The sequence below is a fragment of the Tenrec ecaudatus genome, chromosome 5, assembly GCF_050624435.1.
Source record: "Tenrec ecaudatus isolate mTenEca1 chromosome 5, mTenEca1.hap1, whole genome shotgun sequence".
Classification (NCBI taxonomy): domain Eukaryota; kingdom Metazoa; phylum Chordata; class Mammalia; order Afrosoricida; family Tenrecidae; genus Tenrec; species Tenrec ecaudatus.
This window is the reverse complement of record NC_134534.1, coordinates 104,618,284-104,690,372: the sequence shown is the minus strand read 5'-3', so window position 1 is coordinate 104,690,372 and position 72,089 is coordinate 104,618,284.

Here is a 72,089-nt window from a genome sequence, read left to right as displayed (position 1 = left end):
AATAGAAAACCCAAACCTATCAGGATCATCAATGAGAAAACTGGGACAAATCTAAGTGCCCTAGTACAGGGAATACTTGGACTACCAGATATAGCAAAGGAAGCACACTCCATGGAAGACAAAATAGATTAGTGGGGCCTATTAAAAATAAAATACTTCTATAAGTTGAAAATTTTCATTAAAATGGTAAAACAAGAGCCCATAGACTGGGATAAGATACTTAGCAATGACATAATGGATAAAGGAATAATTACTAAAATCTGCAGTATACTACAAGCCTATAACAAGAAAAAAAACTAACAACTCTCTGAGAAGGTGGAAAACCACCCAAACAGACAATTGAATGACAAAAGATGACATTCTAATGGCTAATAAACACATGAGGAAATGCTCTGGTTCACTAGCCATCCGGGAAATACAAGTCAAACAACTGTGGGATATCATCTAACACCCATAACTGTAGCCCAATTTTTAAAAACTGAGAATGCTGGAGAGGGTATGGACAGATTGGAACTTTTATTCATTGCTGGTGGGCTTATAAATACATACAGCCACTGTATAAAGTGATATGGTGATTCTTAAAACAGATGGCAAAGGAAATACCATATGACCTACCAATACAATTACTGGGCATATACCCCAAAGAAATAAAAAACTGATCAGGAACAGACATATGCTCCCTCATGTTCATTGCAGACAGTTCACAATAGCAAGAAGTAGGAAACAGCATAAATTCCCATCAATAGAAGATTGGATTAAAAATAAATAAAACTTCAGTATATACACACAATGGAAGGCGACACATCCCTAAAAGTCAGCAGTGAAACCATGAAAAACCTCATGACATGGCAAGGTCTGGGAAGCATCATGCTGAGTGAAGTTAGTTATACAATCACAAAAGATCATATACGGTCTTGAGTCCACTGCTATAGGAACAAGCAACAGGAAAGGCACAAGCTCAGGCTTGCAAGGCATCCAGTCTGCTAGCCAGGGTAGCCAGACAGCCTGGTAGAGAGTCTGACTGGTGTCAATGAACCATACGCCATCCTCTCTAGGAATGTATCTTGAAGGTCATTTTCCCAGAGTCAGCTGGTATCAAGTTGTTAAGGGCAGGAAATGAGATGTTGATGCTGAATGGCTGCCATGCTAAGCTCTGATGCAGTCCCCCTAGATAGGTAGATGATTCAGGGTTGTGGGATGAGAGATGAGGGAGAAATGGGAGGACAGACCTCCAGGTGGGGTGAAGAATGACTGAAATGCATTGGGGGAGCCCAGGTGGAGGAACGGTAGAACCCTGGGGCATTGGATCTGATCATCAGTGTGAATGGCATGCTCCAGAGGCTGCATCAGTAAGACCCCATGAGGACAGTCTGCTGGGTGAACTGGACTCTACCTCAGACACACTTGACACCGGAGGACTTAAGGGTGAAAATACATGGTGTCTGAGGAAGTGGAAGACAGCTGTACCAAGACTGTTGAACTGTTGGTAGGTGGACAGTCATGGTCTTGCTATATCCATGTCCTATAAGCTATGTTGAGATCTATATTATTCCAGCAAACCTGTGATGGACATTCTCAGTAAATATTATTGTAATATTTCCCTGACAACCAACTTCCACTGTTTGTGTAAATAGCACCTAGCCATGAAAGGATTGATTCTGTACCAGTGAATAATTCAAGGACTGTGATATGAAGTTAGACTACATGGGCTCCCTCAATGGAGCTTTAAAAAAATTAGAACCAGAGGTTAATCAAGGACAACAGTAATGAAAGATCTTTATGACCCAAGGGGGTGATCGATAAGACTCTTTACAATATATAACAAGGAGGTTTTGAAAGGGAGTCAAACGCAGATAAAATTTTTTAAAAACATAAAGAAGAGGAGCTGATACCAAGGGCTCAAGTAGAAAGTAAATGTTTAGAAAATGATGATGGCAACATATGTACAAATATGCTTGAAACAATTGATGTATGGAATATTCTAAGAGCTGTAAGAGCACCCCAATAAATTATTTTAAAAATTAATAAAATAACAAAAAAAAACATAGACCCAGGAATGAGTTTGGGACTCACATTACATCCAATTTGAGAACAATAAGTTCTTACATCATGGCCCTGCTGGAAACTCACTCTCAGAAAGGAGACACGGAAGATATGAATGCTATAACAGTTTCATGAAGAAGTTAGATGGTGCCTGGCTATCAGGTAAACTAGTATCTGGATATCAGTTTTGATGGACAATCAGAAGGATTGTAAATCATATAATCTGAAGCCAAAAGAGGAATAATATTTGAGCCGAAATTTTGAGAATCTGGTTTGTGGAAGGCTATGGATGGCAGTAGTAGCCCAAGATACATTTGTGGGATCTACATAGGAAATAATTGTTAACTTGTACATCCTCATAACTTGGGTGACTGAACACTAAAGACACAAGCCCTGAGGATAGAAGATGGGGCAATACTTTGAGTAACACTCATTTACAAAGACAGAATCATGTCTGGTAGATATGTCACAAAAAGGCAGAGAGAGCATGAAAACAAATGTGTTGGTCACCATTCATTGGGCACTCTCAAAACAAGAGGTCCAAAGCAACCCAAAGTCCAATGACAACCAATTCCTTAGCTTTGGGATGGGGATCATCTGCTTCTTCTCCCACCAGGCTATTCTAGCCTAGAGTTCAAGGGATTATTTAGTTCATTAGTTTTGTTACAAGTGAATTCAAGGCAAAATTCCATTTACCCAATGGGGTTTCCAATTTGAGTCCCTCTAGTGTGGTCTATGTAGGACATTATGTACTGTGAGATGACAGAGTTCAATGTCCTAGTTGTCTTTAAGACACTGCACAGGCCACCAGGGGCTAGATAGAAACTAGGTCAAAGTGCCCACTTAGGAATATAATACCGGAGATGTTCTCCCTCTCTGGTCTCTGCAAGTAAAGTCATGTGCTACTTTCAATGGCAGGGTATCCTGCCCACATTACCATCAGAAGTGTAATCCTTTTCTCAGATACAAAGATGCATCAGAGGCCTAGTGGGATATCTGATGACAAAGTGTTACATTCCTGTCTGAGTATAGCTGCGAAGAACAGCTTTACAATGTTCTTTGTCTAATATAAGCTATTCACATTCTTAGTCTGTGGACAGTAAGGATTCCTTGGGGACTCAGACCATGTAGGGACCCTGCAAATGGATTTGGGCCACCCATGACCATCTTTAATATCCTTGCCTTTGTCTGACTTCCCAGTAAGGGTCACTAATTATTCTTTTATCAGTTCATCTGGGATGAGCACAGAACACTGTTAGATGGCAAGAAGAACTAATTTATCTTCTCCCTCTCCCCAAGCATGGGAAACTGACCCCATGTGGAGTGAGGCCGCCTCTCTTGATGTGGATTTTAAGATGTTCTCTTAAGGAGATAATATATCATTTATGCTAAGTAGATAGGGACACTGATCCGTCACCTGGGGGACCAGATTTGATTACATGGCCTAGGAACTGGATACTGTCTTTGCCTTGTTTGTTACCCCTGTGAGAGTGGGCTCATACAATATCTATGTTTCTGTAGTTGACTTAACTTCCCTCAACATAGTGGTTTCCTGATCCATATCATGAGGTGTTTTGTAGTTTCATCACTGTTTTTAAGGGGTGTGTAGTATTCCGATATGTATATGTACCAGAGTTTCTAAGAGTCCTAGTGGCATGGAGGTTATGTGTTGGACTGCTAACCAGATGGTCATTAGTTTGAAACCACAACTGCGAAAGGGAAGAAAGGGAGGCTTTCTACTCCCATCAAGACTGTAAGTCTTGGAAACCTACAAGCACAGTTCTACCTTGTCCTATAAGGGAGCTATGAGTCAGCACTGATTCATTGGCAAGGAGGAACGAGTTTATCCATTCTTCAACTAATGGGCATTTGGTTATTTGCAGCTTCTTGCTTCTCTGAATTGTGCTGCAATAAACATGAGAGAGCATACATCTATTCTTTTTCTGTCTCTTTTCTTTTGGGTTTATGCTCAGCAGAGGTATTTCTGGGTCATAGGCTACTTATATTTTCATTTTTTTTCAGGAAGTACCATGCTGCTTTCCACAATGGCTGTATCCCACCAGCAGTATAGGAGCATTCCAATCTCTCCATACCCTCTCCAGCATTTGTTGATCTCAGTTTTATTGAATTGGTCTATTGCTGTCAGTATAATAGCTCATCATTTTGATTTTCATATCTTGAGGGTTAATGGTAGTGAGCATTTCCTCATGTTTCTTATTCATTGAGTGTCATCATTTGTGAGTTGTCTACTCAGGTCCTTCGCCCACCTTTTAATTGGATTATTTTTCTTACTGGGGTATTTCCAGATGCTATAGATTTTTAGGTATGAGTCCGCTATTCCTTGTATCATTGGTAAAACAATATTCTCAGTCCATGGGCTCTCATTTTACTCTTTTGGTGAAGACTTCTTGATTTGCATAGTGATTTCTTTTTAATCGGTGCCAGTTATCTATTTTGTCCATGTGCTTTCATTATTATATTTTCTAGTCAGTATATGTCCTACAATGGGGTCTTTCAGTTTGTCCAAAATTTCTCATTGATGACCCTTACAGCTCTGGAGTTCACATTAAGGTTTCTAATCAATCCATATTGAGTTGTTTTTGTGGATGGGTGAGGTGTGGGTCCATTTCATTCTTGTGCAGATGTAGATTCAGTTTTCCAGTATCATTTGTTGAAAAGGGTGTCTCATTCACATTTAATATTAGTGATCTTTTGTTGAAAAATAGTTGCCTATACATAGATGCTTTTATTTCTGAAATTTCTATCACATTCCATTGGTCTATGTACCTATAATGTTTTGACTATTGAGGCTATGTAATAGGTTTTGAGGTCGGGTGGTGTAAGACCTCCTACTCTGGATCTCTTCCCCCTCCTTAAGAAGTTGGTAATTCATTTTTCTATTTCTTTAAAGAATGAAGTTGGAATTTGGATTGAAATTGCATCGTTTTATAAATTGTGTTAGGTAGTATTGACATTTTCACTATATTAAGTATTCCTATCCATGAATATGGAATGGTCTCTTCTGATTTGTTGTAAAAAAATTTCTGTAGCTTTCTTTGTACATACATGTCTTTTGTTTCTTTAGTTAGGTTTATTCCTAAATTTAATCTTTTGTATGGCTATTGTAAATGGCATTGTTTTTGTGATGTCTTCCTTGGAACTCTTACTTACTGTATAGGAATCCTTTTGGTTTCTGTTCGTTAATCTGGTATCCTGCTACTTTACTAAATCCCTTTATTGTTTCCAACCATATTTGTGTGGAGTCCTTGGGGTTCTCACTGCATAAGCTTATGTCATCTTCAAATGATGAGAGTCACTTCTTTTTTTCCCAGTTGTACTCCCTTGCTTTGGTTCTATTGTCTAACAGTTCTGGTTAAGACTTGCAGAACTTAGAGTGGTGATAGGGAGCATCTTTGTCTAGTTCTCGTTCCCAGAAGAAATATTTTCAGTTTTTCCCCATTTAGTATATGGGCTTTACTATCGTGAGTAATTTCATTTATATTCCTATTTTATTGAGTGTTTTATTAGAAATAGGTGTTGGATATTGTCAAATGCATTCTCTGCATCTATTGATTTGATCGTGTGGTGAATTATGTTGTTTTTATAAATATTGCACTATCCTTGCATCCCTGGCATAAATCCCACTTACTCATGGATTATTGCTGTTTGCTATGGTGATGGATGCCAGAATTTTTAAAAACATTTTATTAGGGACTCATACATCTCTTATCACAATCCATACATACATCAATTGTGTAAAGCACATCTGTACATTCTTTGCTCTCATCATTTTCAAAGCATTTGCTTTCCACTTAAGCCCTTTGAATCAAGTCCTCTTTTTTCCCCTCCCTCCTGGCTCCCCCCTCCCTCATGAGCCCTTGATAATTTATAAATTATTATTTTGTCATATCTTTCCCTGTCCGGTGTTTCCCTCCACCCCCTTTTCTGTTGTCCTTCCCCCAGGGAGGAGGTCACATGTAGATCCTTGTAATTGGTTCCTTCTTTCCAACCCACTCACCTTCTACTCTCCCAGTATTGCCACTCACACCCCTGGTCCTGAAGGTATCATCCACCCTGGATTCCCTGTGCCTCCAGCTCCTATCTGCACCAGTGTACATCCTCTGTTCTATCCAGACTTGCAAGGTAGAATTCGGATCATGATAGTTGGGGGGGGGGGGGGTGAGAAGCATTTAGGAACTGGAGGAAAGCTGTATTCTTCATCGGTGCCACATCACTCCCTGACTGACTCATCTCCTCCCCTAGACCTCTCTGCAAGGGGATCTCTGGAGGCCGACAAATGGGCTTTGGGTCTCCACTCTGCACTTCCCCTTCATTCACTATGGTAAGATTTTTTTTTTATGATGATGATGCCTTATACCTGATCCCTTTGACACCTCATGATTTCACAGGCTGGTGTGTTTCTTCCATGTGGGCTTTGTTGCTTCTGAGCTAGATGGCTGCTTGTTCATCTTCAAACCTTTAAGACCCCAGACACTATCTCTTTTGATAGTCGGGCACCATCAGCTTTCTTTGCCACATTTGCTTATGCACCTGTTTGTCCTCAGCGATCATATAATGGAGGTGTGCACTCAATGATATGATTTTTTGCTCTTTGATGCCTGATAACTGATCCCTTCGGAACCACGTGATCACACAGGCTGGTGTGTTCTTCCATGTGGGCTTTGTTGCTTCTGAGCTAGATGGCTACTTGTTTATCTTCAAGCCTTTAAGACCCCAGTCACTATCTCTTTTGATAGCCGGGCACCATCAGCTTTCTTTACCACATTTGCTCGTTCACCCGCTTTGGCTTCAGCGCTGGTGTCAGGAGGGTGAGCATCATAGAATGCCAATTTAATAGAAGACAGTATTCATGCATTGAGGGAGTTCTTGAGTAGAGGCCCAATGTCCTTCCACCACCTTAATACTAAACCTATAAATATAGGCACATAGATCTATTTCCCCATCCTCATATATATATTTGCATGTACATGTCTTTGTCTAGACCTCTATAAATGCCCTTTGCCTCCTAGCTCTTTCCTCTATTTCCCGTGACTTTCCTCCTGTTCCACTATCATGCTCCGTCCCCACCTGGGTCACAGCTATGCCTCTTCGTTACCTTACCCTTGATCATTCCCTACCAGGCTTGCCACTCCCACCTCACCACCTTGTTCCTGGGTTTGTTAACACCACTCCGACAGTTCCGGGGTGACATGGGATAGGGGGAGGTGTGGGGTAAGGAAGTGGATGCCAGAATTTTGTGGAGAATTTTTGCATCTATATAAATGAGGGTATTGATCTATAGCTTTATGTGTTTGTGGAGTCTTTGTATAGTTTTGGTATTAGGGATGTGCTTACTGTGTAGAATGAGTTTGGCGGCACTTTCTATATTCTACAATAGTTTATGCAGAACTGATGATAGTTCTGCACTAAACGTTTAGTAGACTTCTCCTGTAAGTCCATCTGGTCCTGGGCTTTTCTTGGTTGGAAGTTTCTCAATGAGCTTCTTTTTCTTTTGTAATTGGTCTTTTGAGGTTTCTCTGCTTCTGTCTGCACTAATTTGGGTTGGTACTTCTAGGTATTTTTCCATTTTTTCTAGATTGTTAGACTTTCTAGAGAACAGCGTTTTATAGTAGTGTGTTATTATTCTCTTTATTTGAGTCAGTTGCAGTTACCCTATTCATCTCTAATTCTAGATATTTACATCTTCTCTGTCGTTGTTTTTTTATTCTTAAATTACTAGCCATTTATCAATTTTGTTGATTCTTTTAGAGAACCAATTTCTTGTCTTATTGATATTTTCCAGTATTTTTAATTTGTGCTCTAATTTTGATTATTTATTTTCTTCTGTTCTTGGAAGTTTGTGCTCTTGTCTTTGTTCTCTCTGTTGGGGGTGTTGTGCTAAGGAGTTAAGTTTTATTTTTCTCCTCTTTTTTCATGTGTGCTTTAATTGCCATAAACTGCCCTTTGAAAATTGCTTGTGCTGTGCCCCAAAGGTTTGGGTAGGTTGTGTTACCATTCTCAACCTTTCAAGGAATTTCTTAATTTCACCCATTAGTTGGTCAATTACCTAGTCTTTTGAGTGGTGTCAGTCTCCAGGTGCTTGTCTTTACATTCCTGTTCTTTCTACTGTTTCTTTGCACTTTTATAGCCGTGTGGTCTAATAAAATAGATTGTAGGAACTCAATGCATTTGAATTTGTTAAGGCTTGCTTTGTAACCTAGCATGTGGTCTGTTTTAGAGTATGCACTGTGAGTACTTGTCAAGTGAAACATTCTGTAAATATCCAGAAAGTTGAGCTGGGTTATAATGTTGTTCAGCTCTTCTATTTCTTTACTGACTTTCTTTCCTGATTACCTGTTTTTCCTTAAGAATGGTGTGAAGTCTCCTACTGTTATTATTGAGATGTTGATTTCTTTCAACTCTGTGAAAAATGGGTTGATGTATTTTGAGGGTCATTGGGTACACATATGCTAATGACGGTTTTATGTTCTTGTCTCTCACTATGTTATTTGCCATTAAGTCTATTTTATCAGAAATCAATATTGCCACTACTCACTTTTCTCTCACAGGGCAGCTGGTGGCTTAAATAGTTGACCTCAGGGCTAGCAGTCAAACACACAGGCAAGCAGTCAAACATATAACCCATTAGGCCATCAGGGATCCTCATTTATTATATAGTAACTCTTATTTAGAACGGCTTTAAAAATAACAAATTGGAATTGCCTGTTACTCAGTTATAATAAAGGTAAAGTGATACTTGGGGAAAATTCCAAATCCATGTAATTTACATACTTCAAATATATCTTTGAAACAAGAGATACCATAACAAGTATAACTTGATCTAAATATTTAGTACAACACAAACTACTTTACATAAAGCCAGAATAAACTTCCTCTGGCTTATGCTAGCTAACACTACATTTCAATATCCTGAATTTTTTTATAGGCAAGTAGTGAAGAGTGGTTGATAACATATGTTCTGTATCTCAAAAACTAGAAATTAGTGCCATTTTGGAACCAGCTAACCAAGCTAACCAAGTCCAATATTTGAGGCATCAGAATGTGTGCTGACTAATGAACCAGACCAAGAGAAGAGGGTTGTGTGTGTGTGTGTGTGTAAGTATAAATGTGTATCTACATGTAGAGATATATATACATATATGCACATGTATATACATTGTGTATATGTATGTATAGCCCTATCTATATAAACAGAGAGGAAGAAGTATAATTAAAGCAGGATAGAGAAGGAGCAAGGAAATAGCGGGGGTGAAGAGGAGGAAGTAAGAAAGGGAAGACCCGAGAACATGGGGGAATGGGAGCAGACACATAGACAGGGGTTTGGGTTGGACGTTGTTAAAAGAGTTCTGCTGGTATGGGAACATGAATGTTGGTGTGCCTGTGCCCTCAGTAGCCTGAGTTTGCTGTGTCTTCCTTGGAAGCTTGCTTGCCCTCAGCAGGGGTGGAACTGCACAGAGAGGGGGTGTGAGGTTAAAAAGGGAAAGAGGTAAAGAAAGACTAAAAGGAATCGGCAATGTGGCAAAGGTCTTTGCTTGGGCTAAGAGGGAGTCTGTGCCAGCTTTCCCAAGCAGTCCACAGTCCACACAGGGTTCCCAGAGGCTGGTCAGTTGAGGGGCTTGGCTGTGTGGGTTGGGAAGAGGTTTGTGATGGTTCTGCTCTTGGCAGCAGAGGTGTCTGTTCTGGAGCATGTATGATAGCTGATCAGTGGTGGGCACAAAATGGCAGTTATTATATGAAACCATTATTATGAAACTTAAGAGAGAGTCGGAGATTACGAAAGGCAGGAAGGCACTGAAGGGAAAAGAAAAACCATGGACTAGCCATGGGATGGGTGCTAACTCAGTGTAGCGGATGAGAGCAAGCCACGAGAATGAGATGAGGATTCAGAGTAGGTGTAGGGTAAACGTTTGGTGGTGTTGAATACAAAGTTGATGGCACAAAGTGTAACCCCTACTTTTAATTTACAATTAAAAAGACAGAAAGGAAGCGGACTATGGAGATGGAACCTCAATATAAGTGGGAGAAGGTTCTCTCTGAGCCTCGGTTTCCTCATTTTCTCAACTACCCCATCTCCTCACACCGTGGCTGTGCCTGATTCATGCAAAATGCTTGTTAAAGATATGCTACAATGATTTTTTTCTAGCAATTCCTGCTCTTTGGTAACCTGATTATGCATGAGTTGGCTGAACAACCCATTTCTACAGCTCCCTTTCAAATGCTCTCATTTGAGTCACAGGAAGAAAAGAAACAAATCCGCCCAAAATGAAAAGAACTGTCTGGAAATTCAGATTTAATTCCATCAAAAGTAGTGTCTGCAAATTGTATAAACATTTCAAAGTTTATCCCCCCCAAAATCACAAAAGTTCACCTTTGCCTATAAATCATCCGCAATCTACAGAAGAAGTACCCTTCGTATCCCAGTTCATCCAGTCTCTGCCCTTACTAATGAGGAAGGTTAACAATGACTCATGCTGGGAAAGGCATTTGATACACACCTGTAAGGGAAGTACTATTATTCCCACACTGAGGATGGGAAAACAGAGGATCACTCAGTGTTCAGAACTCAAGCTATGAGCTTCTATTTTATGATTCGCTTCTTCAACCAGTCTCCATCTCTATCTTCCTGGTGAAAGGAATCCAAATCCACTGCCATCAGGGTGATTCTCACTTACAGGAAACCTATCAATGATTGTTGCGACTGCAAAGTTTTATAGGCGCACACAGCCTCATCTTTCTGCCATAGAGTGGCTGACGGGTTTGAACCACCTACCTTGAGGTTAGTAGCCCAGTGCCTCTACCACAGCTCTATGTCTTGTCTTTCGGGTAGGGTGTGTTTTTCTAGTGTTTCTTAACTTTAAGACAGAGATGAGTCACTAGGGTAAAGTGAACATAGTTTATGATTCAGCTTCCAGTGACTCCTAGCCAATTAGGTCCCCTCTGCACATGCGTTACTAACCATTTCAGCTTCCAGTGGCTCCTAGCCAATTAGATCCCCTCTGCACATGCGTTACTAACTATTTCAGCTTCCAGTGGCTCCTAGCCAATTAGATCCCCTCTGCACATGCGTTACTAACCATTTCAGCTTCCATGTGTGCACTTATCAAATCATGTTCCTTTGGGCCAAATCACACTACAGTTGTAGGTCCAGTGACCTCCAGTTCATGACAACCCTGTATGTATCTGGTAAAAAAAAGTTTGGGGTTTTTAGAAGCAGGTTTCTAGGGCTTTCTTCTAAGGTGCTTGTGAGTATACTTGAATACCAACTTTTCCATTAGAATTTTTTTTAAAAACATTTTATTAGGGACTCATACAATTCTTATCACAATTCATACATACATCATTTGTGTACAGCACATTTGTACATTCATTCCCCTCATCATTCTCAAAACATTTGCTCTCCACTTAAGTTCCTGGCATCAGCTCCTCATTTTCCCCCTCCCTCTCTGCTCCCCCCTCCCTCATGAACACTTGATAATTTATAAATTATTATTTTTTCATATCTTGCACTGTCTGACGTCTCCCTTTACCCATTTTTCTGTTGTCCATCCCCCAGGGAGGAGGTTATATGTAGATCCTTGTAATCGATTCCCCCTTTCCAAACCACTGTCCCTCCACCCTCCCAGTATTGCCACTCGCACTGCTGGTCCTGAAGGGATCACCCACACTGGACTCCCTGTGTTTCCAGTTCCTATCCGTACCAGTGTATATCCTCTGGTCTAGCCAGATTTGTAAGGTAGAATTGGGATCATGAGAGTGGGGGGAAGAAGGAAGCATTTAGGAACTAGAGGAAAGTTGTATGTTTCATTGTTGCTATATCGCACTCCCTGAGACCCTTCTGTAACAGGATGTCCAGTGACCTACAAATCGGCTTTGGGTCTCCGCTCCTCACTCACCCCCTCATTCACAATGATATGATTTTTTGTTCTGATGATGCCTGATCCCTTCGACACCTCATGATCGCAGAGGCTGGTGTGCTTCTTCCATGTGGGCTTTGTTGCTTCTGAGCTAGAGAGCCACGTTTTTTACCTTCAAACTTTTAAGACCCCAGATGCTATATCTTTTGATAACCAGGAGCTATCAGCTTTCTTCACCACATTTGCTCATGCACCCATTTGTCTTCAGCGATCATATCAGGGAGGTAAGCAAAAATTATATGAGTTTTTGTTCTTGAATGCCTGATAACTGATCCCTTCGGCACCTCATAATTGTTTTATTTTGTTGCTCTGTTTTGCTCTGTCTTGTTTTTGTGCATGTTATTGTCTCTGCAGGTCTGTCTAAATAAGACAGGCTGTATGAACAATCTGGAGGAAAAAACAACAGGATCGACAGTTCCGGGCGGGCATGGGAGAGGGAGTGGTGGGGGGAAAGGTAGTAGTGTTAACAAACCCAGGGACAGGGGAACAACAAGAGATCCAAGTTGGTGGTGAGGAAGGTGTAAGAGGCCTGGTATGGCATGATCAAGGTAACGTTACTGAGAGGAATTACTGAAACCCAAAATGAAGACTGAGCATGATAGTGGGACAAGGGGAAAGTTGAAGGAAATAGAGGAAAGAGCTAGGAGGCAAGGTCATTTATAGAGGCCTAAATAAAGGCATGTACATATGTAAACATATTTATATATGTTGATAGGGAAATAGATCTATGTGGATATATGTATAGGTTTGGTATTAAGGTAGCAGATGGACATTGGGTCTCCCCTCAAGTACTCCCTCAATGCAAGAATACTTTGTTCTATTAAACTGGCATTCTATGGTGCTCACCTTCCCGTCACAATTGCTGAAGACAAAGCAGGTGAATAAGCAAATGTGGTGAAGAAAGCTGATGGTGCCCGACTATCAAAAGACATAGCATTTGGGTCTTAAAGGCTTGAAGGTAAACAAGCGGCCATGTAGCTCAGAAGCAACACAGCCCACATGAAAGAAGCACACCAGCCTGCGTGATCACTAGAAACCATTTGCTCAAGCAATTGCACTCCCAAGGGACTCTACCACATCATATAATGCATGCAAACTATAAACCGCTTGCGATACTTGCCAAGTCCTTGATGAGGAATGTAAAAGAAAATGCTGAACTCATTCAGAAAACACTTACTAAGCCCACATCAAGGTCCATGCTAGAAGCTGCGATGCTCCTGGCCCTCTAGATTGGCATTGCTCCAAGGGAGCTCTGTTAAGTCTGCAGCAACACCTGGAAGCCTGTCAGAAATATCAATCCATGGCCTCATCCAAGAGCTTCAAAATCAGAATCTCTGAGCATATTCCAGGAATATGCGTATTAACAAGTTCTCCAGGTGGTTCCCAGGAAAGTTCAAGTTTGCAAAGCCATAGCCTAGCACACTTTAAATTAGCCACAATCCTTACCTTTAAAATCAATGCTATCAAGTTTATTGCTAGTGCATCTAATGAGGACGTAAAGAAGTGTTTAAACTCAAATACAATAGAGCAACTTGGCCTCCCTTCAGGAGATCTGTGCTAGATTCCTGGCCACTACCACTGGTCCCGTGTGTTGCTATGATGTCAAACAGGTTCCAGCGGTGCTTCTAAGCCACGATGGACTAGGAAAAAAGACCTGGTGATCTATTTCAAACACCGGCCAATATGGACTGTGACTCATAACCACCCAATAGACAGCAGGCCACGAGAATGGCACAGGACCAGGCAGATTTTGTTCACTGTGTAATGGACTACCATGAGTTGGGGGCTGAGTTGACAGCAGCGAGCAACAACCATAAGAGGATTGCTAGGACTGTGAGCCAAGCCGTGGTGCTCAGTGGCTATGAGAACGGACTTGAGTTTTGCAGGGGAGAACAGCCCTAGGAAAAGTTAGTGAGGGAACTGGAGGAAAGGGGGAGGGTGGGAGGGGAGCAATAACTGGTGAAGGGAGGCATTGATTGGTAGGTTTTATATCTATTAGGAACTTCCAAAAGTTCATGTCAAAACAGAATGAAAAGATAATGGAAATTATCCACAAACTTTCTGAAGACACCTTCACTTACCGGAATTCTCTGAACAACATTTAGCCAGTCATAGCTGCCCTAAGAATTGACCCCAGTCTTGCCTTTCAGTTCTGGCCAGACCAGCGCATGTACACTGGTACAGATAAGAGCTCAGGACACATGGCATCCAGGTCAGATAAACCCCTCAGGAACAGGAATGAGAGTAGCCATATCAGGAGGGTAAGGGGAAAGTGTGCGTGGTGGTGGTGGGGAGGGAGGGGAGGAGGGGGTACCAATCACAGTGATAGATAACACCACACACACACACACACACACACACACAGGGGATGGACAACAGAAACAAGGGTGAAGGAAAACAGTGGTCGATGTAAGATAAGAAAATAATAATTTATAATTTATCAAGGAATCCCGGGAGGTGGGGAGCTGATACCAAGGGCTGATATAGAACGTGACTATTTACAAAATGATGATGGCTACATGTGTATAAATATTCCTTATACAACTGACATATGGATTGTTGCAAGAGCCCCTGCCCCCCCGCCCAACAAAATGATCTTTTAAAAAAGCATAAGCCAAGTGTCCAGCTGTCGTCCTGGCTGGTGCAAACCATTCGCATTCCCACCCAATGACTAAAAGGTTAGGGCTTTGAGTCCTTCCAAAGAGGCTTACCATCTACTTCTCCAAAAGGAGCTGTGTGTGAAAATCCTGGGGGCACGGTGCTGCTCTGACACGCATGAAATCTCTGTGAGACAGAATGACTCGACAGCCAGTTAAGTGTTCAGTTAACCACTATCATCCTCATCTCCACTCTCCCACAGCCTCCAGACCTCCAGGACGGGCTGGAGCCAGGCGGGCCCAGAACAGACAGCTTCGTTTCCGCATCCTGCAGGTCAGTGTTGAGAAGATGTCAGAAAAGGGCAGGTGCACATTTTGAAACAGACCTTGGATCATGCGTAGAAATGCCTATCGAAACATCGGAGGATGATTTGGTTTCCTGTTCTGTGCCCTAGGGCTGCTGCTAATATTGGCCCGCTTCACCAAAGGGATAAGTGGTAAACCAGTTGCAAACCAAATCAAACTGGTTTCCAAAATGTGAAGTGGTTCAGAGCAAATAGCAGCTCATTAAAAAAAAGTTTTTAAAAAGGGATTTTCTTAAAGGCTTGAAGGTAAACAAGCGGCCATCTAGCTCAGAAGCAACAAAGCCCACATGGAAGAAGCACACCACCAGCCGGTGCAATCACAAGGTGTCGAAGGGATCAGGTGTCGGGCATCAAAGAACAAAAAATCATATCATGGTGAATGAGGGGGAGTGCGGAGTGGAGATCCAAAGCCCATCTGTAGGCAACTGGACACCCCCTTACAGAAGGGTCTTAGGGAGGAGACGAGCCAGTCAGGGTGCTGTGTAGCAACAAGGAAACATACAACTTTACTCTAGTTCCTAAATGCTTCCTCCCTCGCAACAATCATAATTCCAATTCTACCCTACAAATCTGGCTGGACCAGAGGATGTACGCCGATATAGATAGGAACTGCAAACACGGGAGGGTGGAGGAAGGGTGGGTTGGAAAGAGGGAACTGATTACAGGGAATCTATCTACATATAACCTCCGCCCTGGGGGATGAACAACAGAAAAGTTGGTGAAGGGAGATGTCAAACAGTGCAAGATATGACAAAATAATAATTTATAAATTACCAAGGGTTCATGAGTGGGGGGAGAGGGGAGGGAGGGGAAAAAACGAGGAGTTGATGCCAGGGGTTTATGTGGAGAGCGGGTGTTTTGAGAATGATGAGGGTAACAAATGTACAAATGTGCTCTATACAATTGATATATTATGGATTGTGGTAAGAGTTGTATGAGCCCCCAATAAAATGATTTTTTAAAGGGGAGATTTTCTAATGAGTGCAGAAAATGTCAGCAAATAAGACCAAAGGAGAGAGGCCCAGTCCATTATGACAGACCGGGAACTGCACGAGCCTAGATTTGTAACAGCAAGGAGCGAATAAAAATGTTGCGGGCCGATTGGCCTCCACTCAGAGACAGGCTAATCTTGGAAGAACATTTTACGGTGTATCTTTTGAAGAAAAGTGCATTAGCCTTCACTGGAAAAACATTCAGTTGACCTTGAAAATAAAAGCATTCATGAGAAGTATGAACAGAAGTTTTCATTATTCCTTAAGCCCTTGCTTCAGAGAGACAAAAAATTCGACCCTGCATTGCAGCCCCACAATGCCAAGTTGCCAAGCAACAGACCTTTTATGGTGGATTGCCACGGAGACTGATGTACACAAAATCATAAATCCCATTACCCTGCTAAATACTGGGTCTGGGATAGAAAGGAAGCAAAAAAAGCTGCTTTCAGGTTAAAAGAGACAATATGAAATCGTGAGTAGCAAGATTTTAGTCAGAGTAAATTGTCATGGATGATAGTTAGTGGAGCTCTTTTTTTTCCCTTTCAACAAATGACAGCCCCTAGTCTTCCTGCATCAAGGAAAGCAATCACAGTTGGAAGAGTCATTTCCAACTGAAAATTAACCCCACCACCCCCAATGCCCAGGTCCGGTAATGAAAGAGGCAGTTCATGGTCGTTCTCCCCAGTCTGCAGCCAAGTGGAACTTCTGGAGGCCAACTCAGCCCATCAGGGGCAGTTGGTGAAACAGCTTCTCAGAGGAAGCACGTGGAAACAATGGTATCTATGAGCCATCTCTGGAAAATACCCTTTCAGATGAAGGGACTGAAATGGCATCTATAATACCCTTCACTGTGCCAGATGATCAATATATGGTATTTCATGTCGTCCTTCTGTGAATTCGGTGGATAGGCCTTCCCATTTGTGATTTGATGGTAGAATTCTCAACATGAGACATGGGTTCAATTCCCAGCTAGTGCACTTCAAGCACAGTAAGGGCCTGTATGACGGTAGAGGCCTGCGTATTGCTATGGTGCTGGGTAGGTTTCAGCAGAGCCTCCGGACTAAGATGGATCAGAAAATCTACTTCTAAAAATCAACCACTGAAAACCCAATAGGTTCCAATGAGACAATCCACAGCCAGTCATGTGGCAGCATGGGGTCATCAACGGTCAGGGACAACTCAATAGCTGCATAAAAACAGCATTTACAGTGGATGAGCATAGGAACCCAGATTCGAACTTAAACCCATTGACTCCAAAGTTGGATTCAAGACTCATTATGACAGGAACCAGCTAGGGCTTAAGATCGTCTGCATGTAGAATCTTCTACCCTAAAGAGAGCCCCGAATCCCACATTAGGACATTAATCCCTGGTAAGGGAACAATAGAATGAAAGAGCATCATTCCCAATGGAATGACATGGAGCTCATCCGTGGTGTGCTGGGACTGGTTTTGTTGTTGTTGTTCATTTTAATTTAATTTTATTTTATTTTATTTTATTGGGGGCTCTTACATCTCATATAACAATCCATATATATATCCATTTTGTCAAACACATCTTTACATATGTTGTCATCATCTTTTTCAAAACTTTTCTTTCTATTTGAGCCCCTGGCATCAGCTCCTCATTTTTCCTTCCTCTCTCCCCCACCCTTCCTCCCCATGATCCCTTGATAATTTATAAATTCTTCTCTCTTTTTTCCCTTCATGTTTTACACTGACTGCTGTCTCATTTCACCCACTTTCCTTCTGCCCGTCCCCCTGGGATGAGGGCCATACATCTATCATTGTGAATGGTTCCCCCTTATTCCCCACCTAACTACCCTTACCCTCCTAGTATCGCTGCTCCCCTTATTGGTCCTGAGGGGTTTATCTCTTCTGGATTCCCTGTGTTTCAAGCTCTTAGCTGTACCAATACACATGTTCTGGTCTAGTCAGATTGGTAAGGTAGAATTGGGGTCATTGTAGTGGGGGAGAGGGGTGTGAGCACTAAATAACTAGAGAAAGGTTGTGTGTTTCATTGGTGCTATATTGTACCCTGACTGGCTCATCTCTTCCTTGTGGCCATTCTGATGTGGGGATGTCCAATTGGCTACTGATGGGCTTTGGGTCTCCACTCTGCTCTCCCCCTCATTCCCATTAATATACTTTTTGTTTGTTTTGTCTTGGGTCTTTGATGCCTGACACCTGATCCCATCGACACCTCATAATTACACAGGTTCTATCATGTGGGCTTTGTTGCTTCTCAGCTATATGGCCGCTTGTTTATCTTTCAGCCTTTAAGACCCCAGATGCTATATCTTTAGATGGCCAGGCACCATCAGCTTTATTCACTATATTTGCTTATGCACCCATGTTGTCTTCAGCAATTGTGTTGGGGAAAGTGCACATCACAGAGTTCCATGTTAGTAGAACAAATCATTCTTCTGTTGAGGGAGTACTTGAGGGGAGGTCCAATGGCTGGGACTGTCATATCACTTCCCCTCATGAGAACTTAACATAGGATCAGATGCCTTTGTCTCAGTCTCAGGGTCCCAGATTTTCTAGCAAAGAATCACGATCCTCATGCCTACAGGGTCCCTGGAAGCCAGGTAAGCCAATGGTGGGTAGAGACAGCATAGAAAGTACTGAGCAGATGGACTAGCACAGGTTTAGTGCTGAGACCACATTGGCCTTGATGCTGACTGTGAGAGTGGTGTGGAATGACTGCACTTATGACCCCAAGTCCTAACACAATTCCAAATTGTAATGTGCAACGAGCTGCGGGGAAAGAGAAGAGAATGCCATGCTGATTGCGTGTACGTGTCCATGTAGCTAGGCTACGGTGCCCAGTTGTTTAGTCAGACACTAGTCTACATGTTGCTACGAAGGCACTTGTAGGTGTGGTTACCCTTTATAAATGGAAAGTTCATGGAAAAATGGAACTTAAAGATCATGGAATTTATCCATAAACTTTTGAAACTCCCTTGTACAAACCAAGTACAGAAGATGACCATGGACAATGTGGGCAAGCCTCATACAATCAGTTGATGGCCATGAGAGCAAAAATTGATTTGGAGAGAGAGGAGAAGGATCTCCCTCACAACTGGGACCCCACTGACTGACCTACTTTTCAGGCTCTAGAATCACATGAGCCAATTCCTTAAAATAAATATCTCTCATGTATGACTATAGCTATAGGTATCCTGTTGACTGTTTCTCTGATGAACCCTGACTAACCAAAGTCTGTATATACTTGTGTATAAGCCAAGATTTTCAGCACATTTTTATACAGTTTTTGTGGTAAAACTTGGTGCCTCGGCTGACATTAGGGTTGGCTTATACTCAAGTATGTACAGTACCCTTTCTCTGAATAATCCAGTTTATCCACCATACACCAAGGATTAATTTAGCACCTTGCTTACTGAGGTAATGATTTTTTAAACAATTTATTAGGAGCTCATACAACTCTTATCACAGTTCATACATATACATACATCAATTGTATAAAGCAGATCTGTACATTCTTTGCCCTAATCATTTTTTATCCTCTTTTCTTTTTTTACATTTTATTAGGGACTCATATAACTCTTATCACAATCCATACATATACATACATCAATTGTATAAAGCACATCCATACATTCCCTGCCCCAATCATTCTCAAAGCATTTGCTCTCCACTTAAGCCTTTTGCATCAGGTCCTCTTTTTTTTTTTCCCCTCCCTCCCCTCTCCCCTCTCCCTCATGTGCCCTTGGTAATTTATACATCGTTATTTTGTCACATCTTGCCCTATCCGGAGTCTCCCCCCCCTCATCTGTTGTCCCTCTCCCAGGGAAGAGGTCACATGTGGATCCTTGTAATCAGTTCCCCCCTTCCAACCCACTCACCCTCCACTCTCCCAGCATCGCCCCTCACACCCTTGGTCCTGAAGGTATCATCCACCCTGGATTCCCTGTACCTCCAGCCCTCATATGTACCAGTGTACAGCCTCTGCCCTATCCAGTCCTGCAAGCTAGAATTCGGATCATGGTAGTTGGGGGGAGGAAGCATCCAGGATCTGGGGGAAAGCTGTGTTCTTCATCGGTACTACCTCGCACCCTAATTAACTCATCTCCTCTCCTAAACCCCTCTATGAGGGGATCTCCATTGGCCGACACTTGGGCCTTGGGTCTCCACTCTGCACTTTCCCCTTCATTTAATATGGTATATACATATATATATACATGTACACATACATACACACACGTATATCTTTTTCTTTTTTGCATGATGCCTTATACCTGGTCCCTTGGCACCTCGTGATCGCACTGGCCGGTGTGCTTCTTCCATGTGGGCTTTTTTGCTTCTGAGCTAGATGGCCGCTTGTTCACCTTCAAGCCTTTAAGACCCCAGACACTATCTCTTTTGATAGCCGGGCACCATCAGCTTTCTTCACCACATTTGCTTATGCACCCATTTGTCTTCAGCGATCCTATCATGGAGGTGTGCAGTCAATGATATGATTTTTTGTTCTTTGATGCCTGGTAACTGATCCCTTCGGGACCACTCGATCATACAGGCTGGTGTGTTCTTCCATGTGGACTTTGTTGCTTCTGAGCTAGATGGCCGCTTGTTTATCTTCAAGCCTTAAAGACCCCAGTCACTATCTCTTTTCATAGCCGGGCACCATCAGCTTTCTTCACCACATTTACTTGTTCACCCCCTTTGGCTCCAGCAGTTGTGTCGGGAGAGTGAGCATCATAGAGCTCCAATTTAATAAAAGAAAGTATTCATGCATTGAGGGAGTGTTTGAGTAGAGGCCCAAGGTCCTTCCGCCACCTTAATACTTAACCTATAAATATAGACACATAGATCTATTTCCCCATCCTCCTATATATATATTTGCATGTCCATGTCTTTGTCTAGACCTCCATAAATGCCCTTTGACTCCTAGCTCTTTCCTCCATCTCCCTTGACTTTCCTCCTGCCCTACTAACATGCTTCGTCGCCACCTGGGCTAGAGTATACCTCTTCTCTAAGCAACCTTACCCTTGATCATTTCCCACCAGGCCTGCCACTCCCCCCAAATGGTAGAGAGGGGGGAGTGGCAGGAGGTAATGATTTTTAACAGTTTTGTTGGCTTATAATTCATGTATCATACAATTCAAAAGTTCAGTCATATTAACAAGAGTTGTGCAATCAAATCATCATCACCATCAATTTAGACTATAATGATTTTGTAACAAAGATCTGAATTAAGAGAGAGGAAGACATCCAGGGAAAGGGCATTCCAGATAGCTAGAACAGACAGTACAAAAAAGACTGATACAGAAGCAAGCTTGACAAACGGTGTCAAATAAGGAGACCAAGGAACTGAAATGAATGAAGAGAACAAGGCAAAGATTAGTGGGGTGGAAGGCAGAATGGGTTCAAGGTGCCTTGAATTCATCAGAATAGAATTCTGGGCTTCCAGTTTATTACTCCGAGGGCAATGGGAATTAAGGCATAACAAACTTGGTTTACATTCTAACAGGACCACCTGGCCACTGTGTTGAGAATAGACTAAAGGAGAGCAGATTTTAAGCAGAAATCAGCTAGGCCAGGCCAAAATAAACAAGCAAACTCGCTGCCATCAAGTCAATTCTGACTCAGAACAACTCTATAATACATGGTATCCCTGACTAGGCATATACCCAGAAGAGGCAAGAAACAAACCGTGGCTAGACATCTGTGCTCCAATGTTCATTGTGGCACAGTTTACAATTGCAAGGGTTTGGAAACAACCTAAATTTCCATAAACAAATGAATGGATTAAAAAACTGTGATACATACATACAATGGAGTATTATGCATCCCTAAAAAGCAGTGATGAACACATGAAGCACATCACTGCATGGCAAGAATTGGAGGAAATTATGCTAAACAAAGTAAGCCAAACACAAAAGGACAAATACAGCATGAATCCACTGAGATAAGCTTAAAAAAGCAAAAGGGGCATAAGGGAAAAGCTACTACATGCATGAATTCCTAGGGTGAGGTCCAGGTACTATGGCAGGGGCCAGACCCAATCCAGTCAACTAAAAAGGAGGGCAAAAGAAAGAAAGGAACAAAATGAATGGGTAGCAGGGGAAAGGGGCACTAACCCACCCAAGGGGAGGGTATTGTTTATATCTCCACATGAGAGGGACCCGACCACTATGCTAAGACATGAATGCAATGAAGCAGGGAACCAATAGAGAGGTCTGCAGGGTCAGCATCCCACCCCCCAGAAGAATGCACTACAGAGGACAGCACTGAAGCTACAGCTCAGGAGGGGGTGCGTCTGATCAGAGCACACAGAAACTAAGTAAGCGGAAAGGAGAGAGACTGGAGCACATCCTGGCCAACCAAGCTCCCAGGATGATATTCTGACTCAGAGCAGTCAATGCACAGAAAGAACCATAGGACCGGCCCCCTCACCAGACATGACACATAGCACTACGGGGGACAACACTGGATACACAGTGGGGGAATGGTGTCTAATCTGACCCCAGAACACCGAGGTGAAACACTAAGGGCATGCAACAAAGCAGCAAGGGGAGCAAAGCAATGAAGTTCCCGAGAAATCCCAAAAATAGACTTCAGGGCAGGGCATGGCACCACATCAAACACGACCAGAAAACACTCATAAAGTTCAACAAACAGACCTGGAACTATTTATTGGCTTTTCTTTGTTGTTTTGTTTTGTGCTTATTATTGTGTTTGCATGTCTATCTAGATAAGACAGGCGGGATAAACAATCTGGAGATGAAAACATTGGACCAATGGTTCCGGGGCAACATGGGAGATGGGGAGAAAGGGGTAAGGAAGGGTGTTGTCAACCAATGCAGGGACAAGGGAACAACAGTGATTTAAATTGATGACAAAAGGGTGTCGGATGCCTGTTGGGGCTTGATCAAGTGCTATGTAGCCAAGAGGAATTAATGAAATCTGAATGATGGTAGAACATGATAGTGGGAAAAGAGAAAAGTAAAAGGAAATAGAGGAAAGAACCAGGAGGCAAAGAACATTTATAGAGGTCTAAATTCAGGCATACACATATGTAAATATATTTTACATAATGATATGGAAATAGATCTATGTACATATATTTATATGTTAAGTATTAAGGCTGCAGAAGGACATTGGGCCTTTACTCAAGTAGTCCCTCAATAAAAGAACACTTTGTTCTAATAACACAGCATTCTGTGATGCTCACTTTCCAGACACGATAGCTAAAGACAAAAGGGGTGCAGAAGCAAATATGGTGAAGAAAGCTGATGATGCCTGGCTATCAAAAGATATAGTGTCTGGGGTTCTTAAAGGCTTGAAGATAAACAAGAGGCCATCTGGCTGAGAAGCAACAAAACCCACATGGAAAAAGCACACCAGCCTCTGTGATCATGAGGTGTCAACGGTATTGGGTAGCAGGCACCAAAGACGCAGAACAAAAAATCATATTGATATGAATGAGGGGGAGAGTGGAGTGAAGACCCAAAGTTCATCTGTAGACAACTGGACATCCCCTTACAGAAGGGTCACAAGGAAGAGATGAGCCAGTTAGGGTCAATATAGCACCAATGAAACATAAACTTTGCTGGAGTTCTGGATTGCTTCCTCCCCCTTACTATCATGACCCCAATTCTATCTTACAAATCTGACTAGATCAGAGCATGCACACTGGTACAGATAAGAGCTCACAACATAGGGAAAGTAATCCAGAAAAGATAAACTTCTCAGGACCAATAATGAGAGTAGTGATACCAGGAGGGTAGGGGGAAGGTGGGGGTGGGGGGGAAAGGGGCAATCTGATCACAATGATCAACATATAACACACACACCCCTACACCCAGGGGAACAAACAACAGAAATGGGTGAAGGGAGACAGCAGTCCGCATAATACGTGAAAAATAATAATTTATAAATTATCACGGGTTCATTAGGGAGGGAGGGGAAGGAGAGGAGGAAAGTTAGTTGCTGATAACAAGGGATCAAATAGAAAGAAAGGGCAACATATGTCCAAATGTGCTTGACACAATGGATATATGTATGGATTGTGATAAGCGCTGTAATACACCCCCCCCCAATAAAATGACTTTTTTAAGGCAGGATGGAACTGCCCCTGTGGGTTTCCAAGACTGTAACTCTTTTTTAAAATTCATTATTAATTGGGAGTTGATGCACATGTCATATAATTCCATAGTTCAATCGCATCAAGCAGAATTGTACAACTGCTACAACAATCAGTTTCCAAACATTCTTTTTCCCCCTAAAATCCCTGTCTTTCTCCCACAGAGCAGCTGGTAGTTTCAAACTGCTGACCTTGTAGTTAGCAGCACCAAACATTAACCATTATGCTTACCAGAATTCAAAAAGAGAGAAATAACCAGTAATGACCTTGGGGGATATTAAAATAATCTGGGTCTCTTCAGAGCTGTTCTTTCAAATGAGGGCTGGTTTCCAGTCAATGCTCTTTTTCTGGTCAGTCAGAACCCAAGGCACCAAGCCTCACTTGGCCCTGTGTGAGTCTGGGTAGATTAGAGAAACAAATCTAAGGAGACTCATATGTCTATAAAAAAGGCTTTATATACAAGAGCAATTGAATATCAAGAATATTGAGAAAACATCCCAGCCCAGTCCAAATCAAGACCAAAAGTCTGATATTAGCCCATATGTCTGATACCAATCTATAAAGTCCTCTTCAGACTCACAAAACGCATGCAATGATGCCAAATACAGGAAGACCACAGGCCAGTGGGTGGGAAGTCTTATAGATCTAGTGGCATTGTAAAGCATCTCAGAGTTGGCAGGGGTCTCCAAGTGGCTTCTCTGGTTCCAGGTGCTAGTGTAACTTCATATGTCTTCTCAGTAAACACGCCTTTCAGGAAGTGAGCTGAGAGAGAGAGTGCCTCCCACCTCCAAGGAGGAAATACAGGAATTCCCAGAATCCTCTGGGGGAAGGCCACGCCCATACAGAGGCCTCATTGGCTATATAATGATTGGCAAGTTAGACTTCATCCCTTCACTTGTAATCCTCTCAAATTGACAACAGATTATATAACTACCACAGCCCCACATACCTGACCTCATTCCATGAGACCTTTTTGTTTCCACAAATGAAGGAACATGAAAGGACAGCGATTTGATGATGTAGAAGAAGTGAAGGAAAAAATGAGGGAGGTGCTGTCAGCCATCCAAATAGATGAGTTTGAATAATGTTTCCAAGAATGGAGTAGACGATTTGACAAATGTATTATGAGTAATGGCAAGTACTTTGAAGATAAGATTGTTTTGTAAAAAAGATTAAATAAATAGCTTAGGAGGAAAAAAAAGAAAGATAAAAATAGGTGACCAAGCACAGAGGCAAACTATAGTGTCATATTTTGGCATAAGGCTGTAAACCATGTAAACAAATACTAGTTTATAAAAGAAGTCATCCTTTCTTACAACCCCACAGCTAGAGAGACAAGTGGGTCAATGAAGAAAAGCAATCCCATATACACATGTCATGAATGCACCAAATTTCTTAAGAAATTAATCCTAAGGAATACACATAAATGCAATGTTCCATTCTTCTCCTCTCAATATTTATTTTATGATGTTACCTCAGCCCAGCATAATTGCTACAAATCACTCCCTTTTTTCCCCTGCCAACCAAACCTTTAAACCTTTTCTGATAGTCACTACTCAGCTTTAGGAGTTATCAAAAATTCTATGATGTCCTGTTTTATCATTTCAGGTTCTGCAAGAATTATTCTATGGTAAATATATTTACATCAATAGAGGAAAGCTCAAAGTGGTATGACTTACCCTTGCTTTCTAAAACAATGTACAAAGTAGATAATGAGATAATCAAGAGGCAGAGAGACGTATGTAGATATAGACAACTAAAGTTGGGTTGATTCCAACTCCTGGTGATCTTTTATATAATAGAATGAAATTTTTCCCAGTCAAGTAGCATCATCAGAATCACCAACATGGTCAAGTCCATTATGTCAGCTATACTACCAATTCATCTCACTAAAGGTATACCTCACCCACACTCATTGACCCTTGTCTTCACCAAACATATCTTCCTCTAGCAATTGATTCCTCCTGATGGTATGTCCAAAGCAAGTCTGTCAATGTTCTCCTGTGATCCAAAGGGTTTTCATTAGCTAATATTTTTAATAGCATGCCTTTCATCTGTGTCTACCTTAGTCTGGAAACTCCACTGACACCTATTCACCATAGATGATATTTGAAATACTGAAGGCATAGCTTCCAGTACTATAACAATAGGCCCCATTATGGCAAATTTTCAGAGGGGTACAGATGTTAATGTAACTCATATTTAATTAATTGTATAAATTAGCTTTTACAAAAAATAGTATGGCAAAAGAAGCAACTCAAAATCAGTAGCTAAAGCACTCACTGATTACCAGCTCACATATCTGTGATTGGCTGAGATACAGCTAATCTTGGCTAGGTGCTACGAGAGACTCGACTCAAGGCACATCTTTCTAGTTGAGAAAGCAAGGTCAGAGATGTAGATGACTTTCTAAAGAGGGGTAGACTTCTACACTATATAGCACAGTGGGCAGGAACAAGTGAAATGCGGAAACCACTCAAGGTTTACTCCTCTCTCCTTTTTTTTTTTGTTTCCTGTGATGTGTATGTTTCACTGATGACAAAGCACAGGACAGACTGGATCACAAAGGCACATTCCAAGTTTTTCCTTGAATCATCTTCACCAGCATCCCATTGGCCAACACAAATTACATGGCCAGACCCAGCATCACCGGAACAGAAAAACATTCTCTACGTGTAGATGGAAAGAAAGGGGAAGTAATACAGAGAGAGGTGAGAAATTAAGAACACTTCTGCAATCCCTCCAGTGGACTTTTTACAAAATTTTTACTCCTTGTGGTGCCAAGTGTTTCCCCATCAATTATACCCACAGTTTCATATTTTTCTAACTTAGTGAAAATAGAATAGAATATGGCCTGGAAACTCTGTTTTGTTTGTTTGGTGTTTATTTATGTTTGGGGGTAGAGGGAGAGACACAGTTTATGCCTTGAACATGGCTCAATAAAGCACCAAGGGCATTTACTTGGCTGAACAACAACAAAAAAAATCTTTGAACATAAAAAAGCTAATTCAGGAGGTAGATGACTTTCTGGGGAGAACGTTGGATTCCTGCAGTGTATGATAGAGTAGGTAGGCGTGAGTGAAATATGGAAACCGCTAAAAATCTCCTGGGTTTTTGCTGTTGTTGCTAATATAATTTTTCTCACCCAGGTTTTACAAATGGAGTCTATAATGAAATTGGTCCTGGACACTTTACACCCAAGTGCTGATTTGACCTTCTAACCACAGGATTAGCAAGGAGAATTTACTCTGGCCAGTTCTGCAAATTCTTCCGGTTTCTTAATTCAATCAAAGTAAGAGTAAATGGAATGAGAGGCTACTCATGGGAAAGCCAGATGCAGAGGGAAGACAAAAATAAGGGGAACTAAAAACTTAAATTGGGTGTATGTCTCGAATCAGTTTGGCAGGGATCCAAATAGGAAAAAAACCCTCTTTAGTTGGCATATTTCCACCTCAGAAAAGCATTGTGCTGTCTGGTTAAACTCTGCAGCTTCTTCTAATGAAAGATTCAGCTGAAGGGAAAGCCAACATGAGAAGTTTAAAACAAAAATGCGGGAGAATTTGTGGGTAGCTTCCTGAGTTCCAAGATCTCCTGTTCCCAGGGGGAAAAGTTCCAAAGAACTGAAACCAGAAGGCATCATGGTGACACAAAGATTAAACACTCACACTAAAAGGTTAAGCATTTCCAACCCGCCAGCTGCTTTTCAGGAGAAAGCAGACTATTTCGGTAAAGACCGTAGTCTGGGGAAGCCTATGGAGCAGTACTACTCAGGCTACTGGATAACTATGAGTCAAAGTTGACTAAACAACAACAGGGAAACCATCCAAGAATTCTTCTAATGTCCAAAATACTTTGCTTATTAGAAAAAAACAGCAAAATATAGATCATCTCTATAAATGCTGAAGGCAAACAAGTGTTACATTCAAACTACATATGGAAACCTTTCTAAAGCTGCACAAAGAAAAGCAGCCTGCTCACTCTCTTTATTTCAATTTTCTGCTGTTGAGTTCATTAGAGATCTCCCAGAGCTATGTAGAGACCTGCACCAGTGCTGAGATGCTTCCACCACTGCTGGATCCCCACAACTTTTTACCCACTGACCTATGATCTTCCTGCATTTTGCATCATTACAAGTGCTGTGTGAGTCTGAAGACAAATTTAAGGACTAGAATCAAACTTGTTGGCTAATATTGGACTTATGAACTTCATCTGAACTGGGCTGGGATGTCTTCTTGATATACAATTACCCTTTGATATAAAACTCATTCCTATACATAAGAAAAGAAGGAAGGGGTGGAAAGAAGAGCAGCCCAGTATGTCTAAAGCAACTCATCTGCAGACAGGTGGACCCAGAACAGAATTTAAACAGGCATCGATCAATATAGTCAGTGAATTTGTCACTTCTCTTACCCCTCAGTCACTCTCCCCATGAGGGAGTCTGGAATCAAAGGATAATCTCACCTAGAGACTAGTTCCTCCCCTCTAGATCCCTTACTAGATCATAGATACTTGGAACCTGAATGCACCAGCCCTGTTTTTAGGACTGGTCTTAATTACTGTATTTATATACCAAAAAATTAGTGTTGAAATCCTACCCTGTGCTACCTGTAAGCAAAACCTTGTTTGGAAATGGGATTTTTTTTAGAGATGTTATTAGTCAATGTGAAGTCATACTGAATAGAGAAGTTCCTAATCCCATCTGAGTCATGTCCATATAAAACAGAAGAGACACAGACAGACAAAGGGAAGATAGTCACATGACCACCAATGCTATAACTGCAAGCCAAGGAATGCCTAGGCTTTCCAGAAGCTGAGAAAGACCAAAAAAATAAAAAAGTCTCTACCCTGGAACCTTGGTCCAGCTAACACAAATTTAAACTTCTGGTCTCCAAAACTGTGAGACAATAAATTTATTTTTTATAAGGCACTCATTTTTGGTATTGTGGTATGACAGCCCAAGACACAAATCCAGCCTATGTATCCCCCCTTCCGTGACCCACCCTTCATGACCTGTGCTTCTGGAGTATGTAATTTTAGGCCCAAAAGGTGACCACAAGGTGGCTGTTTTCAGGGTGTGTGAACAGACTAGATAGTTACCCATGCTAATAGAGGCCCTTGGGGTGCAGGACAGAGCTGGGGTCTGAAGAGAAGTTGGCAGGTTCTGGGTGGAAGTCTAAGGGCAAGCTTTCCTCGCTTATAGAACTCCTAGTAACCTAAGATGCCTAAATTCAAATCCAGCCTTCTAGGTCATCATGGAGTATATTTTCTACAATAGAAAGATGTATTTAACACCTTTACTTAAGTGCTAAAGAACTAGTTTCTAGGCGGATGATAGAAGCATTTTTCCCAACCCTAGTTAACTCCAGAAACTCAATGAACATTGACTTGATTTTGACATTTCTCCACTTTTAAAAATCTCTATTAGGTAGTATACTTGAGTTTGGGTTCAAATTCTAAAATTGCTACATGCAATGATGTGACTTTGGCATGTCACTTAACCTCTCTGAGCCCCAAATATATTGAGGGTAAGAGGTTCTGGTACTCTCAGAGACCTAGTCATTTAATTCTAAAACGTCAGCCATTGATAACTCCATGGTCCATAATTCTATTCTGATGCACAAGGGATCAACATGAGTTAGAAGCAACTTGATGATAACAGGTAATCAAGTATTGGAACCATGAGAAATAGAATTTTAAATTCTGTGAGAATTTCTGCAAGCATAGTGTTGAAAATAGCTTACCCAAACTATCACCCTAAGATCATCTTTGAACCTTAAACCGAAAGCTGACACTCTTCTCCCAAAAGTCATCTTTAAGCATAGGTTTAAACAATGAATTGTCTAATACAAAAACTAAAGCACAACCAGCAAAAGACAAAAATAAATCAATGTAACTTCAAAAAGGTTTTTTAACTTTTATTCATGAAAAAGCTTTACCAGAAAAGAGGGAGCCTTAAAGATGGCAACTGAATAACCCATACAAGAGGGACTCCGCAGAAATCAGCCCAGGAGAGTTACTAAGAGGGAAGTTCAACACTGCTGGATCTCAGGAGGAGCATTATAAAGATAACTGGGCACAGCTCCACAATGTTTTGAGGGGCTGGGGCTTACCACAGTAGAGGCTGGCTAGGGTTTAACCTTAGTCCCGCCATTGTCTCAGTCGGAACTGGGACCATTTGGAGCTGGCGCATGGGGCTTAATCTCAACACAGCCACAGTTTGCCGCTGCCTTGGGGCAGGGACTAAACCCTTGCAGCACCACGGGCAGGGATCAGGGTTCAGCTATATTGTTACTTTTGCGTCCCTCTCTTTTCTCTATCCCCACACAATCTCAGCGGGTTTAGTTTTTTTTATTTTATTATCTCTTCTTTGTCTCTTCCCTGTTCTCTCACATTCCACTGCCAACCTTCAGACCACTTGCCTTAGCCTAGGGCATTTATGTCTGCCCCACACCCAGTTAAGTGAGCTCTACCCTGTGCATAGTAGCCTGAAGCTGGGGAAAGCCCGGCTAACCTCCACCAGAGGATACTCTGCTCAAATTCTAACCAGGAAATTCCTGCCTGTTTGACTGAGGGAGCTCCTATTTTTTCTCTGATGTCCCATGTAACTGAGGGAACATCCTCCCGCCTTCAATAGTTCCTCAAACAGCCTAAGGAGCTCAGCAAACACTCGCCAATATTCCACGCAGCTGCAGGAACCTCTGCCCAACCTCTGAAGAGATCTACCTGGTTAGGGCAATTCTGCCCACAATTCACGGTGTTCTACACCAAAGCTGGCAACCCACCAGCCTTCTGGGGCACTCTCCTGAGAGGGAAGCCACAGGAGGATAAAGTAAAGTAGTAACCTAATTCCATAGTGAAATTCGCTGTGGGAAGTACAAAGAAGCATTCCTAGAGGTCACCCAGAGAGAGCCAGTGCTCTTCGTCTCGCTGGAAAATGGCACCTGGTTCCTCTAAAACAACACAACACAAACAGCCATCAGGCAGAATGACCTCAATGGAAAAAACAGGAGAAACAAAAGGCAATGGCAAAAGAAGTCCTGAGCATAACAACATGCATAGAAGAAGCAGACATTGAGCTTCCACAGAATTTTTTAGAATGCTGCTTGAAGTCATACAGGATAGGAGGGGGAAAATAAAGAAAAAGGATGAAATGATAGAGGAGATAAAGTCCATACACCAAAGGGAAATACAAGAGCTTAAGGATGACATAACTAAAACCAGTAGCACAAACACGGACCTCGAGAATCGACTGGAGGAAGCAGAGAACTTCACCTGTGACTTGGAGGACAGCCAAGCAAACTTTAACAAACTTGGAAAAAATCTAATAAGATCATCAAAGCTGAAGAAAATCTAAGCTATGTCTGATGCTATAAAGAGGAACAACATTAGAATTATTGGATTACCAGAGGAAGACACAACAAGAAGTCTTCTGCAACAATAGTAAGAAAATTCTCGGAGGAAAACTTCCCCAGCTTAATGAATGAAAAACAGGCAACCATTCAAGATGCTAAAAGAACACCAACTAGAAAGAATCCCAAGAAAAAGTCACTAACTCACATAATAGTTAAACTATCCAACTTTGAGGAAAGGGAGAAAATGATGATATCAGCTAGGTAAAAACAAGCAATCACATATAAAGGCTCCCACATAAGAATATGCTCAGACCTATTAGCAGAAACTATGAAGAAAAGGAGAGAGCGGAGTAACACATACCAAAATCTGAAGGAAAATAATGCAAATCCAAGAATACTCTACCCTAACAAATTATCTATCAAGATAGATGGAGAAGTAAGAGTCTTCCCAGGCAAGGAAACACTCAAAGATACATTAGAAGAAACCCAGCCCTACAAAAGATCCTTTACGACCCAGTATAGGCAGAAGAACAGCACTCACCAAGAATATATACGAGACCACCACATAGAACAACCTCACCCAGAGGGCAAAAAAGAGAAAACAGACCCCAAGATAGAATTGGCTTAGGGATGGAAAGAAGTAAAAAATGATACACACACACACATGCAAAACACACTAATAACAAAGGAAGGTAGGAAAACATCCAACACAAAAGGTATAGGATGACATCACAGAGTAGGCAGATGGAGATAATAACCTTGACTATCAATGGGATGAACTCAGGCATTAAAAGACTGAGGCTAGCAGACTGGCTTAGAAAACACAACCCATCAATCTGCTACCTACAAGAGACACATCTCAGGACTACAGACAAAAATAGGCTGAGAATCAAAGACTGGAGATAAACATTCCAAACAAAGAGCAATTCTTAAAAAACAGGTGTTGCAATCCTAATCTCGTATAAAATTGACTTCAAAGTGGAGGGAGGGGGGAAAAAAAAGAGGACCTGATGCAAAGGGCTTAAGTGGAGAGCAAATGCTTTGAGAATGATTGGGGCAGGGAATGTATGGATGTGCTTTATACAATTGATGTATGTATATGTATGGATTGTGATAAGAGTTGTAAGAGTCCCTAATAAAATGTAAAAAAAGAAAAGAGGAGAAAAAAATGATTAGGGCAAAGAATGTACAGATGTGCTTTATACAATTGATGTATGTATATGTATGGACTGTGATAAGAGTTGTATGAGCCCCTAATAAATTGTTTTTTAAAAATAAATAAATAAATGTAAACCAAAAAAAATTGACTTCAAAGTACTAACCATAAAAAGAGAGAAGGAGGGACACTATATAATGCTCAAGGGAATAGTAGACAAAGAACCACTAAGCACTGTAAACATATATTCCCCAAATGAGAGACCTACTGAATACATCAACCAAACACACCAAAAAAATGAAGAAAGAAATCACAGCCTCAACAATTATAGTGGATGACTTCAACACACCACTCTCTGAGAAAGATAGATCACAGGGAAAGAAACTCAACAAGGAGGCTAGAGATCTAAATAGGACAGTTTGACCTAATAGATATTTGCATAGTTTTCATCCAAATACAAAACATTCACATTTTCTCAAGTCCACATGGCACATATTCGAAGATAGACCACATGCTGGGGCATAAGGCTAATCTACATAAATTTAAGCACATTGGTATCATACAGACCTCTCTCTCTGACCACTTTGCCATAAAATTGGAAAGCTACAAAAGGAAGATAAAGAAAACAAGAGCAAACAATTGGAGGATGAATAATTCTCTATTGCAAAAGGAGTGCCTACTGGCACAGATCAGAGATGAAATTAGGAAGTTTGTATAAACCAAGAAGAATGAGAACACAACGTAACAAAACTTATGGGACACAGCAAAAGCAGTCATCAGAGGAAGTTTCATCGCAATACATGCACACTTGAAAAAGGAAGAGAAACTCATGATTGATATGCTAGCACAAAATTTACAACAACTAGAGCAGAGTCAGCAAGAAAGACCCACTAATAGTAAAAGAAAAGAAATAATAAAAATCAGGACTGAGATTCAGGAGAGGGAAAATAAGAAAATTGGGGGAAATTAGTGCTGCAAAAAGTTGGTTCTTTGAAAGGATAAACAGACTTGACTAACCTAAGCAAGAAAGGAGAGAATAAATTTCAATAGCAAGAATGAGGGATGCAAGAGGGGACATTACAACGAACCTTAATGAAATCAAAAGGATAATTACATAATACTATGAAGGATTGTACTCCAATGAATTCAACAACTTGGAAAGCATGGACAAATTCTTGGAAAAACAATCCCTCCCTAGACTATCACCAAAGTATGTCAAGAATCTCTACAGACCCATAGCAATAGAAGAAATAGACAATGTTATCAAGGGATGACCAACAAAAATTCCCCTGGGCCAGATGGCTTCACAGGAAATTCTACCAAGCATTTAGGAAAGAACTAACATTAATCCTACAAAAACTCTTCCAGAATTAAAAAAAAAAAAGAAGGCAAACTCCCGAACTCCTTCTAAGAAGTTATAGTAACTATGATACCAAAACCGGGCCAGGATCCCACAAGAATCAAGAACTACAGACCAATATCCTTAATGAACATCTATGCAAAAATCCTGAACAAAATACTGGCCAGTAGAATACAAAAGTATATAAAACAAATAACTCACCATGACCAAGTGGGATTCATACCAGGGATGCAGGGATGGTCTGACATACAAAAGACCATTAGTATCATTCACCACATTGACATAAAAAATTATAAGGATCTATCTAATATCGATAGATCCTGAAAAAGCATTCAACAACATCCAATATCAATTCCTGTTAAAGACACTTGAGAAGATAGGAATGGAAGGAAAATTCCTCAAGACAATGAAAGTTATATATGAAAAACCAACAGTCCACCTGGTAGTCAATGGAGAAAAGATGAACACAATTCCAGTGAAAAAGCGGACCAGACAAGGATACCCCTTGTCCCCACTCTTATTTAATATCATACTAGAGGTTTTAGTTAACAGCATAAGGCAAAGAAAAGACATCAAAGGTATTCATCTGGGGAAGGAAGAGGTGAAACTATCATTATTTGCAGATGATATGATTTTATATATGGAAAACACCAAAAGCTCCACAAGGGAGTACTAGAAGCAATAGAGGAGTTTGGCAGAGTGGAAGGATACAAGATCAACAAACAGAAGTCCTTCAGACTTCTATACACATCAGATAAGACCACAGAAGAGACCATAGATCAAAAAGGTGGTACCCTTCACAATAGCCAAGCACATAGTGAAATGTCTAGGGATATACCTAACTAAAAGAACAAAAGATCTATATGAGGAAAACTACAGAACACTATTACAAGGGTGACTTCAACAAATGGAAGACTATCCCATGCTCATGGATTGGAGGACTCAATAGCGTAAAGATGTCAATATGTCAGTTATGCCCAAGGCACTATATAAGTTCAATGCTATCCCAATACGAATATCATCATCCTTCTTCAGAGAATAGGAAAAACTGATTATCAACTCCACATGGAGATGGAAAAAGCCAATAATTAGAATACAGTGCCTCGAGAAGAAGGCCAAAGTGGAAGGGTTTGTTCTACCTGACTTTAACGCCTATTATACAGCCACAGAGGTCAAAACAGTGTGGTACTAGCATAACGATAGATATTCAGACTAATGGAAAAGATCTGAAAACCCAGAAATTTATAATATCAACATAAATATCAACATACAGACAACTGATTTTTTATCAGGGTCAAAAAAATATCAAATGGGAAGCAGATGCCCTCTTAAACAAGTGGTGCTGGAAATAAGGGATATCTACCTACAGAAAAATTAAGCAAGACCCTTATCTCACTCCATGCACAAGAATAAACTCAAGGTAGATCACAGACCTTGAAGTTAACCCCCAAACTATTAGGGCCATCATTGAGGGAATTGGGACCAACTTGAGAACTTTGGCACAAGGAATCCATAGCCTATCATAAATAGGGAAGGAAACAAATAAAGAGGAGGCAAAAATTGACAAGCGGGATATGCTGAAGATAAAACACCTGTGTACATCAAAAGAATTCACCAAGAGAGTAATAAGAGATGTCACAGAGGGGGGCGGGGGGGGAAAGAGGACCCGATGCAGAGGGCTTAAGTGGAGAGCAAATGCTTTGAGAGTGATTAGGGCAAAGAATGTACGAATGTGCTTTATACAATTGATGTATGAATATGTGTGGATTGTGATAAGAGTTGTATGAGCCCCTAATAAAATGTAAAAAAAGAAAAGAAGGAAAAAAAAGAAAATGATTAGGGAAAAGAATGTACAGATGTGCTTTATACAATTGATGTATGTATATGCATGGATTGTGATAAGAGTTATATGAGCCCCTAATAAAATGTGTTTTTAAAAAAAAAAAAAGAGATGTCACAGACTGGGAAAACATCTTTAGCAATGGCAAATCAGACAAAGGTCTTATCACTAAAATCTATAATACTCTGCTAGATTCCAACAAGAAAAAATCTAATTGTCCACTGAGGAGGTGGGCAAAGGACCTGAGCAGATATTTCACAAGGACAGAAATCCAAATGGCCAATAAACATAGGAAGAAATGTTTCTGATCTTTAGCCATAAGAGAAATGCAAATTAAAACAACAATGAGATACTACCTAACACCCTCAAAGGTAGCCCAATTCAAAAAATCAGGAAGCAACAAGTGTTGGAGGGGCTGTGGGGAGACAGGAACACTCATCCACTGCTGGTGGACTTGTAAGTATGTACAGCCACTACGGAAATCAATCTGACAATGTCTAAAACAGATGGAAATCAAGTTACAATACGACCCAGCAATCCCCCTACTGGGTATATACCCAGGCGAGGCAAGAAACAAACCAAGGCCAGACATCTGTGTTCCAATGTTCATTGTGGCACAGTTCACAATCACAAGGAGTTGGAAACAACCCAAATTTCCTTCAACTGAAGAGTGGATTAAAAAACTGTGGTACATACATACAATGGAGTACTACACATCGCTAAAAAGCAGTGATGAATGAATGAAGCACATCACTGCATGGGAAGAACTGGAGGAAATCACACTAAGCCACGTAAGCCAAGCACAAAAAGACATGTACAACATGAGTCTGCTGGTAAGCTTTAAAAAAATGCAAAAGGGGCACAGGAAAAGGCTACTGTACACAAACATTCCCAGGGTGAGGACCAGGTAGTATGGCAGGGGCTGGACCAAATCCAGGGGTACATATGGTAGCCAACTAAAACGGTGGAGGGAAAAGGAAAATGATTAAAAACTAAATGGGTAGTGGGGGCACAGGGCAGTAACCCACCTAAGGGGAGGATATATCTTTTATATATGTTTATATCTCCACAGAGAAAGAGGGACCAGACTTCAACCCAGTGCTCCAAGATGTGAATGCAACAAACCAGCATGCGTGGAGTAGTGAACCAGTGGAGATGTCTGAGGAACCGGCCCCAATCCCAACTACATAGACACCTGCCCCTTTCCCCAGAAGAATTTATTTCAGAGGACAGCACTGAATCTGCAGCTCAGGGAGAGGGACATGTCTGAACAGAACACACGGGAGCAAATGAAAGGGGAGGAAGAGAGAGCTGACCACATCCTGGCCCACCAAGCCTTGAGGAAGATATTCCCACTCAGAGCAACCAATCCACAGAGAAGACCACTGTGAGACACGACATCCCTCACTGACCCATATCCCTACCAGGACAACACTGGAGACACAGTGTAAAAATTCTGCCCGATCTGATCACACCATGCTGAGGCAAAACACTAACAGCATGGAACAGAGGAGCCAGGGGAACAGAGCAACAAAGTTCCCCGGAAATATAAAAAATAGACTTTGAGGCCAGAGCTTGGCACCCCATCAGACTCGACAGGAAAAAAACTCCTAATGGCCAACAAACAGTCCTTGAACTAACTACAAGCTTTTCTTTTTTGTTGTGTGTTGTTTTGGTGTTGTTTTCATTGGCTTGTTGTTTGGTTTTCTTTTGCTGCTTGGTTCAGCTCTGTTTTGTTTTTGTGTATGTTATCATCTCCGCAGGTCTGTCTAAATAAGATAGGTTGGATAAACAATCTGGAGGAGAAAACAATGGGACCGAAAGTTCCAGGGGGACATGGGAGATTGGGGTCATGGGGGAAAGGTAGTGGTGTTAACAAATCCAGGGACAATGGAACAACAAGTGATCTGAATCAGTGGTGAGGAGGGTGCAGAAAGCCTGGTACAGCGTGACCAATTTGGAATGTAACCTAGAGGAATTACTGAAACCCTAATGAAGGCTGAACATGATACTAACAGGAAATAGAGGAAAGAACTAGGAAGCAAAGGGCATTTATAGAGGTCTAAATACAGGCATGTCCATATGTAAATATATTTACATAAGATGGTGGGGAAATAGATCTGCATGCATATATTTATAGGTTTAGTATTAAGGCAGCAGATGGACATTGAACCTCCACTTAAGTACACTTTGTTCTAATAAATTGGCATTCCAGGATGCACACCTTCCCAGCATGATTGCTGAAGACAAATGTGTGTATAAGCAAATGTGGCGAAGAAAGCTGATGGTACCCAGCTATCAAAAGATATATCATCTGGGGTCTTAAAGGCTTGAAGGTCAACAAGCAGCCAACTAGCTCAGAAGCAACAAAGCCTACATGGAAGAACCACACCAGCCTATGTGACCACAAGGTGTTGAAGGGATCAGGTATCAGGCATCAAAGAACAAAAAATCATATCATTGTAAATGAGGGTGAGTACAGAGTGGAGACCCAAAGGCCATGTGTAGGCAACTGAACACCCCCTTACAGAAGAGTCGGGGGGAGGAGACGAGCCAGTTAGGGTACAGGGTAGCAACAATGAAACATACAACTTTGCCCTAGTTCTTAAATGCTTCCTCCCACTATCATGATCCCAATTCTATCTTACAAATCTGGCTAGACCAGAGGATGTACACTGGTACAGATAGGAACTGGAAACCCAGGTAATCCAGGACAGATGATGCCTTCAGGACCAGTGGGGAGAGTACCTGGAGAGTGAAGGGAGGTTGGAGTGGAAAGGGTGAACCGATTACAAGGATCTACATATAACCTCCTCCCTGGGGGACAACAACTGAAAAGTGGGTGAAGGGAGACATTGGACAGTGTAAGATATGACAAAATAATAGTAATTTATAAATTATCAAGGTTTCATGAGGGAGGGGGGAAATGAGGAGCTGATATCAATGCTCAAGTAGAAAGAAAATGTTTAGAGAATGATGATGGCAACAAATTATAAATGTGCTTGACACATGGATGGATGGATGGATGGATGGATGGATGGATGGATGGTGATGAGTTGTACAAGCCCCAATAAAATGAATTTTTTTTAAAAAGGTAGTAATTCTCAAGAAGGAGAAGAGAAAACAAAGAAGAGAGGTAGAGTAAACTATTTGGGAGAACTGATCAGCAGGTTAAACTGTTAAATACAAAATTGATGATCTGAACTATAAACCCTCATCTAATTCACACAAAAAAGTGTTTGAAAAATATTTTTAATTGCTTAATATATTTCTAAAAACCACCCAAAAAAAGTAGCTGCTAAAGTTACTTATGTACAGCCAAACAATTTATGGGAATCGGTTCCTTGGTTTGGAGGTTTAGGATCATAATTTCCCAGTTAATTGGACTAATAATATGCTCAATGAAGCTCCTAGTTCATTGTGTAGTGCCTGGTTTCTTATAAAAACTCCAAGCAGTCACCCAAGGCATGACAATTATTCTTTATTCACCTAGAACAACAGAGGAAGAAGGAGAATCAAAGAATCAAGACTTGGAGAAAGATATGGAAATTGCTAATTGACGTCATAAAAAATTAAATCCTGTGCCACGCAACTGGAACAACTAGGAGTGCCCGGCAACCATTTTTGCAGATTGTAATCAATGAAACCATAGAAGTATCCTTATCAAAAGGAAGGAAATATAGAACAGAATGTCAACTTCTCATGGCTTGTAGATTTCATGTGGTCATGGAGATGAAGCTCTGGATCTATTGTCCTGATGCAGTATTTAAACCTTAAACCAAAAGTACCCTTGAAGTTCCCTTAAAATAGTTTAACTTAACTAATAAAAGAGGTCTGCCTTAAGCATTCCACTCTTTTAATAACTATTTATTTGGGATCCAATGACAATAGCAACTTTACAGAGTAGATAGAAACTTAGGAAGCAATGAGTTATGTTAAAGGAACAACTCAGAAAAGGATGAGAACAATGTTTGCACAACCCCAAGAATGTGATCAATGTTACAAAGTTGTACATGCAGAAATAGTGTGTGTTTTGCTGAGTATATTCTCAACAACAAAGTAAATTAAAATTTAAGGGGGAAAAAGTCACATTATGTCAAACAATTATTGATGTTATTAGGTACTATCAAGTCAGTTCCAAATCATAGCTATCTCATGTATAATAGAGCAAAATTTAGTCCAATGAGATTCTTGCAATCATAGGTATATTTGTATCCATCGCTGCAGCCACTATGTTAATCCAACTCATTAAGAGTCTTCTTTTTCACTGACTCTTCTTTATCAGGTATAATGTCCTTCTCCAGGAATTGGTCCCTCCAAATAATATGTCCAAAACAAATGAGAGAAAGCCTTATCGTCTTCACTTCCAAGAAGCGTTCTGTCAATACTTCCAAGATAGATGTGCTCATTCTTCTGTCAGTCTGTGGCATATTCAGTACTCTTCATCAACAGCATCACTTGAAAGTGTCAAGGGTGGTATTTCCATTTGCCTTAATGTGTTTGAGATTAGAACTCGAACAAGAGGCTAGTTTAATTAGCAAAGAATGCTTTTGCCCTGGACAATATACTCCTTTAAAAGATTTATCTATGTAGTTTGACAACATAATTGACAAAGACAGAACTAGAGCCTATGTTTTAGGGTTAATCAGTGATGATCTGAGTCATTTTCAAGAAAACGTGAAAGAGAGAGAGAGAGAGAGAAGGAATAAAGAGAAAAGAAAATGCTGCATGACCATAAATCTTTACATAAACCCTATTCTGGCCCTGTTTCTATGGGAATGTTTAATGCTAGTGATAAGCTGGCATAAAAAAATTTGTAAATGACTTTCATTCTTTGAAATACTTTTAACTGTTTAGTTGGAAATATTACCCTGATTTACAAAATATATATTATTATAAGACTTCAATCAATGTTTATTATTGGCTTAATATGATTTTGCTTTAACAACACACAGCCAGCTCACTCAAACCTCAAACATTGCCCAGGAATACTGAAGACTGTCACAAAAAAGTGCTCTCGTTTTTGGCTCCAGTCGTTTGGGTCCAGTCGTTGCTAAAGCCCCAGGACCCAAGAGACCCCAAGAATTCCCAAGAATACCTTGCTTGAACCCCACCCACACAGACTAAATAAGGAACTATCGTAGATTACATTTTCTAACAAGGCCACAATAATATTTCTCATCTCAAATGCTCTTCCAGAACGTTCTACTTCTACTCAGGAGATGATGTCCAATTCCCCTCCCCTCAAACTTGGATCGGCCATTAGAACTGTTCTAGGGGGGAAAAGGGACGCCACATTCAAATATAATTTGTAGAGATCTGTGTTTAAGTCTATCACATGACAAAGGCAATTCATCTGGATGATAGAGACCATCAGCCCTTAACTAATACATGGGGTACAAGGGAAACTGTCACAAAAGCATGATTAGCAATAGAAAAGGACATCTCATTTGCAGGCGGGACAACAGAATCAGGAAAGTGACCACGGTTGGGATATGTACACGATTACAAGATAGGTTCAGGGCCTTCCAGTCAGGGCCATCCTGTGGACATCAGTACCTCAGATTCCATCAAGGGCAAACCCAAGCAAGTCCCTAAAACCTAGGTTGCCCCTCCCTGGGCTGGTTTGGAGAGTGGTAGTAACCCACTTTCAAACACACTGCCTGAGGGCAAAGCTGTTCACATTGCTAGTTAATGGTCATGAATAATTCAATGGAAGCTGAATCCAAGACTTAAAAGTGGACCAAGGGTTTCCATTGTAAACTGCAGCCTTCTAGAAACCTACCGCTCAGAATTTAAGCTCTAACACATCACTGCCCTGACTGACAGACCACAGAAGTGACATTGTGTCACTCCCAACACTAGATCATAAGAAGAAACAGAACATTCACTGGGCGTCCTCTTTCTGGGGACACACCTCTGCAGAAGCCCAGAGCTGCTCCGAGAGAAGTCCCACTACTTTGAAGTTACCATGCCAGGGAGTCCAGATCTCTATCATAGAGACAGGAGGCTGAGGAAAAGAACCAACTACAGAACTAATAGGTAGCCTTAGATTGAGCCATCTGGATAGCCACAAATACAGATGCCAGCACCAAAATGGAAAAAATATTATTGAGTGAATTACTTTCCCCAAAGAATTTGGTCTGTGTCTTTGATTGGTAATCTCTTAGCCCTTGAAAGTTCCTGAATGATTGAAGTGTCATGGTTCTCTGACCATACCTAATTGGTTACGCTAATAAGGTGACTTTAGGGTGGTGGCTGGCCAAGTTTAATCTCTGGAGAGAGACTGGAGAGTGAGTTCAACTGTGTGGCCAATCAGTCAATCAAGGGTACCTACATGGTACAAACAAATACAATTCCATCAAGTTGATTTTAACTCTAAAGGACAGAGTAGAATGGGACCTGTGAGTTTCCATGGCTGTAAATCTTTACTAGAGTAGAAAGCCCCATATTTCTCCCAAAGAGCTGATGGTGGCTTCAAACCACAGTCCTTGCAATTGACATAACCCTCCTATGACACAAGGGCTCACTAACAAACACTCTAGACACTCAAGCTCCAGGTTGTGATTACGTTGAGGCATGGGAGGTTGGCTGGTCCCTCTTGGGGTCCCTCCCAGACCAGTCTCCATTTGAACATTTCTTGCTATGATAGAACTACAAGTGTTACTGGGGGGTGGGGGGGGGGACAGTTTTTTTTCAAAGCTGTGTATTTAATTTTTTTTTAATTTTATCATCTTCAAAGTACTCTCCATTATACTTAATACAGTTGTCAAATCTGTGATTCCATTCTTGGAAACATTTTTCAAATTCATGTTTGGATGGCTGACAGCAACTCCCTTGTTTTTTTCTTCACCTTTTCTACATTATCAAATCTCTATCCTGTCATGTCCCTCTTCATTCATGAAAACAAAAAGAAGTAATAAGGATCGAGGCCAGGTTAGTAGGGTGCATGGGGCAAGAGAGGCATGCTATTTATTTTTGCCAAAGACTGGTGCACTGAGAAGGCTGCAAGAGGAGGTGTATTGTCATGGTGGCAAAACGAGTCCCCCGGCTGCCCCAAATCAGGTATTTTTTGTCACACACTATTATGCAATCTTTTCAGAACCCCTAAATAGAAAGCTTGATTAACTATATGACCTGTTGGAACAAACTCCAAATGCACTGTTCTGCTAATATAAAAAAAAAACACACAAATGATCATTATCTTGATCTTGGATTTCACTTGATGAGCTATTTGGGGGAGAGGTGACATGGCATCTTCCACTGGCTTGAATGATGTTTGCTTTCAGGGTTGTAAGAATAGCACCATGTCTGGTCAACAGTAATGACCTTGGAAAAAGTCTGGGTCACTTCAGAGCTATTCTTTCAAAGCATGTTTCCACTCTACACTCTTTTTCTTGGTCAGTTAAAATCTGAGGCACGGAGACACAGTGTGGGAATTGCACCTGACCTGATCCCACCACACCGAGGCAAAGCACTGGGGGAGTGCAGTGGAACAGCAAGGGAATGGAGTGGCAAGGTCCCCAGGGAATGCTGAAAGTGGACTTTGGGGCCAGGGCGTGGTGCCCAACAGACTGGACTGGAAAACGCTCCTAAGGGCAAGCAAAGGATCCTTGAATGAACTACAAGCCTTTCTTTTGTGAAGTGTTTTGTTTTGTTCTTTGTCAGTGGTTTGTTTTTGTTGTTTTGTTGTCTGGTTGTATACTGTTGCTTTGTTTTCCTCTGTCTTGTTTTCGTGCATGTTAGTGTCTCCACAGGTCTGTCTGAATAGGACAGGCTGGATGAACTATCTGGAGGAAAAACAATGGGACAGACAGTCCTGGGTGGATAGACCGTTCTGGGTGGGGGAGGGGGAGGAGGGTAAGGAAGTGGTGTTAATAAACACAGGGACAAGGGAACAACATGGGACCCAAAATGGTAGTGAGGGGGGAGTGGCAGGCCTGATGGGGAACGATCAAGGGTAAGGTTGCGTAGAGAAGAGGTATAGCTGTAGCCCAGGTGGGGACGGAGCATGGTAGTGGGGCAGGAGGAAAGTCAAGGGAGATGGAGGAAGGAGCTGGGAGTCAAGGGGCATTTACGGAGGTCTAGACAAAGACATGTACATGTAAACATATATATGAGGACGGGGAAATAGATCTAAGTGTCTACATTTATAGGTTTAATATTAAGGTGACTGAAGGACCTTGGGCCTCTACTCAAGCACTCCCTCAATGCATGAATATTTTCGTTTATTAAATTGGCATGCTATGATGCTCACTCTCCTGACACAACTGCTGGAACCAAAGTGGGTGAACAAGTAAATGTGGTGAAGAAAGCTGATGGTGCCCGGCTATCAAAAGAGATAGTGACTGGGGTCTTAAAGGCTTGAAGATAAACAAGCGGCCATCTAGCTCAGAAGCAACAAAGTCCACATGGAAGAACAAACCACCCTGGGTGATCGAGTGATCCCAAAGGGATCAGTTATCAGGCATCAAAGAACAAAAAAATCACCATATCATTGGCTGCACACCTCCATGAGAGGATCGCTGAAGACAAATGGGTGCATAAGCAAATGTGGCGAAGAAAGCGGATGGTGCACGGCTATCAAAAGAGATAGTGTCTGGGGTCCTAAAGGCTTGAAGGTGAACAAGCAGCCATCTAGCTCAGAAGCAATAAAGCCCACATGGAAGAAGCACACCAGCCAGTGCGATCACAAGGTGCCCAAGGAACCAGGTATAAAGCATCATGCAAAAAAAAAAAAAAGAATAGATATATATATGGGGAAGTGCAGAGTGGAGACCCAGGGCCCAAGTGTCAGCCACTGGAGATTCCCTCATAGAGGGGTTTAGGAGAGGAGATGGGTCAGTCAGGGTGCGAGGTAGTACCGATGAAGAACACAGCTTTCCCCCAGATCCTGGATGCTTCCTCCCCCCAACTACTACGATCCGAATTCTACCTTGCAGGGCTGGATAGGGCAGAGGTAGTACACTGGTACATATGAGGGCTAGAGGCACAGGGAATCCAGGGTGGATGATACCTTCAGGACCAAGGATATGAGAAGCGATGCTGGGAGAGTGTAAGGTGAATGGGTTGGAAAGGGGGAACTGATTATAAGGATCCACATGTGACCTCCTCCCTGGGAGATGGACGGCAGAGAAAGGGGGAAAGGGAGGCTCCGGATAGGGCAAGATATGACAAAATAACGATGTATAAATTACCAAGGGCACATGAGGGAGGGGGGAGCGGGGAGGGAAGGGGAAAAAAAGAGGACCTGATGCAAAGGGCTTAAGTGGAAAGCAAATGCTTTGAGAATGATTGGGGCAGGGAATGTGCAGATGTGCTTTATACAATTGATGTATGTATATGTATGGATTGTGATGAGTTGTATGAGCCCCTAATATAACGTTTAAAAAAATAAAATAAAATCTGAGGCACACATTTCACAGTGCCCCTTCTCATTCCAAAATCTTCCATTAAAATTCACTGAACTGAGCCCCAAGGTACTCCAGATAACTTCCCCCATCTCTTCAATGGTCCTTTGTCAATCTTCGAGAACAAGTGCACAAATTTTGTCTACATTTTTGTCCATTCGGGAAGTTGACAGACATCCAAAACGAGGTTTGTCATCAATAAATATTTCAACTTTTTGAAATGAGAAAACCACTCATACATTTAAAATTTTCCTATAGCACTGTCCTTGTAAGCTGTATTTAACATCACTGTTTCTGTGGCATTTTTCCCCAAGTAGGAAACAAAATTTCACAGTCACATGCTGTTCTCTTTAATTAGCCATCACAAAAAATGAAGTTCAAATTCACTGTGACAAGAACCTTCCCAGGTGATGCCACTGAGTGCTCTAATTCAGAGCGAGTTACTCTATGACAGTGGTTCTCAACCTTCCTAATGCTGGGACCCTTTAATATAGTTCCTCATGTTGTGGTGACCCCCAACCATAACATTATTTCTGTTGCTACTTCATAACTGTAATTTTGCTACTGTTATGAATTGGGCGGCCCCTGTGAAAGGGTTGTTTGATCCCCAAAGGGGGTCATTACCCACAGGTTGAGAACTGCTGCTCTATGGTCACCTTGTGGGGAAAATGCATGCAAAGAGAGTTCCCATCCACCAAGTGCAATTCTGGTTTTGGGGGGTGTACCCTCTTGTATAATCATAGGCATAGGGGTTTTTTTCTGATTTCTGTGAGTCAATCTTGTGAATTTTGAAACCTGGGGATAGTAGAAACCCCAAAATTCATAGTAGTCAAATCTGAGGGTCTCATGAGGATCCCTAACATTGTGGCTGGCATCTAAAGACCAGGGGAGAGTTGGCAGTCTAGATGACTGACAGAGTCAGAGGAAGAAGTGCTGCATGTGATAGAAAAGATATTTAGAGTGTGTGACAGAAAACACATAAACAGAGGTCCAAAACCAGAATTTCTACATCTATAGAGACTAATGTATAAAGATTGGCTCAGATTGTGGGGAAATCGATCTATATGCGCATTGGTCCTCTACTCAAGTACTCCCTCAATGCAAGAACACTTTGTTCCATTAAGCTGGCATAACGTGATGCTCACCTTCCTAACACGATCGCTAAAACAAAGCGAGTGCATAAGCAAATGTGGTGAAGAAAGCTGATGATGCGCGGCTATCAAAAGCTATAGCATCTGGGGTCTTAAAGGCTTGAAGATAAACAAGAGGCCATCTAGCGGAGAAGCAACCAAGCTGACATAGAAGAAACATAACAGCCTATGTGATCACGAGGTGTTGGTAGGATCAGGTATCAGGCATCAAAAACCCAGAACAAAAAAAAATCATATCATTGTGAATGAGGGAGTGCGGGTTGAAGACCCAAAGTCCATCTGTAGGCAGTTGGACATTCCCTAACAGAAGGGGCGCGGGGAGGAGATGAGTCAGTCAGGGTGCAGTGTAGCATAGATGGAACATACAACTTTCCTTTAGTTCCTTAATGCTTCCTCCCCCCACTATCATGACCTCAATTCTACCTTACAAATCTGGCTAGACCAGAGCATGTACAAACAAGTGCTGGAAACACAGGGACTCCAGGACAGATAAACCCCTCAGGACCAATATTGAGTAGCCATACCAGGAGGGGAAGGGGAAGGTAGGAGGAGATAGGGGGAACTGATTACAATGATCTACCTATAACCCAGTCCCAGGGGGGTGGACAACAGAAAAGTGGGTGAAGGGAGACATTGGTCAGTTTAAGACATGGAAAAATAATAATCTATAAATTATCAAGGGTTCATGAGGGCGGGAGGGGAAAAATGAGGAGCTGATACCAAGGGCTCAAGTGGAACAAAAGTGTTTTAAAAATGATGATGGCAACAAATGTACAAATGTGCTTGACAAAATGTATGTATGTATGTATGTATTGTATTAAGAGCTGTATGAAAAAAAGAGCTGTATGAGCCCCCAATAAAATTATTTATTAAAATAAAAATACAAAAGATTGGCTCAGAAAGGATGGTTTCCAAGTTCCTTGGTGGTACTAGGTTCTACATGGCAGGGGCCAAGGTGGAGTTTATGAAAATGATCTTTTCTTACTGCTTTTCATAGCAACTGGTTACTAGATGACAATTGGCTACTAATAGTTGCCACTCTCCATGAGCTTGGCACAAGGATCCCACTGTACTGAGTAAGCTCCAACTAGGCTCATGCTTCATCAGCAGATATCCTCAGCAGGCCCCACCATCAACCCTTGGCACTAAGCCAAGCCCAGACCAGAGGGCTTTAAACACTCTCAACAAGTCAAGCATGTGCAGGTGAAGGCTTTTGGGGGTAAAGGTGGAATCCTATTTAGACCTTGTTTTTCTTTATACTATCTTTAACAGGCCACATCAGCTCAGCTTTCACCCTTTTACTTTGAGCCAGGAATGGTATGGCCTCAGGCAAGAATCACAAACCTCAATATCAGCAGGGCTGAGTCAGAGATGTGAACAAGGGCAGAGGGCTGGAAGAGGCTTTGATAAGTGGGGACACTGATTCCCTTGATAAAGGGGCCATGGCCAGTTAAGGACCACTGAGTGGGAATGTCAGCTAGTATTGACAGAAATTTATGGGTTTTTTTTGCATGAAAATGCCTTCCTTTTAAAATATTGACAACCACAGAGAAACAAATGGTGCCACACCAAAGCCCCTACATCAATACCATTTCCCACTGCGCAAGCTAACCGTCAGCTGCCCATGTCTGCCTAAGGTGTTTCTCTGAAGCATTGGAGCCTCTCAGCCTACCCACAGTTCCCTGGAAATTACCACCCCCCAGAGTAGCCCTCGGGATTACAGATAATAATTTCTGCTGCCAACTGAACGGTTGGAGGTTCAAGTTCACTCAGAGACACCTCAGTAGAAAGGCCTGCTATCAGCCACTGAAAACCATTCGGAGCACAGTTCTGCTCTGACATGCATGGTATTGGCACAAATTAGAATCAACTGGACTGTAAATGGATTTTAAAAGCAGCCCTCAGTCTGAAAACCTTGGTGTTATCAATGTCCCAACTTCCTCACGGCAGGAGAGAATGATCCTGAATCTTGTGTCCTACAAAGCATATCTGACTTTTCCACAGTTGCCGTATTTGTTAAACCCACCGCCATTCAGTCGATTCCAACTCACAGGTTTTCGGAGACTGTTCATCTTTACTGGACCAGATAGCCCATCTTTATTTCAAGGAACAGCTGGTGGGAGTGAACTGCTGACCCACAGCACCACCAGAGCTTAAGTGGATGGTCATCCCTTAATTGTTTCCTGGCTTTCCTCTTGCATGGCCCCTCAGCCCTATGGCATTTCTTGAGACCACCTGCCATATGAATCACTGTTTTAATAACTATGTCAACATTTTTAATGCACAGATCCATTGTATGGGATTGAACATCTATCCACTTTTGAATGGCCACCTTGAAGGGATACATGGAGGCTAAAACACAGCTGAGCTCTTCCCACTACTCCTGTATCTTAGCACCAGGCTGAGTCACATGGAGTCAGCCAGAGGACAGGCAACCTTTCTGGACTTTTACACATATATCTCAGTTGTGTTGCCAAGAGTCTCTTAAAACACATCTGAGGCCAATTTGGCTCGTGGGTCTCCAGTATATCCTTTTAGCAGTAACTTCCCACTTCACCAAGCTGCCTACCCCTGGCAACCATTAATGGACTTTCTGTTTCAATGGATTTGCCTATTTTAGGCACTTAAATGGAGTTGGCCAATGCACTGTCTTGTGTGTGTGTGCTACATTATCTTTTGTGACTGACTTCTTTCACTTAGGAAACTCTTTTTGTCCATGTTGTATCATATAATAGTTCATCACTTAATGATGAACAATATTCCATTGCATAGCTATACCACATGCATTCATTTGTTGTAGGTCCCTGCACAACACAAAAAGTTTGCTCTCCGCCAGTAACCTAAAGGTTGACAGTTCAAACCCACCCAGCAGTAATACAGAAGAAAGGCCTTAAAGTGACAGAAGCCCTAGGGAGCAGTTCTTCTCTATCAAACAGGGAGTGTCCATAAGTAGGCATTGATTGGATCGCAAAAGATTTGGTTTGTTGGTTGGTTGGTTCATTAGTTTAATGATTTGGGTTGTTTTCTACTTTGGGTCTTTTATGAACATTGATGTGTAAACTTTTGTGTTGTTAGTTGTTGATGGGGTCACTGGGTCAGTTCTGACCCATGGCAAACTTATACACAACAGAATGAAACAAAAACACAACGGAAGTTTTTGTGGGGGTACGTTTTTGTTTTTCCTGGGTATATAGACTTATAGATGGAATTGCTGAATCATGTCACACTTCCATGTTTAATATCTTGAAGAATTTCTGTTTTCCAAAGAGATTGCACAATTTTACACTCTCCCTGGAAATACATGAAAATTCTAATTTCTCCATATGCCTGCCAACACTTGTTATAATATCTTTTTTTACGATAACTAGTCTAGTGGGTGTGAAGAGTCCCTAGGTGGTGTGAGCAGTTCACGAACTTGACTGCTGAGATTAGAGGGCTGAGTCCACCCAGAAGTACCTGAGAAGAAAGGCCTGACAATCTACACCCAAAAATCAACTGTTGAAATCACCGTTGAGTGGAGCACAGTTCTAGGCTGACACGTCAGGTATTGCCATGAGCTGGAGTCTGTTGGTGTCAACTGGTACTGGTGGTGATATGACGAGGTGTCTCCTTGTGGTTTTCAGTTCCATTTTCCTAATGACTAATGGCATTAAGCATCATGTAATGTACTTATTAAGTACTATTGCACATATTAAGGAGCCCAGGTGGTGCTGTTGGTTAAGCATTGAACTACTAGCCTCAAGATTGGCAGTTGAAACCCACCATCTGATCTACAGTGAAAAATGAGGCTGTCTGTTCTTGTAAAGATTTACAGTCTCAGAAATCCTAAAAAGCACTTTTACTCTGTCCTCTGATTCGGAATCCCAGTGACACCACTGAATAAGCATTGGACTGCTGACCATGAAGTTATCAGTTCAAGTCCATCAGTTGTTCCACAAGAGAAAGCTGAGACTATTTGCTCCTCTAAATATTTTCAGCCCTAGAAGCCCTTTTTAGGATTCCCATGACCAGAATCACTCAATGACAGTGAGTTCGTGAGCTTATTATCCATTCATATATGAAGATCTTCTTTGCAGGAATTACTATTCGTATCCTTTGGACAATTTTTAAATTGTTTTATGCATATTTATCTGTATTACTGAGTTCTTTATAGGACCTAGCTACTGATCCCTTATCAGATAAATGATTTCAAACATTTTCTATGTTCCTGAGGTTGTCCTTTTACTTTCCTGGTCACATTGTTTTCAAGACAATAAAAAATGTATTTCACTTGGGAAAAAATACTGCCATTAAGTCATTCTGATTCATAGTGATCCTTTAGGATAGAGCAAAGTAGCCTATATTAGGCCAGGTTGACTAAAAAAAACAAATCCAGTGGCACTCATATGTGTATTAAAGAGATTTATATCAAGAAGTAATTATATGTCAGGAAAACAACCCAGTTCAGTCCAACTCAAGTCTATGAGTTCAATACTAGTCCATAAATACCTCTACAGACTCACACAGAAGTCTTGTGGATCCAATGGTGGTGAAAGCATCACAGGGCTTACACAAGTCTCAGCATAGCTCCAACTGCTCTCCTAGTGACTCAACAGCAGAAAGGTGAAGGTAGAGAGAGAAAAATGAGGTTGCCAGGATCCTCGTGGGAAGGCCACACACCCACAAGGAGCCAGCTAGACTCCACCCCTACCCCTTATTTGTCAAGTTGACATGAAATTATGTAACTGCCACAGAGCCCTTTTGCCTTTCTAAGAATGGAAATCTTTATGGGATCAAAGAGCCTCTTTCTCCCAGGAGGTGACTGGTGGAGTCAAGTTGCTGACCTTGTGATTGGCAGCCCAATGCATAACTCACTGTAGCGCCATAGCTCTTTTCAGTTAACTTAGATACATTGCAAGTTTCACAATTACATGGTAAATGTCTTACAAGACAGCATAAGCACTCTGTCTTGGATCTGGTATGCATACATGAATGACACATTTTTAATGTGTTCATTTCAAAGGGAATTAAAAAGGGACAAATTGTTGAAGATTTAGGTTGTGCTTTTCCTCTGACTGTGGTTCTATGAGGTCAAACCCAGGTCCTGCATCTCCTGTGTGACCTGGAACGAGTCACTTGGCAATCTCTTTGTGCCTCTGTTGCCACAGACATAATATACAAGTTTTCATACCCATGCCTCAGGATGGTTGTATTGGTTAAGTAGGACACTATATGCAAAGAGATTGAACAACAGTATTTGGACATCTGGCCCATCATAAAGTTATATCAATAGTGGTTATCATTTATGTTAGTTCAGGTAGACTAGAGAAACAAATCTAGAGACACTCATGTGTATAAGAAAGAGGTTTATATAAAGAGCAATTGTATATTGAAAAAAACATCCCAGCCCAGCCCATATCAAGTCTATAAGTCTGATATTAGCCCATATGTCTGATAACAATCTATAAATTTCTTACACAGCCATGCAATAATGCCAAATGCAGCAAGATCACTGGCCAGTGGGTGGAAAGTCTTCTGGAGCCTGTGGCAGTAGAAGGCTCTCTACACTGGCGTGGATCTCAACAAGGCTCCTCCAACTCCAGAACTCTGGCTCAATCAACTTGACTCCATGTAGCTTGTCGGCAGGAAGACCAGCAGAGAGAGAGTGCCGGGCCTCAGTAAGCAATTTGCCTCCATTGTGCCTCCAAATGAGGTCATCAAGCTGTGGCCTGATTGACAAGCTAGACTCTACCCCTTCACAAATTCACAGGAGATTATGAACTGCTACATCATTATTCCTTGGTATTTTTGTCCTGTGTGCGCACAGAAGGGATTTTGATGAAATTAACTAATGTGTGCAAAGTACTTTACACAGTATCTGTTCAGTATCATTACTATTATTTTCATGGTGCAAACTATAATTACTGGAGGAATTTTGGGGTGCATAGTTTCACTTATTCTGATAAATCACACCCATGCTTCGAAACCGTATCCAGGACTCCTCTTCCTGTGGTCTTTCCAAAGATTAGTCATAGTTATTTTCAGTGCATTAAGTAAAACAGTAAGTAGCATTTGCCATATTGAGTGCCCCAGAATGAATATCAATGTTCATTTCCCCCTTTCATAATTATACTGTACTTACATAAAAGAATTTCCTTGCTTTCGGGACTATACTTTAAAGTTTACAGGCTACAGTAGCATCATGTCTGCAACTTATTCTTATTCTTAAAGGATTTGTATAAATCTGAATTATAGTCTTAGCATGCCCTTATTTAATAGTGCGCCTCAAAAGCGAAACTGAGGGCAAGGGGCAACAATTGGTTTCTATTCACCTGGAACAACAAAGAGAGGAGAGTCAGGAATAGGAGGAGACTATGGAATGTGTGGCTAATTGTTCCATGAATAATTACCTCCTTTGCCATAAGCCAATAGGAACTGTTGGTGCCTGGCTACCATTATTGAACGTTTTGTCAAAGATGCTATGCAATAATCCTGATCAAAAGGTGGCAGGTGGGAGAGATGTTGAATAGAGTTTCAAATTCTCGCGGACTCTAAACTTTCTAGAGCCACGGAGGGTAGATAAAACTTTGAACTATTCCTCTGAGATAATCTTTACTCAGTAAAGATTCCCTGAGGTCAACTTACAACCAAAATACAGTTGAGCTTAGCTAGTAAAAGGAGTTGTGCTGTGAGAACCATGCTCTTTGCTAGAATCTAATTGACAGCAGCAACTTGAAAAATTTGATAGGAACCTTAGGGGGTAGTCAGTTCATGCTAATGAAGGAGGACAGCTCTGGCAAGGAGAGTGTGAATGGTGGCCCAACTCCAAGAACATAATCAATGTCACAACCCAGCTGCATGGGTGCATGTTTTGGTTTGAATATTCGCGAGTACAGCAACATTAATAACATTAGAAGGAAGAAGGAGTTGGGTTGCGCACTGTCATAGTTTCCTGGTGCTGATGCAGCAAAAATAAAGTGGGGGATTTTCAACAGCAGAGACTCTCTTTCTTGAAGCTCAGGAGGTCAAAGTCCAAGTCAGGTTCTTGACCAAGTCAAATCCCTCCTTGACGGAAGCCCTGTGCAGTTCTCGACTGGTCGGTGATTCCAACGTGGTGTCTTGTCCGCCCAGGTTAGGGGTCTAATCTGTCTTTGTAGAACCCTGACTCGATGAGATTTAGAACCCACACTATGTGGGGATCCTCTAATCTAACAAAGGAAACCTTACTTCCAAACAAGACTTCAACGCCTATTTAGAGGGAGCACAATTCAATCTCTAAAGTGCTTTTGCCTATTTCCAGGCCTGCTCTCCTAAGTTGAGGGCAAATCAAAATACACAGACACAACTGGCCACCACAGCAGGCGCTATCCTACCAGTCATTATCAAGATGGCACAACACTAGGCAAGGTTTTGTTGTGTTGTGCGTGAGGTTGCAATGGATCAGAGCCAACTCAAGAGAGACAACAAGCAAATCAAATCGAATCCTTTGCCATCAAGTTGACTTCCTTTCCTGGCAATTCCACATGTGACAAGAGTAGAACTGTTGCACAGGGCAGTCTTGGTTGTAAGTCAGCTTGTCAGGCCTTTCTTCTGCAGTACCTCACTCAATCTGTCACTCACACTCATTTGCTGCCATTGAGTTGATGCCCACTCATAGCAACCCTACAGGACAGAGTAAAATTACCCCTGTGAGTTTCTAAGACTGTAACTGTCTTCCTCCTTTCAGTCTGTAGTGCAGTGCAAGTTAGTTGTGCCTGGTGCTTAGTCCTAACATGATACCTTGCCCCCACCCGAGAGCTCTCTTTCTAAAGCACCGTCATGGTTCCTACTCATAGGGGCCCTAGAGCTCTCTTTAGGGGAGGAAAGGAGCTGCCCCCCCCCAGCCAAGCCCACCGCACCCACCTCGCTGGTAGACCAACCACAATGAGGCTCAAGATGCTGCTTCACAGGGAGTTCTCTAACTCCCACTCACCTATGGTTGTCCGAATGCGTCCAGCCTACACTGACCCTAAAGCAGCATCAAACTGCCCCCAGGGTTCTCAAGGCAGTGATCTTGACAGAAGCAGACTGCCTCATCCTCCTCCCTCAAAGCAACTGGTGGGATTGAACTGCAGATCTTTGTGGGAGATTTAACAGTAGGCCTTTAAAGAGATGCACCTTTCAAAGTAACAGCATGAGGCTGGTGTGATCTCCAAGCATGTCCTCCCAGCAACCTCCTTTTCCTTTCATTCTGCGTGTGTGAGATGGTTTCTAGGTCTGATCTTTTCTGTCTCAGTGTCAGGTCGGGTCCATGCAGGGAAGCCCAGTGGCTTTAAGTGTTTGGAGATTATGATTCACACCCGAGGCAAACAGCCAAGGTCTGTTCTCTTCCTCAGGGCTTTTTCAGTTCCAGAGCCTTCCTGGACCCCACGAGTGACCTCTCGTTGTCCCTAAAAGAGGCAAGCCCAATTGGGCAAGTGGTCCAACAAAGGCGATGAACTGAACCCATCCCAGACTGTCTGCAGAGACCCAGTCACTTTCACACAGCACACCAGTCAGTAATGGTCCTACTCAGGAAGATGCTCTAGGGCAGTGGTTCAACCTTCCTCATGCCACGACTCTTTAATACAGTCCCTCATGTGGTGGTGACCCCAACCATAAAATTATTTTCGTTGCTACTTCATGACTGTCATTTTGCTACTGTTATGAATCAGGCAACTCCTGTGAAAGGGCCTTTCGACCGCCAAAGGGGTCGCGCCCACAGGTTGAGAACCGCTGCTCCAAGAAGAAAGCACACTTTATAAGCAAAGCTCCCTCTTACTGTGCTTGGGTGCAGAGGCACCACTAAACAGGGGTCTGTCTTTGCAGGCTACTCGGAGGAGGGAGGACAGGGTTCCAGAAGTTTTCTTGTTTTGCTCAGTTGAGGGACACTATCCCCAAAATTATTCTGCTCAGAACCTCTTCACTCATCAACTGGCAACACCTACAACTCAAACCCCCTTGCACGTTAGGAATCCAGCTTCTACACGTATTCCAATTCTAAATACATAAACCAAAGAGGTTGTTTTGAATTTTAAAATTTCCTTCTAACTCCTAGTAGCCATATTGAAACTAAATAGGAAAATGCTTCTTCTCTTTTGCTCTCCTGGTAAATTTCCTACCCTTCTCCGAGGAGAGAGAAATAAAAGCAAAGAGGACACAGGGCTCCCGCTGCTTCAGGAAATGCTGTGCAAAGCTTATTTATCTTCTAACTAACATTTGTAACCCAGGATTAGCAGAGCGGCCTCTTGTAATTATGGTTGCTGCCCCATTTGTGGCCATCTCTGTGAGGCCAGTAAATCTCGAAATTACAGGCTGACCACCCCAGAGCACTAAGACCCAGTCAGCCACATCTCTCAAAGACACTGCCCTGGGGCTATTACCACCCCCTGAGAGGAATTGCTGATCCGGGAGAATCCCTCCCCCCTCTCCTGCAGCTTCTAGGTAAATAAAACCAGGGTGGCCCTTTTAGAAGCCTGGGATGCAGCTGCCTCAGCCAGTCCTTCCACCTTCCATCATCCCAAAGTTCACTCTGGCCTCCTGATTATGCTTCCGGGGAAGATGCAGAGAGGACAGAGAGAAGGGGAAATAAATGCCTGGGAAGAGGACGTTAGCCTCTTGAAATACTGTTCTGCTCTGTTGAAGGACAGAATTATACTCACTGGACTTTTAGGCTAGTACACACCTTTTAATATAAGTAGAGATCATGATGAGACTGAAATTTGACTGTCTCTTTACCACAACTTTATAATGAATTGTATAACAGACCTTAAAAATATATTTGCCTCTCCTAAAATCCAGGAGTCCCTCGATGGTCCAAAACAAGTAAGTGCTAGGGTTCTTACCAGAAGGTTGGCTGTTCAAGCCCACTCAGAGATGCCTGAGAAGAAAGGCCTGGTGATGTATTTTGGAAAGATCCCCACAAATGCAAACGCTAAGGAGAACATTGCTAATTTGGCACATGGGGTCACCATAAATCAGAACTGAACAACTGCTTTACCAAAACCTTGTCAATGGTGCCCAGCACTTGACTATTTGCATCACCCAATGGGTTGATGTCAATTCTAGGCCTCTGAAAAAAAATGCCACTGTATTCAAGATCAAATTTGCAAACACCTATGGAGATATGGCTCAAGAAGCCATTCCGGACCGTTCTGGAAATGAGATCTTGGCTCACGTTTCAACGACCCCCTTCCTAAGGACAAAAACATCCCTCATAATATTTTCCATTTCTGTCTGCAGATCTTTTAGAATAAGATGGAGATGCCTTTTATTGTTTATTCTGAGAGATTGGTGGCAGAAGGGGTTCTGAGTTGGGCTGTTGATCACAAGGTCAACAGTTCAAAACCACTAGCCACTCAGCAGGAGAAAGATGAGGCATTCTATTTACAGTTTCAGAAATCTATAGAGGAAATTCTACTCTGGGTCACTATGAGTCAAAATTGACAGTCTGTTTTGTGGTCTAAGACCTTACACACTACCTGTGGTCTGTTGTAAACAAACACACAATCAAGAGATAGTAAAGCCCTTTCAAATGACAAGAACTTATTAAAATAAATTGCCATCTTTAAGGCCTTTGGCATCCCATAAGGATTTCATAATTGTTTTCCTGACATAATATATTTCATTCAGTAGGTTCACTTTCTGTTTTATAGTTTGACTGCACATATTTATAAAATCTGTTTTACTACTACCTTTATCAATTCTATTATTTACAAAAGTTGAGCAGCATATGATTTTGTGGTTAATTAGTATAAATAACACATGTGGTTCTTACATAAAATACAATTCCCCACGCTATTATTGATGGCCTGCTTTCCAGATGTGCGGTCAGATCTCCCCTTGATGGGCTCAACCAGTCACTCCGTGGATTTTCCTAAGTCCCGACATGTGTACCTCTCAGTGTCTATGCAGTAGATACCAGCTCTTGAGGTGGCCAACTCCATCTGGCTGTGTCTATCTGGCTCTCTCTCCTGTTCTTTCATCTCAACTCCCCTGGCCAGCCCAGAAGGAGCCTACTGGATAAGTATTGGACTACTAACTGCAAGGTCAGTAGTTCAAAGCCTCCATCTGCTCTTACATCTGCTCCCTATACAGGGACACTGTGGATCATAATCAACTCAGTAGTAGTGGATTAGGCCAGCCCAGGATGGGACAATCTGAGCCTCAGGACTAAGCTGGGTATGCCCTGGATGGAACTGGGATAAAGGACCACATAGTCATGACCCATTACCTGAACAAGACGGTCACAAGACCCTGTGTAAGTGTTCCTAAACTGCCAGTCTGTAATCTGACAGACTATAAACCAATCGCTGTCCCTTTCCTGCTTCTATAGTCTGTCCTGCAACTGTGATGGATTGATCTGCTGCCAATCATGATTCTGTGACAGTTTCCTTTGTGTTCCGTGTCCTATTTAAGTAGCCACGTGACTGTGAATCCTTGGACACCATTATGGCCTTGTGCTGATAGTATCTCTCATCCAGATGATCTGTCTTTCTTTTCTCTTTGTCCTGGTTGAAACTTAACTATAAATTATACTTGAATTTCATACTGCATGAATCCACTGTGGTAGGCATAAGCAGCGGACTGGCACAAGCTCAAGCTTGCAGGGCATCCAGTCTTCTGGCGGGAACTAAACAACCTGGTAAAGAGCTGGGACCAGTGCCAATGGGCCACACATCATGCGCCCCAGATAAGTATCCTGTGGGTCACTTGGCCAGAGGGCACCGCACAACAGCTGGAATCAAATGGACAGGGGAGAGGGAAGCTGTCTGCTGAGTGGATCTGGAGAGGGAGGCAGCTGTCAGAGGGATGAGGCTTACTGATGGGAGAGGCAGTGCAGGAGAGGGGAGAGAGAAAGGTCAAGTTTGGGGGAACATAGATGAATATCTGTTTGGGAAGAGGGGAGGGAGGCCCAACCTCCAGGTGGGAAGATGAGAGCCTGAGGATGCTCTCATTAGGTGGAACACTTGGTGGAAGGGTCTTTAGTGTTATGCAGTGGGGGGGAAGACAGCTTAAGGCATCTGTGGGTATCCCGGGAACCCAGGCCAGGTGCCGTGAAACTCTGGGACACAGAATCCTGGATCTTTGTGATGCAAGGTGCTACATCAGTGAGACCCCCATATGAGAACTCCACTGGGTGAACTGGACTCTACCTCAGACACACTTGTAACCTGAAGACGTAAGCCAAAAAACATGTGGTGTCTGAGGAAGCAGAAGACAACTGTACCAAGAGTTGGTTGGCTGACGAATAAGGTCTTGCTACATCAATTCCCTGAACACTGCAGAAAGGTATGTCTTATTCTGGTACTCCTGTGACAGTCATTCTGTCATATTTTGCATGTACTTATCCATATTAGGGTACCAGATGTGTGTCGTCGTTGGGGGTCATCCTCGAAACTGTTGTTTGTTTCTCTGTTTTTCGGTAAATGAAACCCATGGACACTGAACCTATAGGGAAAGCAAATACAACAAGGGTTTCGAGGGGAGGGGAGGATATCAGGGGTGGAGGCAATAAGAGGGTGACAATGTCAAGAAGTGCAGGAAGGAAAAGTGTGCTTAGAGACTGATTATGGAGACAAACTATGATTGCACTATGGAATGATACGACAAATCTATCAACTCCCCAGTTACAACAAATTAAAAGAAAAAAAATCATAGATCTAAGAATGTGTTTGGGGCTCACACTGAATCCTAGCTCAAACTTAAGAACAATTCATTCTTACGTCGTGGCCCTGCTCGATACTCGCCCTCAGGAAGGAAACACAGAAGATGCAGGTGCTATAGCAAAATGTGGCAAAGAACTTAGATGGTGCCCAGCTATTAAATAGTATCTGGGGTCTTAAAGGCTTGTCTCCAAACAAGAAACCATCTAAGAGAGATGTCAACTAAGTGCTCATAGAAGAAGCACACCATCAGCAGCAGCCAAAGGATTGGAATCTATCTAATCTGAAATCAAAGGATCAGTACCAGAGGCTCCATGGTAAAATTCCAGTGTGCAGGAGGCAACAGAGCCAAAGACTGTTTTGTGGAACTACATAGGAAATAAGCCCCTGGAGAATTCCCCAATCTAAAATTGAGGGATCGGAGGAAAGCGGTCAGTAAACAGAGTGCTTGGGAGAGAAGAGTACAGAACATCAAAGGTATAAATCTGACCTGAACAGTTAAAACTTTGTCACTAGATCCTCCCTATGATACAGGCTGGACCTGATCTGGATTCCAAATGTTTTGTATTTTGGGTTTGTATTGTGTTCCTCAGTTTTTGTTCATTTATATTAGAATGTATCTCAGAGGTATTATGTCAATGGAGGTTACCCTCCTAAAACTGTTGATGATTTTCCATTTTTCAGTATATGTAACACGGGATTGATGAATGAATAAGGACAGCCAGTAGAATAAGGGGTTGGGGGAAGGAGGGGTACAGTGATGGGGGGACACGGTGTAAAAGGGAGAAAATGCTAAGAAGTCTATGTAGAAAAAGAATGGTTGGAAACTTGACATGACTACTTGACATGACTACTTGACATGACTAAAATATGTAATGGTATGTGTATTAAATTCCAACTAATTAAAAAAATGTTATTTGAATTTGGGATCTTTTTCCTTTTAGAACAGAGCTTAGTAACCCCATGCTAATTATCTGAACAAACCAGGGGCTGCCTCTACACTGGACTAAACTTACTGCCACTGAAGTCATTCCAACTCATAGGGACCTTAGAGTCCATTTTGGGGACCAAAAAACTTCATGGGAGGAGACAGCCTCATCTCTCTCCCAATGTGCTATTGGTGGGTTTGAACCCCCATCCTTGTGGTTAACAGCTCAGCACCTAACTGCAGTGCCACCAAAGTAAGACTCACGGTCATTGGGTAGATTCTGATTCATAGTGGTGATCAGGTTCCATCATACACCTTGTGGTTAGCAGCCCAAAGAATTAGCTCTACACCACTAATCTTCCTAGTATCTTGGAGACTCCTTAAAGTCTAAATTATAATCCTCATACAAAGTTTAATAAGACAAACCCAAAAGAGACAGAAAATAAGGGAGGAAGAGAGGGAGAAGGAGAAAGGCAGGGAAAGGCACAGGGACGTGGGGGGAAGTTCTTTGTGTCGAGTGGGGGTACATTTTACCTGCTCTAGGAGCTGTTGATAGACAAAGGGTAGACACTGAAGAATTCTCTCACCCCTGGGAAAGTCAGTGTGAAGAGAAATGCCCCAAGGAAGCTATGCTTCAGGGCTGTGCTGATTTCAAAGTGTGCGTGGAGATTTAACACAAAGACCCCTTCTCCTTTCCCACCACCACCCTCAGGGAACTATAGAATTGGGTCCGGAAAGCTAGGAATAAAAAAGTAGCTAGAGGAATGGAGTCAGTGAAGAAACAGACTATCCCAGAGATTCTGTGGCTGGGGCCAATACCTAACCTCAGGAGTCATTAAAAGGGATACCCCTTCATCATTAGCCAGCTGGCCCCTGGGGTGCATTGTTCAAAGAAGATACAGCTTGGAGCTAGAGAGTCAGGCAGCCCCAGGTGGATAATAAAGTCCAGCTGGTCTCCTGGGTTCTTCCATTCAAGGTAGGCAATCCGAGTAGTCCAAGGGAATATTGACCCTCCCTTTAGATCCTTAAGGACTGTTAGCATTCAGGCCACACCTTCCTCCCTGCCCCCCATATGGTTGCATAATTTAATGCTGGGACTCACCTCACTATCTCCTAAGAAGAAAAAGCTGCTGGAAACCCAGATGCCCCACGGAGGAGACAGGTACCAAGTCATCTGGGGCCTCTTCCTTGAGGAATCAGGAAGCAGGCACAGCCAGCCTTGTCACCATGTCCTTAAGCAAGATGGATGGCCCTGGTAAACCGATCTGATCCTTGCAAATGTAACCATAGGTGCTATTCCATAGAAATAGATCCACCCAGACATTGTCCACCAGTGTGACGGCCTTTCCCAGGGGCCAGGCCTCTTTAGTGTCTTTGCAATGGCAAATAAGAGTCCAGGAAGCCTTCCCTTTCTGCGGCCATCATTTTCTTTCTTTCTTGTTTTAAAATCATTTTACTGAGGGCTCGTACAGCTCTTATCACAATCCATACTTACATCCATTGTATCAAGCACATTTCTACATTTGTTGCCCTCATCATTCTCAAAACAGTTGCTTTCAAGATAAACAAACAAACAAATAAATAAAAAACATTTGCTTTCTGCTTGAGCCCTTGGTATCAGCTACTCATTTTCCCCATCCCTCCTCAACCCCTCCCTAATGAACCCTTTATAACTTATAAATTATTATTATTATTATGTGGTATCTTACACTGTCCAATGTTGCCCTTCACCCACTTTTCTGTTGTCCATCCCCCAGGGAAGAGGTTATATGTAGATCCTTGTAATCAGTTCCCCCTTTCTACCCCACCTTCCCTCCACCCTCCAGGTATCACCACTCTCACCACTGGTCCTGAAGGGATGGATCATCTGTCCTGGATTCCCTGTGTTTCCAGTTCCTATCTGTACCAGTGTACATCCTCTAGTCTAGCCAGATTTGTAAGGTAGAATTGGGATCATTATAGGGGGGGGAAGAAGCATTTAAGAACTAGAGGGAAGTTGTATGTTTTGTTTTTGCTACCCTGCACCCTGACTGGCTCATCTCCTCCCCGCGACCCTTCTGTAAGGGGATGTCTAGTTGCCTACAGATGGGCTTTGTATCCATCATTTTCTATAACATACCCTTGCCTCTCTACTCTTTGCCAAACTAAACAGTCCTAGTATTGCTCATCTCTCTGATGGAGGCTGGATATATATACCTATATTTGCCACAGAGGCCTCCAAACCGTGTGACCACGCCTCGAGCCACCTTGGACCCTTGGCACGGCACACATTACAAAGTGCACAGCAGATCATCAGACTCAGCCGCAGGCAGATCCCCTCCAGCCACAGGCATGAGTCCTGAACAGCCTTCTATCAGGCAGAGACCATTGTACTCTTGTTATGCTGGATTGAACACAAGATATGGACAGTTCACTTCCCTATAGACCCAACCTGAATTGGTTTTGGGTGCAAGTATCTCTTACTTGTTCCAGGACAGAAATTTCTTCCCTGGCTTTTTGAATGTTGATGGTGGTCTTTTCTTTCTTACTTATTTGTATTTTGGTCTTTATATTATTATTATTGTTGTTGTTGTTGTTGCTATTATTATTATTTTACCCTTACCACCTTATTTCTATTTTGGTTTTTATTGTTCCTGTTGGGTTTTGCAGTTTGTGAAGCACGGGAGTAGTGGATACATAGTGCTAATAACTGATACAAGGGTTTATATGGGATGCAGGGGTGGGGGGTGGGTAATAGGGAGGGAAAGGTGATTTAAGGACTAAACAATGAAGGGGGAGAGGAGAGGGAGCACTAGAACTGATTGCAATTGTACAACTCATTTTAAAAGCAATCTTACTGTGGGGGTGGGGTGATCTAAAATTGATGTGGTAATGATTGTACAATTTTTCTTGATATGATTGAACCATGGAACTATTGAGTTGTATGATATGTAAATCACGTCCCATTAAAACTGTTGGGAAGAAAAATAGCAGATGGTGGCAAAACCCCATCATAGGACAAATTACAAGATGCAGATGTTGATACAGTACCCTGCCTTAGGTAGAGTTTAAACTGTAAATTAGCCCATCGGCTAAAAGAATGACCATTTCTCTTGTCCAACTATCTCTCTCGTTATCTTTCCAGTCACTGGGACAATATGTTTGTATGAAATCTGGGGTGGAAACTAGAAAACAGATTTGGCACTAGCTCTGCCAGTCGAACATGAAATTAAATGTCATTAGATTCTTGGATCCATTTTACAAGATATGAAGTAAAATTTAAAATAGATATCTTTGATTTCAAGTGGTTTCTCTTTCCTTCCATTGTCTTTCCTACTAACCCAAAATTAAGTTAAGGTCTAACCAGAAACTATAGTGGTTCTTTCCACAAGCACCCCTCCCACCAGAAACTGCTAAACTACTTTGAAGCATAGATAACTTGCTGCGCTCCTGACTTTACCAGGGATAATAATAATGAAAGTGAGGCCCAACTCAATATGGTGATTAAATCATTGGAACTCTCTCCTGTAGCGCAGACCTTTGTGAATCTTAAACTAGCACAGAGTATATCTAATGCAAAGAAGGCCATGCTAGGTCACTTCCCTTGCTTCCTCAGAGATTGGTACCGCTATCATTTTAAAACCTTAGGGACACACCTACATATTTGTGCAAATGAATGGAGGCAACTTAGCCAAGCCAGAGATCACCTAGCAACTTGATACGTTGGTCTCAGTAAAGGAGCCCCGAGGAGGCAAGGGTTAAATGCTTGGCTGTTAATCCAAAGGTTCCAACCCACCAGCACAGGTGCTGCAGAGAAAACTGGCAATCGGTTCCTTTAAAAATTACAACCCAGGAGCCCTGCTCATGTAAAAGGTTACTCACTTGGCTGCTAATCACAAAGTTAACAGTTTGAAACCACCAGTGGCTTCATGGAAGAAAGATGAGGCTTTGTACTTTAGTTAAGAGCTGCAATCTTGGAAACGCACAGGGCAGTTCTATTCTGTCCTATAGGGTTGCTCTGGGTCAGAAACAGCTCAGCAGCAGTGAGTGAGAAAGAAGGATTACAGCGTAGGAAACCCCAGGGAGGAATTCTTCTCTGTCGTTTATGGTCCCCATGAGTTAGTATCAACAGGACTGCCGACAACAAAGGTTCGATAAAATCACGTTTAGATTTGCTAGTCTGCTTGACTTGCTGGTCTTTTCCGTATCTTCTTTTATAAACTTTGTTGTAATTACCCTACATTGAGCAATTTGCTTTATTTCAATTTAAAACAAGAATGGCTTCCCAACACATTAAGCGCTGTTTAAATGTCTCTGTGCTTTGATTTTGTTCTGCTTTGTTTACCAAAGGTAAAGGGGCTTCATGACTTCAGTTTAACATGTATATATTTTTAAAACAATAGAATAGTCCTCAGGACTTAACACCTCTAACATAATCTTTAAATGGAACCCTGCTGTTGTGGCGGGTTAAACAATGAGCTGCTAAGCACAAGGTCAGCATATCTAAACCACCAGGTGCTCCATGGGGGGAAAATTAGCCCTCCTTATCTCATTAAGAGTTACAGTTTCAGAAACCCACAGGGGCAATTCTCCCCTGCCCCATGGAGTCTATGTGAGTCAGAATGGACTGGATGGCGATGATTTTGGCTTGAGACCATTTGAATTATGATGCTGGTGGGGAAGATGGTGACAGAGTGACACATACCAGAGGGACTCCGCAGAAGAAAGCTGAGGAGAGTTGCTTAGAGGGAAATTCAACACTGCTGGAACCCAGGAGAAGCATAATAAAGATAAGTAGGCACAGACCCACCGGGTTTTGAGGGGCTAGAGGCTTTTGACTTACCTCAGTGGAAGCTGGCTGGGTCTTGACCTTGGCCCCGCCACTGTATCTGCTGGAGCGGGACCATTTGGAGCCTGTAGTGGGGCTTGGTCTCAAGGAAGCCACAGTTCCCTCCCATTACCCGCCCCCTCCCCGCCCCGCCCCCCCACCACCACCCTCCACCGCCTCAGGGCAGGGACAGGAGGCTTACAACTCCACCGGCAGGGATCCGGGTTGAGCTACATTGTTGCTTCTGTTTACATCTCTGCTCTCTGTTCCCCCATAGCCTTGCAAGGCTGGGCAGGGGCTTTTTCATGGTACAGCCACAACTTGCCACCGCTGCATCTGAGCAGGGACTAAACTCAAACCGTCGCAGCTCCAGGGGCAGGGATCAGGGTTCAGCTACATTGCTGCTTTGGTTTAAATCTCTGCTCTCTGTTCCCCCCACCCCCACCATCTTTAAGCGCTGATCAACGGCTTTCTCTCTGCTTAGCTGCAGCTGGCCCCATTGCCTCTGGCAGGGACTAAACCCTTGCAGCTCCACAGGCGGGGAGTGGGACTCAGCTACATAGTTGCTTTTAGTTCCCTTGCTTTCCTATATACCTGCACAGTCTAAACTGTCTTACTTCTAAATTTTTCTCCTCCTCTTTGTCTCTTTCCTCTTCTCTCACACTCCACTGCTGACCTCCAGAACACCCCCTTTCCTTAGGGTATTTATGCATGTAACACACCCAGCTAGGTGAGCTCCACACTGCTTAGCTAGCCTGAGGCTAGAGGAAGGCCTGCTTTCTCTCCAGGGGATACTCTGCCCAACTTCTCACCTAGGAATTCCTACCTGTGTACCTGGGGGGCATAAGGACGCTCAGTCAACAATCACCAACATTCCAAGCTGTTGGGGGAACCTTTGCCTAACCTCTGCAACACCAAAGCAGGCAACAGACCAGCCTTCTGGGGCACTCCCCTGATAGGCAAGCCACAGGAGGATAAATAGCTAGGTTAATCCCAATGTAAAATCAGCTGTATGCAGTTCGAAGAAGCATTCTTATAAATCTCCCAAAGAGAGCCAGTGCTCTTCAACTCCCTGGAAAATGGCACCTGGTCCCTCTAAAACAACGCAAGGCAAACAGCCATCAGCCCCGACGACCTCAAAGAAAAAAAAACAGGAGAAACAAAAGGCAATGGCAGAAGATGTCCTGAACATAGCAACATACATAAAAGAAGCAGACATTGAGCTGCCACAGAAATTTTCAGAATGTTGCTTGGAGTCATACAAGATATGAGGGAAACAATTCAGGAAAAGGATGAAATGATAGAGGAAATAAAGGCCATACACCAAAGGGAAATACAGAAACTTAGGAAGGAGATAACAAAAACCAGTAGCAGAAACATGGGCCTTGAGAATCAATTGGAGGAATCAGAGAACCACATCAGTGACTTGGAGGACAGCCAAGCAGACGTTAACAAACGTGAACAAAAACCTAACAAGATCATCAGAGATGCTGAAGAAAACCTAAGAGCTATGTCTGGTGCTATGAAGCGGAACAACATTAGAATCATTGGCTTACCGGAGGAAGACACAACCAAGTAGTCATCTGCAACAAAAGTGAGAGAATTCTTGGAGGAAAGCTTCCCCAGCTTAATGATTGTAAACCAGGCAACCATTCAGGAGGCTGAAAGAACACCAGCAAGACTAAACCCCAAAAAAGAAGTCACCAAGACACATAATAGTTAAACTATCCAACTTTGAGGAAAAGGATAAAATCATGAGAGCAGCTAGGGAAAAACAAGCAATCACATATAAAGGTTCCCACATAAGAATATGCTCAGACCTATGAACAGAAACTATGAAGAAGAGGGGAGAGTGGAGTAACATATTCCAAAAATTGAAGGAAAACAACGCATATCCAAGAATACTCTACACAGCCAAATAATCTATCAAGATAGATGGAGAAGTAAGAGTCATCCAAGACAAGGAAAAACTCAAAGAATACGTTAGAAGAAACCCAGCCCTACAAAAGATCCTTGCCAACCCAGTATGGGAAGAAGAACAACACTCACCAAGCATAAGAGACCGCCACATAGAACAACCTCACCCAGAGGGCAACAAAGAGAAAACAGACTCCAAAATAGCATTGACTTAGGATGGAAAGAAGTCAAGAATGGTACACACACACACATGCACAACACACTAATGAGAAAGGAAAGTAGGAAAATTCCCAACACAAAAGATATAAGATGACATCACACAGTCCGCAGATGGAGATAATAACCCTGAATATCAATTAATGGCTTGAACTCAGGCATTAAAAGATGGCTTCACTGGAGAATTCTACCAAGCATTTGGGGAAAAACTAACACCAATCCTACACAAAACTCTTCCAGAGCATAGAAAAAGATGGCAATCCCTCGAACCCCTTCTATGAAGCTTGTATAACTTTGATACCAAAACAGGGCAAGGATCCCACACGAATGAAGAACTACATACGAATATCCCTAATGAACATTGATGCAAAAATCCTTAACAAAATACAAGTCAACAGAATACAAAAGTATATAAAACAAATAATTCACCATGACCAAGTGGGATTCATACAAGGGATGGTTCAACATACGAAAGACCATTAGTATTATTCGTCACACTGACATGAAAAACTATAAGAACCACATAATAATATCGATAGATGCAGAAAAGGCATTTGACAACATTTAACAATTCCTGTTTAAGACTCGTGCGAAGATAGGAATGGAAGGAAAGTTCCTCAAGACAATACAAGCTATATATGAAAAACCAACAGCCAAAGTCATAGTCAATGGAGAAAAGACGAACACAATCCCAGTGAAAAAGGGGACAGACAAGGATGTCCCTTGTCCCCACACTCATTTAATATCATGCTGGAGGTTTTAGGTAACAGCATAAGAAAATACATCAAAGGTATTCATCTGGGAAAGGAAGAGATGAAACTATCATTATTTGCAGATGATATGATTTTATATATGGAAAATATCAAAAGCTCCACAAGGGGGACAGGGGGCGGTACTGGAAGCAATAGAGGAGTTTGGCAGAGTGGCAGGATACAAGAACAACAAACAGAAGGCCATCGGACTGTTATACACATCGGATAAGACCACAGAAGAGATCAAAAAGGTGGTACCCTTCAAAATAGCCAAATACAAATTGAAATATCTAGGGACATACCTGACTAAAAAAACAAAAGATGTATACAGGGAAGACTATGGAATACTATTACAAGAAACCAAGAGTGACCTCAACAAATGGAAGAATATCCCATGTTCGTGGATTGGAAGACTCAATATAGTTAAGATGCCAGTTTTATAAGTTTAATGCATTATTGATACAATTACCCTCATCTTTCTACAAAGAAATGGAAAAACTGATTACCAACTTCACATGGAGAGGAAAGAAGCCCAGAGTTAGCAGAGAACTCCTGAAGAAGAAGGGCACAGTGGGAGGGCTTGCTTTACTTGAGTTTACCATATACTATACAACCACAGTGGTCAATGACAAATACTGAGACCAATGGAAAGGAACTGAAAACCGAGAAATAAAATCATCAGCATACAGACAACTGATCTTTGATATGGGCCCAAAAAGTATCAAATAGAAATCCGATGCCCTCTTTAACAAGTGGTGCTGGAAAAAATGGATATTTACATGCAGAAAAATGAAGCAAGACCCTTATCTCACTCCATGCACAAGAATAAACTCAAGGTGGATCACAGACCTGGAAGTTAAACCCCAAACTATTAGGGCCATCAATGAGGGAATTAGGACCAACTTGAGAACTTTGGCACAGGGAATACATAGGCTATCAGAAATAGAGAAGAACACAAACACAGAGGAGGCACAACTTGGCAAATGGGATATACTGAAGATAAAACACCTGTGTACATCGAAAGAATTCACCAAGAGAGTAATAAGAGAGTCCACGGACTGGGAAAATATCTTTAGCAATGACAAATCAGACAAAGGCCTTATTACTAAAATCTACAATACTCTGCTAGCTTTCAAAAAGAAAAAAAAAAGTTCACTTGAGAGGTGGACAAAGGACTTGAACAGAAGTTTCACAGGGGCACAAATCCGAATGGCTAACAAACATATGAGAAAATGATCCCGATCTTTAACCATAAGAGAAATGCAAATCAAAACAACAGTTAGGTGCCACCTAACACCTCAAAGGTAGCCCAATTGAAAAAATCAGAAAGCAACAAGTGTTGGAGGGGCTGAGGGGAGACAGGAACTCTCATCCACTCCTGGTGGACTTGTAAGTATGTACAACCACTATGGAAATCGATCTGGCAATATCTAAAACAAATGGAAATCGAGTTACCATATGACCCAGCAATCCCCCTACAGGGCATATACCCAGAAGAGGCAAGAAACAAACCAAGGCCAGACATCTATGCTCCAATGTTCATTGCGGCACAGTTCACAATTGCAAGGAGTTGGAAGCAACCCAAATTTCCATCAACTGATGATTGGATTAAAAAACTGTGGTATATACATACAATGGAGTACTACGCACCACTAAAAAGCAGTGATGAACATATGAAGCACATAGCGGCATGGGAAGAACTGGAAAAAATCATGCTAAGCGAAGTAAGTCAAGCACATAAGGACAAGTACAACATGAGCCCACTGAGGTAAGCATTAAAAAAATGCAAAAGGGGCATAGGGGAAAAAAACTACTGTATACAAACATTCATGGGGTGAGGACCATGTAGTATGGTAGAGACTAGATCAAATGCAAGATGCACATGGTAGACAACTGGGGAGGAGGTGAGGAAAAGAAAAAAAGGAGGAATATAAGGAAGAAACGGGGAGCGGGGGCATGGGGCGCTAACCAACCCACGGGGAGGGTATTGTTTATCTCTCCACAAGGAAAGAGGGACCAGATTTCAACCCAGTGCCTCAAGATGTGAATTCAACATTCCCGCGTGGAGTAAGGAACCAGTCTGGGAGGCTGGCCCCAGTACCAAATACTAAGCGGATACCTGTCCTTCCCCCCAGAAGAATTTATTTCAAAGGACAGCATTGAATCTGCAGCTTCGGGAGAGGGACATATCTGATCCGAGCACATGGCAGCAGATGAAGGGGGAGTAGGAGAGTGTGGAGCACATCCTGACCCACCAGCCCCTGAGGGCGATGACCCCAATTAGAGCTGTCAGTCCACAGATAGGACCACATGGCCAGCCCCACTTGGGGAGTGCAGCGGAACAGCAAGGGAATGGCACGGCAAGGTCCCTAGGGAATGCTGAAAGTGGACTTTGGGGCCAGGGCGTGCCCCAACAGACTGGACTGGAAAACACTCCTAAAGGCCAAGAAACAATCCTTGAACTAACTACAAGATTTTCTTTCTTGTTTTTGTTTTGTTCTTTGTCAGTGGTTTGTTGTTCTTGTTTTGTTGCATATTATTGTTTGGTTTTGCTCTATCTTGTTTTTGTGCATGTTATTATCTCCACAGGTCTGTCTAAATAAGATAGGCTGGGTGAATTATCTGGAAGAAAAACAATGGGACAGAGAGTTCCGGGGGGATAGGGGTAGGTGGGGGGAAAGTGAATGGTGTTAACAAGCCCAGGGACAAGAGAACAACAAATTATGCAAATTGGTGGTGAGGTGGGTGTGACAGGCATGGTAGGGTGTGATCAAAGGTAATGTAACTAAGAAGTATAGCTGAAACTCAGGTGTGGACGGACCATGATAGTGGGAAAGTCAAGGGAAATAGAGGGAAAAGCTGGGAGGCAAAGGGCATTTATAGAGGTCTAGATAAGGACATGTACATATACAAATATATAAATGAGGTTGGGGAAATAGATCTATGTGCCTATATTTATAGGTTTAGTATTAAGGTGATAGAAGGACATTGGGCCTCCACTGAAGTACTCCCTCAAGGCAAGAATACTTTTTTCTATTAAATTGACATTCTATGATGCTCACCATCCCGACACAACCACTGAAGACAAACGGGTACATAAGCAAATGTGGCGAAGAAAGCTGATGGTGTCCGGCTGTCAAAAGATATAGCGTCTGAGGTCTTAAAGGTTTGAAGGTAAACAAGTGGCCATCTAGCTCAGAAGCTACAAAGCCCACATGGAAGAAGTACACCAGCCTGTGCAATCACAAGGTGTCAAGGGATCAGGTATCAGGAGTCATCAGAACAAAAGTCTTACCATAATGAATGAGCGGGGGAGTGTGGAGTGGAGACCCAAAGCCCATTTGTCAGCCACTGGAGATCCCCTTGCAGAGGGGTCTCAGGAATGAGATGAGTCAGTCAGGGTGCCATGTAGCACCGATGAAGAATACAGCTTTCCTCCAGTTCCTAAGTGCTTCCTCCCTGCCCGCCCCCAACTAACATGATCTGAATTCTACCTTGCAAGTCTGGATAGAGCAGAGGCTGTACACTGGTGCAGAAAAGAGCTGGAGGCACAGGGAATCCAGGGTGGATGATACCTTCAGGACCAGGGGTGTGATTGGCGATACTGGGAGGGTAGAGTGAGAGGGAGTTGGAAAGAGGGAACCGATTACAAGGATCTATGAGTGACCTCCTCCCTGGGGGACGGACAACAGAAAAGGGGGTGAAAGGAGACGTCGTACAGGGCAAGATATGACAAAATAATAATTTATAAATTATCAAGGGCTCATGAGGGAGTGGGGAGCAGGGAGGGAGGGGAAAAAAGAGGACCTGATGTAAAGAGCTTAAGTGGAGAACAAATGCTTTGAAAATGCTGAGGGCAAAGAATGTACAGATGTGCTTTACACAATTGGTGTATGTATGGATTGTAATAAGAGTTGTATGAGCCCCTAATAAAATGTTTTTTAAAAAAGGAATTATGATGCTGGCAAAGAATATTGAAAATAACAAATCTGTCTTGGAAAAAGTACAGCCAGAATGCTCCTTAGAAACCAGGAAGGCAAGACTCTCACATATTTTGGATACAGTATCGAGAAACACCAGTCCCTGGAAAAGGATAGCATGTTTGGTAAAAGTAGAAGGGCAGCAGAAAAGAAAAAGAGCCTTAAAAAGATGTATTGACACAGTGGCTGGTATGATGAGTTCAAACATTCCAATCGTAAGGGCGGCACAGGACAAAGTAGCTTCCTTCTGTTGTACATAGGATCACTATGAATTAGAGTCAACTCAACAGCACCTTACTACAACCCCATGATGCTGGTGGCGATGTCCTATGTTCGGTAAGCATTAGACGGCAAACCACAACAATGGAATTGACATCCACCAGTCAGTCGCTCTACGTTGGAATCAACTTGATGGCAATGGGACTTTGAAAGTTTATGACATGACATATTCTTTTTTTTTCTTCTTCTCTTTTACATTTTCCTTCCAGCCCTAGGCATTAACAATGGATATTACAAAT